The sequence below is a fragment of the Camelus dromedarius genome, chromosome 27 (genome assembly GCF_036321535.1).
Source record: "Camelus dromedarius isolate mCamDro1 chromosome 27, mCamDro1.pat, whole genome shotgun sequence".
NCBI lineage: Eukaryota > Metazoa > Chordata > Mammalia > Artiodactyla > Camelidae > Camelus > Camelus dromedarius.
This window is the reverse complement of record NC_087462.1, coordinates 14,438,871-14,510,959: the sequence shown is the minus strand read 5'-3', so window position 1 is coordinate 14,510,959 and position 72,089 is coordinate 14,438,871.

The window sequence follows — 72,089 nt, the reverse complement described above, 5'->3', positions numbered from 1 at the left end:
AAGTCATTTGTGAACAGTTTAAATTACCCTAATCACCTCCCCTCCAGCCGTCAGTAGGCTCTGACTCTTTAGTTATTTAAAAAAAGGAGTTTGGGGAAATGAGTTCTGCGAATCTAAGCTGCAAAATAATTATACACACACCGTTTTAGCATTTTAACAATGCAATCCCAAACATTTGTTCTCATTAGAATGCAAATCGACTCATTTAATAATCCCACAAGAGAATTCCACCACACTCAGCTTAAAAAGCACAATGGTATTCAAAATATTATTAATAAATGCCAAGTATGGAAAAGCCAGTTTACTTTGCCAACAGCTCAGGCTAGATAAAAGAAATATACTTACATTTCCAACCCTTTTTTTGTGTTGTTTTTCTGACCACATTTAGTTTAATTGAAATTTAACAGTTGAACTGGTCTGGGACAGATTTCAAAAAAGAAAAAGCAAAAAAATCAAGGTGACAATCCCTGCTGTCTGGCATATAAACTTTCACACTCATCACAGAGTCACAGCTCATCATGCAAACCAAAGACATCCATTTATCCTGAGTAGTGTCTAATTTCATTACTATAAATTGTTGCTAATTGTTTTAACCTGAGGTAGACAGGAAACAGTTTAGGATTTAGCTTGTCAAGTTGCAGACTCAGAACTAATCACCAGAACTTATGAATGTGAGCTTTCTTTAGCAAAAATCTCTTGTAAGAATAAAAACTTTTTTCAAAAGTACAGCTTTTACCCTAAACAAATTAGTGATTTCCACATAGCTAGTACTGAAAATTCTGTGTTATATATTTTAAAAATTATCTAAAAACTATTACTTTAAGAGTCTAACAGACTACTTTTTCAATGAAGAATATTACTTCCATGTTGAATGGACATAATTTTGGTAAAATTCAATCAATTCACTCATTTATCATTCAGACTTTTATACGCAACTCACTGTCCTATTTTGTTTCTGTTAACTGAGAATCTTTCTTTTTCCAATTTAGTATCTTGCTCATCTCTGAGTCTCCCCTTTTATTGAATCTCAAGGGACTACTAAAGCTACTAATCACTTTTTCTAAGTCCTCATACACACACTAAGTAAAGGATTTTAAATTTATGCATAGAGACAAGTAGCTAAAAATTGCTAACCTTCAGAGGAGTAGTGTCATTTAAAAAAAAAAAAAGAGTGAATTTTCAGACATCAAGACCAATCAAATATCTGTTATGTTCATCCTTTGCAAGGAATAATAGTGTAGAAAGGACTATTGAATCATCAAAACCAGAAATAACTAAATAAACACACACACACACACAACACACACACACACACAGAGGGGAAAAAAAAAAAGCAGGATAAACACCTGAATTATTTCCTCCATCAACTATGATAAAATGTAAATATGGTTCTGTTGCAAACTATTAGGCTGTGAGCCAAGTCTGCTAATAAATATACATTCAGTATTGGCATGCATACTTGAAACGTGGAGCCAATATAGGTTAGATGGTTTGTTTTATATAAACAGTTACAGATCAGAAAAAGCACTCTCAAGGGCATGCTGTGGACTGAATTATGTTCCTCTCATTTCATACGTTGAAGCCTTAACCCCCCAGAGTGACTACACTTTGGAGATAGGGCCTTTAAAAAGGCACTTATTAAATGAGGTTATAAGGATAGGGCTCTAACCCAACACAGCTGTGTCCTTTAAAAGAAGAGGGAAAAATGCCAGAGAAAAGGCCAAGTGAGGGCACAGTGAGAAAGGTGGCCATATACAAGCCAGGGAGAGAGGCCTCAGGAAAAACTGAACCTGCTAACACCTTGATCTTGGGCTTTTAGCATCCAGACCAACGGGAAAATACATCTCTTGCTTAAGCCACCTAGTCTATGGCATTTTGTTAAGGCAGCTGTAGAGAACTAATACAGGGTTATCATCTCTCTTCTCCATATTTGTTGGACACCTTCTGTACCTTTCCTAGACTATACACATAGATTAGCAGAAAAAATAGACATTCCCAGGGGCATGGAAGAGAAAGAATGAAGTTTTTTTAATTAAATATAGGGTTTAGCATAGAGTTCAAATTAGTAATTTGGGAATCAAACGATGGATAACTGAGAATAATTATGAAAAATAGTAATACTTATCTATTTGAGATAATGGTGTAAAATAATTCCCCAAAGCAGCTGTATTATAGCTCTTAGCTTGAACCTAAGAGTACACATTTGTTTCTTGGTTCCTCTGAACAGCAAGTACGAAGGAGTAAGCTAAGACTAACCCTCCTAGGGAGAAGGCTAAGAATGAGGGATAAAAGATTATGCAAGTTCCCCTTGTCAGTCAACGCCAGAATATTATTGTAATGTAATCTACAGCAAAGGCAGGAGTAACATTCTCTTAACCACATGAAGTCGGAGAAAGAAGACAGTTTCCAGAAGGGATAGCTAACATAGCCCTTGCCTGTGGTAATTGATGGGTACCTGTAATCAACCTCACTGTAAACCAGTGAGAATCAGCTACTATCTAGACAATAATATTCATCCAGCTGTTAAAACGCCCAGATCATTCTCTCATAATTTTCTCTCCAAAAGAAGCCATTTAGATGAAAGTAAAAGGAAGGACTCTCCTGCATAGTTTTCCTGGAGAATGGCGTATTTTTTTAAAAATAGAAGTACGGTTGATTACAATGTGTCAGTTTCTGGTGCACAGCACAGTGTCCTAGTCATGCATATACATACATATATTCTTTTTCATTTTTTTCCATTAAAGGTGATTACAAAATATTGAACATAGTTCCCTGTGCTATATAGAAGAAACTTTTTGAAAATCAAATTTTTATATATAGTGGCTAACATTTATATATCTCCTACTCCCAAATCTGTCCCTTCCCACCCCCTTTCCCCAGCAACCATAAATTACTGCCTGCAAGTCTGTTTCTGTTTTGTAGATGAGTTCATAGTGTCCTTTTCTGGATGTTAGCACATTTAAAAGTAAAAGTGACTATAGATAAAGCAGATGGACAGGTACTGATTTATCTTGAGGAGTGTAGTCTTTTAGAATTATCTTCCTTCCTAGATGTATTTCTGTGTTACATCTACTCCTAAGGAACTTGCTGTTTGGGAATGGAGAGAGACAATTTTCAAAAACTTTCAGAATGGAGGATGAGAATTAAGTCCTAGAAAAAAACCTCTGAAAGAGCACTCGATGACTGATGGTCACCGTAAGGCAGGAAGGAAAGCTCAAAGGCACCCTGCCCCCCCGTGAATTTGCTTTGCTTGTGATTTCAAATAAGCCACTCTCAGGGTTGGAAGAAACTAAAATGCTTGTGGGTAATTGGGGGATACCCTGAACTGCTGTGCCAGGAAGATGAGAGCAATAGGGCTGCTTTCAGAAAGCTCTTCAAGTACGCAACCCGCACCTCTTCAAGTATTCTTGTACCCAACCAAGTTTCTAGAGCTCACGTTCAGTAACAAGAAATACGAGGGAATGAGGATGCAGTAAATAACACCACAAGGAAGCAAAGAGAAAAAAAGCAGAACATGGGATGAATGAAGTATCGTTACCTTTGATAGATGGGTTAATGCGACTGGGGCAATGCAGTTTATAAAAGTATATTCTTTTTTTTTTAGAGATGTTTAGAATATAGATCAAAATATATAAGGGTTAAGTATCATGATATTTGGGATTCATTTTTAAAATGTTTCAAAGTGAGGAAAAATAATACAATGCAAAGGCATTATCAGCCTGGCTCCTGTAGCCTTTTAGTTTTGTAACAGCTGATTCCTACAAGACCATTCATTACACATGGGATGAAACAACTTCCAGGCTTTCTCTGTCAAATGCTACGTGACACTCAGGTCATTGTGTTCCATGTTTCTGACTCAACGTTCACCAGGCAGTTTAGGGATTCTCATGGAGAGTGGTCTACAGGGCATGATGTCCAGCACATCTTTATGCATTTTTTAATGGTTGGTGCTTTTTGTGTTCAGTCTAAGAAATCTTTTCCAGTCTTAAAGATAGTTTCTAATATGTCCTTTTATGTTTGGGTCTAAAGTACATCTCAAATTAATTTTTGCTTATGGACTGAAACAGGGGTTGAAGTTATTTATGTTTCACACTTGTATCTAGTTTCAGCGTGATTTATTGAAATGATTGGCTTTTCCCTCATTAAATTGTGTTGGTATTTCTGTCAAAAAACAATTGAGCATTTTAATATAAGTTTGTTTCTGGACTTTGTATTCTGCTTCATTTCAAAAACCATTGTGTTTCTCTAGAAAGGACCCTGTGCCCTTACCTACTCCTTGCCTTAGCTAATGAGATGGGGGAAAAAGCAAAAACCACAGGCAGTTTTAGGGACATAAGCAGAGAGAAACCGTGTTTCACTTGGCAGTTAAAAATTAGTGTAAAGATTGACAGTGGTGAACAGAGACAGAGTGATGTGACGAGTGGAGATGGATGGTGTAGAAGCATGCCCAGGCGGAGACAGTTTAAATAGTATTCCTGTGCCTCCAACAGGGAATCAAGAGCATTGAGATGTTCCCCTGCTTCTCTAAGATGTGCTTGGCAGCAGCTAAGAAAAACCCTGTAGTTCTGCAGAGTTCCCACAATCACTGACCGGAGGTCACAGCCACCACGGCGGACTGCTCATCAGAAAGTGGCACAGAAATTTCAGAGGAAACATCTTGAACAATGACCACCAAGTACCGCATACCTCTTTGCCATGTTGCCATGGCAGTGGATACGTCTCCTAGGTCTGAGATTCGACCAGGTACAAATGGAGAGAGAGAGAGAGAGCTCCCATTCTGGCTGAGAAGACTGAACTGATGGAATTTATCCTAAATTCACAAAGATGACTGTATTTTCCTTTGGGTTGATTTGGATCTTGCAATAGAGATTAACTTGAGATTAAAAAAAAAAAAGCTAGGAAGTTCTCTTTTCTTTTAATGAAGCTGTTAAATTGAAAAATTCATATTAGTTAAATTCAATCTCATTTTATAAGCCTGGCATCTTTCATACAATAATAGCAGTGCAATATTTAAGAAAAAAATCAGTGTGAAGTCAGAAAGTTTAATACAGCCTTAGTCTTGTTACTTTTTAGCTATGTACCCATGGGACAGTATCTTTAAACTCCCTCTACATTTCCCTTTTTGATATCAGAATTATTGCTGAACACCTGAAATAAACCAAGCACCCTGATAAGCTGTTTACATGTATAATCTCATTTAATTTTGACAGCAGTCCAGAGAGATAGATACAATGCTTTTTACACTTCATGGAAGAGGAAATAGCATTAGGGCTGCCACTGAAAGGTGAAATGATAGTCATATTTCTGTCTCAGAAGACTCGTGTTTTTAACAAATCAGACAATTCATGAGAAAATGTTCCCGCGTGTCAAAGAGCTAAACCCTTGCTATTGCTACTATTTTTTGTATTCTCAGAGTTCTTCAAATTGATCTGTATTTCTCCTCTCTGGGTTTATATCCCTCTTCTCTACAATATCCTTAGAAGCAACTCTGATTGGTTTGCTATACTTTATGCAAACTTCCTGCCTCACTGATATATCCATACTTTTGAATACAGTTTTCCTTGGCCTGGAATCTAGGGAACCTCAATCCCATGTGAACTCAGGTGGCTTCCTGTTTTAAAAGGCAGCTGGAATTCAGTCATTTCTAGAAGCTCGTCTGTGAAGACCTCTACTCCCCTCCACGTTGGTGCTCCCTGTTCTCCCTTGGCCCAGGTCTATTTAGGGCACACTTCTTACTAACTCTATCTAGGCATTTCAGTTTTAAGTGAATGCTCTCTTTCAACCTACTTGTATTTTATAGATTTCTTTTGGATCATGATCTGGATCTTCTACGAGGTTTTGGACCCACTACTCTTATTTTGTCTAAGTAGACACTAAGAATTGGCTCCGTAGCCATCGTAAAAGTGACTGATAGATGGTAGACTTCATTTGAGCAAAGGATCAAGGGAAGTGCAGAGGGAGATTTTCATTTTGTTCTCATTCATGTAATAGTGCACACTTCTTTTTGTAATAGGCTGCCATACAGGTCCCACAACTGGGGTATAAAGCTAGAATATGTTCACACGTGGCCAGTTTATATACAAAAAGAAACAGCCAAAGAAATATTGTCTCTGCTTCTGAAAACACAATGGTTATTAGAAAACATGGTTGTTCTTTCACAAAATTGAACTTACTGGGGTGACATTATTAAAGGTACTTTCTTCCTTTATATGCCTTTAAAAACAGAATAAGGTTATACTTTACGCCTGCATTTCTCTAATCAAAACAGAAGAGAGATGTTTATAACAGAGTCCAAATACCCTGTTTTGTCTTTGGGCCTCAAGGCTGAATATCAGTAGTGTTCCAATAACATAAGGTTATGCCCATATACATATGTGTATGGACATGTTCCCTTCCATTTCTGAAGCACTCACTGCTATAGTTTCTAGTTTCTAAGCATTCAGTCATGATAATTACTTTTTAATTAGCTGAGTGTCCCACTCTGTTCATTTAAAAAGCATTCATGCAATATTGAAGACTAAAATTGTATTTTAAATTAACTAAAACTCCTTAAAGTCAGGGGTTTTTTTCTTAAAATTCTTTGTAGCACAAATTCACAGTGCAGTGTTAAGATTTACTGATTGGTAACTTTTTTTAAAAAGTTTTAGTAAGGTGTCAATCATAATACTAGCTAGTAAGTAAAACAAGCAGATACGCATTGTTTATTCTTTTTAATCCACGAAAAATGAGAGAGTATTCTAAGAGTATTCATTTACGGACATTTAATCTCAATTTTTTTCTGAGTATGAGCGATTTGTGGAGTCTATTTTTGACCTTGCTGTTTTGTACTACTTAAGCAATCAGACATGACAGAATGTGCAATTATTCCGAGGGGTGGAGGAGGGCCTCCGCACACATACACTTTGTTTCACTCCTGCTTTCAATCATGATAGATGTGCAATTATTACACAACTGTATCTTGAAACCATCAAAATAGTCAGTTATTTATAAAAATAAGAAAGAGCCTACAGATACGTATTTCCAAATTAAACTGCTGAGACGTTTTTATTCCTACTTAACATTTGTATTTCTAAGTAATTACGAGCCTGCTCTTCATAGAATGGATTTGTTAGACTGTCCTACAGATAAGTATGTTCATTCTTATCACGCTCACCTTTCCCGAATACTCTAAAACCTTGTGGTTTATATATTACTTACTGACTACTCAGAATGATTCTCCCTAGGTTAGTTCTATCCATTTTTTAAAAAATAATTAACTGGATGAACATAGAAAACAAAACCAGAGAATTCTAGTCTCAAAATGTTTAAAAAGCAGATTTTTTTTTTTTTTTTTTTTTTTTTTTGCTGTGTATTTGGCCCCAAAATATCTGAATGTGGAGAATTCAACTGAACTTTGTACTGAGAAAACACAAATTTAGGCTCAGTCCATTTGGAACGTGACAGACGGTGAAAGAGTAAATTACCTTGTTCACTTGAACTTCATATGATAAAAAGGTGAGCTCTTTACACGGGTTTACGACTAGTACACTACATGTGTTAAACCTATATAATTCGCTTAACATTATGGTTTCCTTTTCATCAATATTGCAAAAAAATCAAAGAAAATTGATCTCTCCACACTTTCATGGACAGCTAACATGTTCATTGCAAACAACATTTTCACTCCTGTTAAGATTGCTATTCAATATCTGTACCAACTACGTGCAAGGATATGTCAGAATGCCATTTGAATACATATATAGTAGACACGCTGAGAGTAACAGCTATTTTTATTATTTAAATTTTACTCCAGATTGACCCATAACTCCATAATGAGAATTTATATGTAACAGCAGGCAAATCTTGATAATCACGTATGTTAAAATAATTCTGTTTCAGATCGTTCGAGATCATTCCCTGACCACATCACCTTCACTAAAGTAGCCTTCCACACTTCTATTTTCTACCCCTCTACACAGTTTTGTTTTTCCCATGGTTCTTTTCCTTTTCTGAAATTATGGTATTCATCTATTTTTTTATGAGCTTATCTGTCACCCACATCAGAATAGTTATAAGAACAGCAGCAATAACAACAATATGTAACATCATTCAATAGTAACTAGTATTTACTGAGAACTTACTATAAGCCAGAAACGACCCAAGGCCTTTACAACTATTAACACGTATAATCTTCATAAGGACACTACGACCTTGGTACTACTATTATGCCCCTTCGATACACAAAGAAACTGAGCGACAGAGGTTTCCTGGCCCATCTACAATTCAGGTCACACAATCCTCTCTCCAAAGCTGCCTCTTCAATAGTCTTTATCATTCCTCTTCACTGTCTTCTGCCTTACTCATGGTTCACTGCTGATTTCTACAACAAGAATCACCACTCTCATAATAGTGAACTAAGTGTTTCAACAAAGGTTTTAAAAATGCATTTGGGGAGCAGGAATTTTTAGCACATAGGCACACACCCCCTATATATTTATTTCTAATGAATAAAATAATAGTTACAGAATAGTGACCAGAGATATAGTCCATTTTGTACTTTCTAAATATTTCTCTGAATAAACCAGAACACTGAAAGCTTTGTCTTCAGCATTCTAGTGGCTCCTTCCCATCTGCCTCAAAAATCCCCACATAATTATTTTTACTGAACTGTTTAAGTGAATTCTATTTAAAAAAAAGAAAAAAGGGTTGTCACATTGCCACATTGCTATTTCCACTTCCTGTTCCAAGCTGGTTTCTGTCCCTCCGAATGCACTGAGATATTCTAGTCAAGGTCACCGGTGACCTCTATCTCCACGTTCTCATAGGAAATGATTACTCTTTACTCCATCCTCTCTCACCTTCTCAGATGCCCCCAGGCCAGTTTCCCACCTAGCTCACAAGCACTTCCATCTCAGTATCTTCTGCTTTCGCACCTCTAAGTTATAAATATGAAGTTACTCAGGAAAAGATACAATTATTCAGATGAAGCTGAGGTAAATCAGTAAACCAAATTTGAATATAAAGTCTTGTCTTTAAGTTGCTCTCCTGAGAGTCCAAAGCTTAAAAAAAAAAAAAAAAAAAAAAGGCTCGTCTTGTGGCCAGAGATGGTTTGCATAATTTGACTACAAGCTTCAGAGATGCCAACTCAAAGAATGATCAGTAATTTGCAGTAATTTACTAACTGCACATTTCAGTTTCAAATACTTTGCTTCTTGTCTCTTGCTCTCCTCTCTTTTTCCAAGACTATATCAAGAAACAATATCTAAAAGTACACCTATCTTTTACACTCAAACTCTGGAACCTCTTCTTCAAACAAGACAGCCATCTCTGAAGGCTGACAAAAACACTATGCATCACACAGGTGTAAAACAGTAATCTTATTTTCCCACTCTGGACAGTAAGAGACTGTATGTCTGGAATTAAGTACCCATGCTGAGACAGTGTAAGTTAAATAAACGTGCTGAATGCTCAAACTACTCTAATTTACATTATTCTGAAAGATAATAATGATGAGGGTGAGGGTAGATAAAAAAATATGTTCTGGTCAAATAGTTTTGGTGTATATTGTTTACTATTTTTCTGCTTGAGAGTTCAGGGTACATATTTGCATATTAAAGGCTCTGAGAAGTACTTTGGAACATTATTTTGTGCTATGCTAACTTGGAAAATGTTATTAAAGAAAAGTTATCTGAATACACAAAATCAGAAACACTGTTTACATCAATCTGTTGTCATTATTTATTATTATAATTGTTACTATTATCATCATCATTATCATCCTAGATCAGGATTCTTACTTAAGTTGACGGAGGAAGAGAAATTTCAGAATCACTTTTTAAAAAAAATCTCTCTCTTTAGTCCTATCCAAAATGTTCTCAGTCATCTCTGAAGGAGAAAAACCAGGGAGACACATCCTTTGGAAAAGCTCTGCGGATGATCTGAATACAGATATCTGAATACTGATACTTCCTCCTCCAGTTTTGTCTTTTCCCCCAACCACTCATCTATATCAACATTCCAGTGTTTCATTTCACTTTGTTTTGTAAAAGAGCATATTAATCTCTCAAGACCAAATCTGACAGACATAATAGCAAACTTTGCAACTATCCCTTAGCTTGAACTATTCAAAGCAAGCTTTGCTCTTGTTTCCCATTTCAGGTAGTTATCTAAACTATTAGATTTTAGGTAGTTATATTTATATACAACTATATATATATTATATATAACTATATATATTTTTTTAGTTATCTACGTTTACAGAAATAATGGTATACTTATTTTCAAGAATTCTCAATGTTTCCTGATCCTCAAATATCAACAAAAACATTTTTTTTCCCTTCAAAAATATAAGTATTCATTTCCCATAAATCCCATAAGCCCTATCAAGAGAGTGTATCAAGCATTTCACTTCTAGGCAGACATTCCCCTCAAAGCATGTCTATGCTGGGCCCACACATTGTGCTGCAGATTCTCCTACAGTGAGTTAAAAATTACGCAGAATTGTAGTCTTTCAGCTGAGTACTACATCTTAACAACTACTATGTGAATTTTGTCAGAGGGAAAATATCAATAATCATTATGTTTAAAAAATTATACTTAGATTATTTAAAACAATATTCAAATATGAGGAAGCAGTAGATAAGATGAACTTAAATCTACCAGTGATGTATTTTTCACATTATTTAGAGGCACGGTCCATTTAAAGCTGACTGGATCTGGCATTGGTTATTTTGGATTGATGGTCTGCTTTGACCACGCTGGCCAAGCTGGTTGTAAGACATTTAACTTCAAGTTCCAGCTGGCTTTTGCTTTACATATGTGTATTCAGTGTTCACTCATCTGGCTTTAGTAACAGTCCCACTTTAATTTGGGAAGGATTTGTCCCCTTTATCAACTGATATTTATTCATTTTACTTGACTTCCAAGTTGGCAGGGTATTTCTAGTGCCATCACATGGAATTCAAACTTACAAGGCTGATCAAATTTCAGATGCAGGTCACAATAAACCATAATCTTCCATTCAAGAAAAATTCACTGAGTGTACAGCCTTTTGCTTGTACAGCAGCCAGTAGGAGAAAGAGCCAAGGGGAAGACAGTTTGTAAGTGTCATAAGGAAGACATGGTTACTTCCCTCAAAGGATTTACAGTCTAGTGAACCCCCCCTCTTTATATGCAACTTGAGTGGCATTCACTTCTGTCTACAAGTTATAAATGAAAACAATTTTATAGCCTTCTTATTAAAAAAAAAAAAGCCAACCACTTCTAAATTTATAACCAAAAGAAGCACAAAAATTCTGGTAAATTAGACTGCTTAGTAGATTAAAAAATAAAACTTCTTTATGAAAGAGAAGTATTGTTACAACACTGAAATACAACTATTATTTTGTGGCTGGAGTATGCATATGTGAAGAAGACATGCATATATTTTATACAGATTCAAAAACCGTCATCTTAGTTATAATTCCACTACTGACTTATCCAAGTGCTGCTTGGAAGTAATTATCTCTGCTAGTATATCACACAATTAAATAGTATCTATTGATTAGAAATATTTTGACATAAATATATTTTCAACTCATCAGGAGAAAAAAATTACCATAATACCTTCAGACCTAGATATGAGTATCAGCTTTCAATCTCTAGTCAGGAAACTTTGATTTTAGCACCAAAGTAATGGAGCAGGACCCTGCAGGGCCTTCCTCCATATCCTTTGCTGTAGCTCATCCCAGAAATACCCAGATAATAGTATCTTGTTTTTCAGATGCTAATACCCACCACCAAATGGAAGAAATTAACTACTTGATGATTGAGACCATGTGGCCCCAGACCTACAAGTGCCTAGGGGTTGATAATGTTGACCGCCATGTTCCCTCCAAATCAACCAATCAGAAGATTGTGCACAAGCTGCTCACGTACCCTGTCACCCCCATCACCAACCTGGCCTTTAAATATATTTTGCTGAAACCTTTCAAGGAGTTTGGGGTTTTCATGGGCATGAGCCACCCCGTCCTCCTTGCTCAGCCCTGCAGTAAACCTTTCTCTGCTCCAAACTCCAATGTTTTGGTTTGTTTGGCCTCATGGGGCATCAGGCACAGGAGCTTGCATTTGGAGACACCGACAATTAAAAACTCTCACAGGAGCTGATAGTTCTATAAAGCAAACTGATCTTACAGGAAACCCAAGACGGGTTTGTTTGCGTTTCCGCTGAGCATCTCTCTTTCCAGAAAGGAGAGTCACAGCTGAGAGACTGGCTGAGAAGATCTGCATGCAGCCGGCATCACGGATCTCCAGAGTCGGTAGCCTGCTTGGGGCAGAGGTGAATTACCTGGTTTATGGGGCTCAGATAGAGGTCACTTCTTGGATTGCAGTTCTGACTCGCCTGTAGTTTATTTTATGTCAATGTGGAAGAAGCAGCTTCTGAATCCCTGTAGTGAAGCAAACCTTATCCTCTGTTTGAAGCTGGATTTACCCTGTGTTTCCATGATGAGATCTTACAAACAGAATTCTCTTCTTGGCAGATATAAATATGAAGCGATTTATCTTGTGATCCTCTCTGTGAATTGTTACAGGCTCCAAAATGTGACCATTAACATGTCAAAGAACATTTGGGGTAGAGGGTGGACATGCTTATTTCTAAAATGTACAAACTGAGACTCGAACCAGTTATTTTTCATGAAAAAAAGCACTCTACCGCAGACAGCTTTTCTAAACAGTCCAGAATTTCGGTTGGTTGTAGAAAGGATTAACTATTCTTTATTCACAGAATGAACAGGAAATTATTTTAGTGATAATGTCACTAAGGCAGCAGCAAAACTGGGACTAGGGAAACACCATCAGATCATTTTCTTGAGAACAAAATGTTGTGTCAACTTTATGGGCAGTGAAGGAAAAAAAAAAATCTGGGTAACAGCTTTAATGTCCTTGCCAATTTCAAAATGCCTAACATAAGTAAAGAGCTAGCTGAGTTTCGAATACCCCTGGAAAGGTCATTATCTTGAGGCAGAATGAACACGTATAGTTGAATGTTTTTATGTCACTGAAGAGCACGTTTCAGAACAGAATTCTCCAGGTCTCAAAGTTGGCAGTTCATGAAGGTACAGTAAATTGCCAAAAACATTCTTTCAAACAGGAAGTGCTTAATGAAACAAAGCTGGATATCAGATACTCAAGAGGATTTTGTTGTTGTTGTTGTTACCTGCAAGCAATTCCAAATACGTCAAATAGATCATTCACTGGCCTCAGGAGGGAGGCAGGGAAACATAATTGTTTTACTTCTTAACTTTAATGGGGACGGGACACTGAGTCACTGATTATTTACTCCTTCTTTAGAATCACTGTTTTAGCCTGCTGGTATCATGTGAATAGTTTGCAATAATGGAAAACCTATTTGGTTTTATTAAGGGAGAAGGTGTTCAAAGGCCATAAAACTTGTCAACCTGAGGTTGACTCTGCAGAAAATGATTTCAAAATGTTGTTTATTTTGTTAAGAAGATTCTCCTTCTATGTAAATATGATAGGATAACAGACATAATTAGCTAATTATCATCAAGTGAGCAAGTATGAACTATAGGCAGACTTTTAGTAACAAAAACTGGGTTAAATTGCACAAATCTAAGCATTTTAATGATATTTCAAGCATATGTAAGTGCAATTCTTTTTTAAAGTTAGGATGATTCTATCTGCACAACAGAGGTTTCACATGGGCTTATTTCAGTTCTAGATAAAGGACCAGAACCCCTTTTCCTCCTCTGCCTCCTTAAAATGTAGTCTATCTTTTCCCTAGACTCTCTCACTTGTAGAATTCACAGGTATGAGCACTAGACTCCAGCTTACTTTGTTTTTTTTTTTCCCCAACTTTTTTGGGTCCAATTTACTCACAGAGAAATACATAACAAATCTTAAGTGTACCACCCAATGAATTTTGACAGATATGCACACCCAGGCAACCCAAATCTTCTCAAGTTATAGAATATTTCCAACACAACAGCAGTTTTCTCATGCCCCTTACCAGCTAAATCCGAATACCCTGCTGCCAGAGCAATCCTTATTGTTCTAATATTTTTCACCTTTTCAGAAACATGATATTAATAGAATCATATGAAGGTCTTTATTTAGAATAATGTTTTTCAGATCTGTCCTGTTGCTACATGGTTTTGCAGTTTGTCCTTTTTTCATTACGGAGTAGGGTTACTCCATTATCTGAACGTCCTAGTTTGTTTACCCACTCTCCTTGGTGATGGACATCCAGGCTGTTCTCTAGTTTGGGCTGTTACGAATAAAGCCATTATTAACATTCTTATACAAGTCTTTTTGTAGAGAGATATTTTAACTTTTCTTAGCTAAATACCTGACAATAGGATTGCTCATAGGTATACACTTTGTTTTCCTATAAATGGACAAGGTCTTTTGCCAAATTGTTGGCACCATATTACACTCTTATCAAAGAAGCCATGAGAGTTCATGTGCTAACTGGTCATTCCTATATTTTTCTTTGTAAATTATCTGTCCAACTGTTTTGTGCATTATTATACTTTTCTGTTTTGTTTTTTTTTTTTAGTATTATGTTGTAGGAAGTCCTTATGTATTTTAGATAGACTCCAGCTTTCCTGAGGGGTGCTGAGGAAAGTACATAGACTTGACACATTTATTTATTAATTTGTTCACCAAGTGATTATAAGCTGTCTACCATGTTCCAAGGGTTGGTCAGGATGTTAATTAAGGACATAGTAGTGAATAAGAAAAACAACTGTTTATAATATAATACCATGTTTGACCATGATTATTAAGCAACATCTAAAACAAAACATTTTAAGGGAGGGAGGGTATAGCTCATAGTGGTTAAAGTACATGCTTGGCATGCATGAGATCCTGAGTTCAATCCCCAGTATCCCTCTAAAAATAAGTAAGTAAATAAACCTAACTGCCCCCCCAAAGGAAAAAAAAGTTTTACTAATCAGTCACTTATTCTCATCTGTAAAATGGGGATATGAGTACATGCCTTACATAATTTTTATGAAGATTAAAAGAGAAATTACAGCACTACATGCAATAGTCAAGATATGGAAGCAACCTAAATGCCCATGACTGGATGATTGGATAAAGAAGCTGTGGCATATTTACACAACAGAATAATATTCAGCCATTAAAAAGAATAGAATAACGACATTTGCAGCAGCATGGATGGACCTGGAGATCAGCATTCTATGTGAAATAAGACAGAGAAAGAAAAATACCATATGATATCATTCATATGTGGAATCTAAAAGAAGAAAAAAAAGAAAGAAAGAAAAAAGAAGACCCTAAGGAACTTATCTACAAAACAGAAACAGACTCACAGGCACAGTGAATAATTTTACGGTTACGGGGCGGGGGGGGTGCTTCTTGAGAGGTAAGCAAAGCCTCTGCTCTTTCAGTACTTTTTCCTTCGTAAGTGAAGGGTCATGAAAAACTCGTAGGTACTTCAAAAACACGTAAGCTAGGAAAGTGCTGGGGTCTCATTAATTTTACCAATTGTGATGGAAAAGAGGAAAAGAAAAACATCTTCAACTGTCAACAAATCAACTCACTAGAAGATACATTCCTGAATCGAGCGCTTAATTTTCTGCAAACGCTATTTTGTCAATTTTAGATTCTTTAGGGGTGATGTGTGTAAACATCATTTTAATGTTTTTAGGTTATACATAGCAGTTAATTATTGCTTAAGAGTAGTTTCATAAAGCTATCCACATGAAAGCATGAATTCAATGCTCTCAACTGCATCACGTGAAGTAAAACAATTCTTTCTTCTCATTAGTATCAAATTAGAAAAATATCCCATTTGCCATATATTTTACTCGGTATGGTTTGCAGAACATCATCTTCCATAATCTGCCAAAGTCTCCTACACCTGCACAAAGATTACAACCTTGGTCATAATTAACCTATGGAAGAGAAATGAAATAGACAAGCAATAGCAGTACTGCGGAGATGAAAAGAAACGTCTTCTATTGTATTTCTTAGAGAATATTAGATTAAAATTCAAATTCTTTCTAGTGACAGATTGTTACATGAATAAGAAATGGCATAAACAATCCATTTCAGGACAAAGATTTAGCAAAAGTAGGAAGGTTAATTATAATTGAATATTCCCTATGGATATCTCAGAAGATATGCCTCAGTCTATTTCTTATTGACAGGTGGTAGTGTAAATTAAATGTGGTATTATGCATTCAAATTGGATTTCAACTACTCATCATCTGTAGTGTAACATTAGAATTAGCCCTGATGATGACAGTCTAAAGATCATAATGAGAATAGGTGCCCTTTTCCATTCATACTGAAGTTTCACTGGTGGGGAGGGTAGGAGTTGGAGATTGGAGTCATAATTTTGTTATAATCTTTGCCACCTGAAAAATTCATTCCATGTATCAACAATCCAGAATATTAATACCGTACTGACTATTCTCTGAATTAATGACAGGCGAAAGGCCACTTGGCTTCCTTAAGTATTGTGCAAAATCCGCCCCCCCCCCAAAAGAGGCATTCAGAATCCTGTCAATTCTACCATCAATCACTGTTTATATAACCATGGGGATGTTAGTGTGTTCTCTAGGACCTCAGGCAAAAAAAAATAAATAAAAGAAAGAAAGTCAGCAGTGAGGCATTATTAAACAATGTTAAACAAGACAGTCCTTTGAAAAAAAAAAAGAGAAAAAGAGAGCAAGAGACAGAGAGAGGTGAAAGAGAGGAGGAGGGGGAAGGAATGGATGAAGGGTTTGTCTCTGCTGACGGTCATGAGTGGCTTTAATTGCGTGGCTCGGTGGTTCTCATTCAGAATTATACAAAGAAATCTGAAGTGAAATTCTATGAAGATATCCATGTGCCTGGGCATGCAAATGCTCAATACACTCCTTATGTAATTCTGATGCACAGCTTGCCTCATGATCCTATGAAATATTTCTCAAAGCAAAAGTTGTGCATTACCTACATTAGAAAAAAGCACTGGGAGCAGGAAAAGGGGGTGCTTGCTGAAAGTTCTGAGTCCTACTCTGGTGTTACTGATTCAGTTTCTCTGAGAGTGAGACCTGTTTTTTTTAGCACCATCTGCAGGTCTGATGATTCTCAACCATCTGTGGCATCCTGGCCATGCACTCTGTGATGGGCTGCTCCCTGGCCTGATGCTCCTGCTCCTCGACCAGCTGCCACACTTTCAAAGTGTGAGAATCTCTGGAGCAAGGTTGGAGAACTAGCACTTGGCCACTCAGTCATAAGGGCAATCTCAAAATAATTTGCAGCAACATGGATGGACCTAGAGATTACCATTCTAAGTGAAGTAAGCCAGAAATAAAAAGAAAAATACCACATGATATCATTTATATGTGGAATCTAAAAAAAAAAAAAAAAAGAAAAACAAACCTATTTACAAAACAGAAAGAGACTCACAGACAGAGAAAACAAACTTATGGTTACTGGAGTGGGGAAGGTGGTGGGAAAAGATAAATTGGGAGTTCAAGAGATTTGAAGACTAATATATATAAAATAGATAAACAAGTTCATACTGTACAGCACAGGGAACTATATTTAATGTCTTGTAGTAACCTATGGTGAAAAAGAATATGAAAACAAATACATGTATGTTCATGTATGACTGAAGCCTTATGCTGTACACCAGAAATTGACACAATATTGTAAACTGATTATACTTCAATAAAATATATATATAAGAAAAAAAAAACCTAGGTAAGAAAGGTTAAGACAGGGATGTCCCATGATGATCTATTCTGATTGTTCTGTTTGTGAAATTGATATATTATTTCAGCTGTTAAAGAACATTTGACCGACAGGACCATAGCATTTTCAAGCCACAATTTCCTCAAATGTTTCATATGTTTCTGCTTAGTCATTAAGACTAACAACTAAGAATGATTTTGTTTAAAATTATTGCTAGTTACCATGCAGGAAGATTGAAGAAAAACATTTGGCACATAATACTAGATATCTGAACACAAGTACAACACATAACAAGTAGCTTCAATAAAACAAATGTCCATTTTCTTTTAATTTGTCTCCAAACAATTGCCTAAAATTTAAACTGCAAGAAACAGTGATTATAATAGCATCTGGTAGAATTTCTATCTCAACAGAGTATTTTTTTTTAAATAACTGCATGTAATTATTCATGACATTTGGGATTATTGAACACAAATAGAAGAAAAGGAATGAAATGTTAAGCCTTCCTGGGGATAAAAAATATTGTATATCTTTATTATAACTCCTGATTTAATTAATGTATTCTTAATGCCATCTGGTCAGATTATCTTAAAAACTAACAAAAGAGATCAATCTGACACTTAACAAACAATAAATCTGAAAGTGTAATACCAGAACATTGGTATTATGCCATCGACAGGACTAAAATAATGCAAAAAATAAAAAACAAAAGAAGGAAACCATCTTAGTCAACTTGAGTACACATTTAGTATGATCTCGGCCTGAAGAAGGGAAACTCTTTTTCTTATTCTCCCAATCATTACTTTACGTATAACAATAATCATATATTTAAAGAAAAGTGAGATGTGTATCTGCTCCAAAAGCTTTCCAGGTAGAAGGTAAGAATGTGTGGTTAAGAACAATACGTACCTGGAGTCAAATACTCAAGGTATCAAGCTCTTTTCCAGTTATCAGACCTGGGTGAGCAGTCTAACTTCTCTGGACCTTGGGTCCTCATTTGAAAGATATGATTATCCACATAATGCATTTAGAAGACTAATAGGCATATAGTACTATATATATGTACATATATATCTTTATATATCATGTGTAACTTCTTTTGCAGTTGAAAATCAATGTGATATCATACAAACAATACTTGATTTGACATCAGAAAACACCTTCAGATTCTGCCTCTGTCACAGGGGCAAATCACTTCACTTCTCTGTAACTTAGGGGGGTCTTTTGGTTGGAATATAAGGTATTGTTTATTTTACAAGTTTATTATTAGGATTAAATAAAATTGCCTTTGCTAAAGTCCCCATCAAGTCTCTGATAAACATTAGGTGCCTGATTAGTCTCGGTTCAATGCAGAATTCTAGCCATTGCCAGATAGCAAAGAACACAGATTCTGAAAACTGTAGGTAACTCTGAACTTACAATGACTAAAATTTGGTTTGAGAAATAAGAAGCCTCTTTTCTTAGTTCTGTAATATGACATCTGAGATCAGACCAGGTATTTAATCCATATTTTTGAATACCTCATTCTGTTTCTGTGAGTTTGTTTCAAAGGCCATCCTAGTCTTTAATAACTATAAAGTGCACACATTTGGACACATCAAAACAACTGATACATTCTGGTGTTCTGAGTAATCAATCCCACCTGGAAAAGGAGTCATGTTGTTTCTCTATTTTTGTGCACCTGAAGATGTGAAGTGTTTGAGGATGTTAAAGTACTACAATTAGCAACCTCAGTTATTTATATTTTACACCATCCTAAAGACTCTTATTTTTTAAATTATGGAAAATTCCAGAAAATATCATTCAATAAGGGATCAAGTTAAGAAAACATTGTTCCTCATTCAGTTCATATTATATCATGAATACAATTTTTCTCAACTTAAAGGCAATATAATAAAACCAGGCAAAAGCATTCAGACAATATGGTGTGCTATGATTAACAGCAAGATATCAGCATAGAAATTCATCATTTAGGGAGCTTAATAGAGTAGTCAATTCAGTTAAGAACAGAGTAAAGTAAGGTATAAAATTAAAACTAAATAATACAGAAAGCCATGAAAGGAAATCAAGTCAGATGAAAAACATCTTTTAATTTTTTACTAGAAAGTTAATGTTTTTGTTGAAATAGTTCAAATTCAGTGTGGTGCACTGAACTGATTAAGTTTAGGTGTTGTATTGGCAGTCTATACGCTTTTTCTTTGACATTCACTTATTTCCCATGCCTTATAACACCCAAATGCATGTATCAATTTGCAGAGAAAGAGTAACTGTAAGTTATTTTTGCTGTTTATTCATATGTTAGATTAACTTTGTTTATCAACCCATATATTAAAATGTAATCATTTCATTGTCAGGAGCCTAAAGCTAATGTTAATTACAGTTTGAAACTTTGATTATTAATGCATCTTTACCTACTGAAGTGTGAAATAAGCAATAGTAGTTGGAATTCACCAATTAAAGTAGCTTCTGAGACAAGAATTCATAAGTAGGCATTTGTTCATGATGAACAAATGCTGTAGGATTTTGTGTTCTATGCTACGTTTGTGAAATATTAGTCCCAAAGAGGGAGAACAATGATTCAAAAAAACTAAGATTAAATGACATGTACAATAAATACAATAAATGTGATAGGTATTCTATATCTTGTCTCTTCACATTTCATATGCCATCAGAAAAAAGAATACACAGACTTAATCCATAGAAGAGTACATAAGTTTTTGTTTTGTTTTGTTTTAAATAAACAAGGGGAAAAGAGAGATACATTTTGTTCACAAAGCACCTTAGCCCACTGAGACTATTATAATGGGATACCATAGACTAGATGTATGTATCTCTCACAGTTCTGGAGCCTAGGAAACCCAAGATGAAGGAGCCAGCAGACTCAGGGTTTGGCAAGGATCTCCTTCTTTGTTCATGTGACCATCTTCTCACTGTGTCTTCACACATACAAGGGGCGAGGGCATTTCCTAGGTGTCCTTTATAAGGGCACTAATCCCATTTACCAGGACTCCACCTTCATGATCTAATCACCTCCCATAGCTCCACTTCCTAATGCTCTCATATTAGAGATTAAGATTTAACATACGAATTTTCAGCCAGACACAAACATGCAGTCTATAAGATACAATATACCCAATATCAAGAAATGCTTTGGCAATTATCATTTATTGTCTTATTTTTATCGAAGTACATATATATGTAAGTCTTGCCCCACTCATTTGACCCTTGATATGATTTTCAGGTAAGGCTGTGCTTCCTACTTGTTGGTTGATTGGTTATGCTTCTCATGGTACTAAATGCATAATAAACAGTTTAATTCTACTACTTGTGAAGGATGAGTTTGACTAATATCTATTAACTATTTATTATCATGTGTTATAGCACAGTAACCCTCAGAGTACTCTTGTCATGTCCATGCAATTAGTATGACCATTTTACAAGTAAGGGACTGGGACCACAGAAAGATTAAGTTAACTGATCTAAGAAGCCACAATTTGGAAGGACCACTCCGAACTCCATACATTTTTTTCTAAGATTTTGTTCCTAATGGAATTTTTAAACATAAAACACAATAAAGAACAATGGACTCATATGCAACCACTGAGATTTCATATACTTTCATAATTGGCCAATTTTTTTTTAAATGAGAATATTACATATGAAGTTAAAGTCTCCTGTGCACTCCTCCATAATCCTATCACGCTTTATTTCTCCCAAGAACTTCTATTCATAATTTGTTTTTTATACTCCTGATGTCATATTTTTATACTTTAACAAGGAAAGCATGTATATTTTTTCTTCTTTAAAACTTGTTGTAAATATTATCATGCTCTACTATAGTAGCATTAGGCAACTTTTCATTTCACTTTTTTTCGCATTTAAATATGTATTATATGTAGTTTTAGTTTATTTTCTATGCATTACCATTTACCTAGAATGGACTATGGTTTAATGGCTTTTACTAGAAAGCTTCCAAGTAGGTGCTTATTTATATTTTTCTTGCTTATATTTCATTTGAGAATTCCTGTCCCTCCATTCTGGGCAATTCTCTGCTTTTATCTTTATATCTAAGTATGTATGCATCTTATCTACCTATCACTCTCTATTACTTAGAGCTTCTCTGAATTACCTTATAGTTCATAGTCTGGACTTTCTACACCTTTGCACCTTTCTTCTATTCTGTTTGTGATTTAAAAGTGAGTATTTTCCAAAGAGTATAATCTATAACTTTGCCAAAGATTACACATGTCTCTTAACTTCTGCTTTCTGTCTTGGCCCAAAACAGATGCAGAGAGGACCAGGATGCTCTCGCCATATTTTTAGTATATTGAGCAAGTTTCTAGTGTCTCATTTAAAGAAGAAATAAATGCTGAAAAACTTTCTAAATAAACCATATGTTCTGACATAATTTCAGATATAGTCATACACACACACTCATGCATATATATGTCATTTCTCTATGTTTAGACTAGTGAGGACTATTAAAATTATACATAAATTATTGAGAGATATGTATGTAGGAATATATACACACATATATTCATGTATTTGGGTAGAGAGAGAAGAGAGTGGAGAACTACACGTATTACATACATATATACAATAGTAAAAAGAAAAATTAATTACTTGATTTATCTGTTGAATTCTTCTCCTCAACAAAAGAGATGCCACTGATCAAGAATATACTGTTAATAAGTATATCTATTATGAGGACACAGCCCTATGCATATAGCCGGGTAGCTAGAAGAGATCAAGGGACTGATAAATATCACTGTTTTCTATGAGAATGGGAATTCAGGGAATTGAGAGTGAAATACATTCTGTTAAAAATAGCCACAATAAGTGTGTATCAGTAGATAGAAAGTAATAGAATAAAAATGGCTGACAATAATTTCAGTAAGATAAAGTATAACACCATTATGTTGTATCTGTATGTTCCCTATTTCTAGCATATTTTTCCAGCCCCATTTTATTCAGTGAGGTGGGATGTGTAGAGGTCAACCTAGATCGCTCAAATTATTTCAGGGTTTCTGATCTTTATTTTAAATTTGCATTTGTGATATTAAAGTATAAAAAGAGCCAAATCATGTCTACACAATGGTGTATTATTTGGCAATAAAAAGAAATGAAGTACTGACACATGTTGTACCATGAAATAATCTTGAAAACATTATGCTGTAAGAAAGAAGACAGTCACAAAAGATCATACTTAGTATGATTTCATTATATAAACTGTCCAGACTAGTATCCGTAGAGACAGATAATAGAATAGTGGTTGCCTAGGACTTGGGCTGTTGGAAGCAGATGGAACATGACTATTAATGGGTACTAGAGAGTTAATTTTGAGACTGATAATAATACTGTAAAATGAATAGTGGCTACGTTTATACAATTCTATGAATACACTAAAAATAATTTATTTTTATAATTTAAATGGGTGAATTGTACAGTATGTAAATTATATCATAATAAAGATGACCAAGAATAAGTAAGCCAAACACTTTGTGTGTAAGATATGCTCAGTCTTAAATATTGTAACATAAAAGGAAAGGGTGCTATAGAATTAAATGAGGTGATTAAATTAAATTACAACATGGATTCCACATGAAGTTTCAAATTCATAGCATTGAAAGTCACATTAGAAGCTCTCCCAACCCACCAAGAGATGGAAATAATGATGATGAAACAATAATCATACAGGAATCCAGACAAATGTATTTGTAGAACCACGTGAAAAGAATGTTTTAACTCCTGTATACCCTTAGAACACTGAGGCAGGGAAGAAACAGCAAAATTGCAAGAATCAATCATTTAACAGTTCTAATTCTTTCATTTAAAATAATTTTAAACGACCAAAAACCACTTGTTTCATTTGTTTTAAGTGAAACACTTTTGATAGTGCAACAATATCTGATGGCTTCAGTACTGCAGTATTTTAGGAGCTCACAACAGCTCCTATTTGATGTTAATAAAATGTCACTGATTTGGGAAGGAAGGAAAAAAAACAACAACAACTCTTGACTTAGATTACTGCCCAAGTAAGGGTTTTAAGTTTCTGCAAAATAAGAGTGCTGGAGTTTAGTCCAAAGCCCTCAGGCCGGCTGGACAATGAATTCACCTTCTGGAGACAGAGACTGTTTCACGTTCACATTGCCTAGTTGCCTAATAAATCGGTCATTCACTGACCATGTGATAGTCTACTCTGCCAGAAGCAAAATGTCACAGAAATCCTGCCACCTCTGCATTTCTTATATAAAAAAAAAAAAGTTAGGAATCGCACTTAGTTTACAGTGAAGCCAGAGGGAGTTTTCCTTCTGTGTTCTATAGGTAAACAATCTGAAAATCAAGCAATTTTGGGGACTGCTTCACCATTACCAGTAAGTTTTTCTAGAAAACCAACCAAGTTCTGTTTATCATCAAGCACTATGTATAGTAACACTTGGGATTGCATATCCCCTTTTTTCTTGATGAGAAAATGCTAATTTTTCCAGGTGTCTGTAATCAACAGGTCACCACAGATATAATCACCTTCCATGCCCTCACTGATCAAATCAGTCAACTTAATCTATTCCTTTAAATGTTTGATTTAAGCAAGGACAATAAGCATTTCTGATCTGTAACAAATAAACAGTGTTTGCTGGAACTCTTCTGAAAAATACTTTCTCACGTTAAAGTTGAAATTTGGTATATGGGAGAGAAAAAAATTACATATATATATATATACACACACACACACATATATATATATATATGAGTAAAGAAAGGCATGGTGGAGGGGAAAGAGCTCAGTATGTGCAAATATTGTTGATATGGTTGAGCTACTGAATTAATCAATCTTCAATTTCTTCTTGCATACACACTTTCTCATTTTTCAAGCCCAGTGAATCTGGATTTTCTTTTATTTACAGACCGAAGCATTCCCACATGCTATTTCAACATGTTGTGAGGACATCATCAGCCCATGATCATCTACTTAGCGGTCTGTCCCAATGGACAGGCTCTTATTAACAGTCTTAACTTGTAGTTACATCACAAAAACAATCCCTGGATATTCCATCCTGATAAGTGCAACTTACTGTAAGCTCTTTTTCATTCGAGAAGAGCAGCAGAAGGTCATTTTGAGTATGCATATCTGAATGGTAGTAACTTTCAGCCAATGTACTGAGAAAGATATCAAAGTAATTTTTGGAAGACCGGATGAGGGGTGCTCATTGATAACTTGTATAGGTGTCAGCAGCAGAATCCGTCCATCTATTAACCTCTGCAGATCCAGTTTTTTTGTTTAAAGAAGAAGCTAGTTTATCTATAAATTGCTTGCATAATACTGACACATAGGCATATGCCTAGGGTAAAAGCAATGACTTCATGCTCATGATGGACAAACTTTGCCAATAATGGACTACAAATAAAATACATATATATGTAACATATAAATATATATAAATGTTTTACTTATATGACATGGAGAACCCATTTCAGGGAGGGAGCTGTCACCATAGATAACTACAATATAACCCAGTCTACAGACAGGAAGGAACCTAGCAAAGTCTGTTAAAATTCCTCTCTGTGTCCCATTGCCTCCACATGGCCCAGCAAACATTTTTTAACCAAACATTTGTTTTACTATCTCCACATCAATTGCCTTCCTCCCCTTTGAGGTCCCAAACCACTACCCCCAATATCCTCTTTTGTCTTTAGCTGAAGACAGCATTTAAGGCGAGGGCTTCCGCCATTTTGGTGAGTTACTTGTTTTCCTGAGTCTCACCCATGTATACATGTTATTAAACTTTTGTTTGATTTCTTTTTCTGTTAATCTGTCTCACGTCGATTTACTTTACAGACCAGCCGAAAGAACCAAGAAGAGTAGAGAAAAATGTCTTCCTCTCCAACACTGGAAAGGGCTAAACTCTTACAAAGAGGTACATCTATTCCATACTTCTCTCTGTAGTTGTGGCCCCTGAGACAATGTAAAATAAAAGATGAAATCTTTGTTTTTGTTTTTGGTCACACAATGTCCCACATGCTGTGAGAGTTGAGCCATGTTCCAATTCAAACCTGACATAGGGAGAGAGAAAGGAAGCAACCTCTGAGAATTAAGCAAGCTCTGAGAATTAGAAAGTTAGCTAACCTCTTTGTGTCTTACTTCCATCATCTAAAAAATGAAATGTTGATGCTATCAGCCTTATAGGTTGTTATGACATTAAATAAGATAACAATTATAATGGACTTAAGCCAGTGATTGACACATAAAAAACTCACGGTTATTAGCTGCTGTACTGATACTCTTTTTGGAGCTGTTATAATTATTTTAATTAGTATTACTACTGTATTGCATCTATGTCTGGTTTATAGGTATAATAGCTGTGACTGACACTAAAACTTGGAAGTTTGGATGTTTCTTTAACAAAGGTGTTGCAATCTGTGAAAACAAGAAAAAGCAATTATGCAGATATATGACTCTACAAAGTCAGCTCTTTAAAGAGCACCTTAAGAAAGAAAATTTGAAAAATTTCTGTCCTTTACAAGTTTATTGCTAATTCTAAATTTTTGTTAGTCCTTCATATGAATAAAAATATCATAAATGCAAAAAGTCAGTCCCAAAATTGGCGATGGATCCCTAAGTTCGTTAAGGAGAAGGTGTTTTTTTAAAGTACATTAAGGTACAGTTTGCCAATTCATAGTTAGTTTTAATCTTTTCCACTGCATATTAAAAATTATGTATTTATCAAAATGTTGGTGTATTTAGTGACAGATTCTATGTAAATCCAATGCCTCACAAGCATATATGTTCAGTAGGCACTGAAAATTACTGCCTTGCCTCATTTTTACACCCACCCAAAATTGTATGAAATATCTGCTGATTCTCTTCACTTTCCTTCACATCTATTTGGAAAACAATTCATGAAGACAAAAATTTTAAAGTAGCCTATGTTTCTGAGTGTCCTAAATTTATTGTAAATTATAATTTATTAAACAACCTTAAGAGTCAGACTCAAAGGTTTTCAGATTTCTTTACTAATGCAAGCAACAGTAAGGTAAAAACAGGTTAACTTCCCAGCAATGGAAAAGCTTCTTACAAAGTTACTGATAAGTCTAAAAAAAGATGAGGTATGTTTTAGAAAATGGTTGATGAAAATCACTGAGCGTCTGCATAAGTATTTATCTTTCCCTTTCCTTGAATCAGAGAGATCCATATAATTTACATGCTTTTCTCCTACCTTCGATAACAGATAATAAATGTTAAGTGGGACCTCAGCATATATTAAAAGCACTTGGATCCTGTTCAGACAGCTTCCTCACTCTTCCTGAGCATCTCTGTAAACTAGGGAAACAGGATACATCACAGATCAATTCAATCAATCGACTTTAATCATAACAGAGGAATTAAGCTGCTTTTCAGGCATGATGAAATAGAGAAAATTGCTTGGAGATTTTTTTAAGCCACCAAAGATCCCACAAGGGCTGTCATTTTGCTTCTACATCTGCTCTCTATTCCAGAAGTCTGCATTTTTCTTGAGAAACGTACAAGAAAGGCTAAAGCAGTTGGAATCTGGGGGCATAATGAATGCATTTTATGTCATTTTAAACACACCCAGGATCACTGACAAGAAATAAAAACAGAAAGTGAAAATCTTTGCTGAAAGAGAGAGCCCCAGAAGGATTTTTTTCCCCTCCATTATTTGTTGCTTTGGGTTATGTCAGTTTATTTTATGGCTGCAGTAATTTTAAATGCATTTTCCTCTCCTGTGAGATGCACCTTTCAACTTTCCTGGAGGTGAGCTTGAGGGTCTGATTGATGGTTTACACACACACACACACACACACACACACACACACACACACACACACACACACACACCCCTATCTGACCATAAAACAGACAGTAATTTAGCATTTACTTTCAGAAGGTGTGTTCTCTCTGCTTTTTTTCCTTTTTCTTGGGATCAAACCTTTCCTGCTACATAAAACTGCTTAATGATTTTCTGAACACATTCACACATACACACACACACACACAGAAGAAACATTTCAAACACCGTAAGTGTTATTTTTTCCTTAAAGAAAATATTTAAAGAATTCTGAATGGATCTGAGGAAGGAAAAAATATTCATTTTTGAAATATTTGGATAGGAATATTTCAAGTCAAAAAACAACTGCAAAGTAAACCATGTAATAAGGCCCTTTAAACAAATAAATCCAAAATACTCTAAAGTTTTCTCACCTCTTATTAACTCCAATAACCTGTTGTATGAACATATGAACATTTTCAATTTAATTAATATAAGAGCAAAATAAATTGGCATGCCATCCTCAAGTTACACGACAGAAAAATGAGGAAAAGGACAACTAGAATTTGCCAATTGAGTGATAGTTTTTCCCTCTGATTAAAAAACTCTTTTCAGCTAAAATATCTGACCTGACAATAAAACAGACTAATTCAAAAATACTTTCTATTTTGTTCAAAATATGAAAGATAGGGTACTAGCTAAAGTGTTAATAGTGCAGAATTTCTAACTCAATTCAACTTAGCAAAATACAAATTATGTATCTCACACCAAGGAATTCAAAGAGGAGGAAGGATAAATTATGAGTCCAAAAAAAAAAAAAATCCAGAAAAATCAACTTTGCCAGTTATATTTAAGTTTAAAATTCATTGCTAAAAATGTTGATGATTCTTTTTTTTCTCTTTTTAAATTTTTTTGAGGGGGTGGGGAATTAGGTTTATTTATTTATTTATTTTAATGGAGATACTGGGGATTGAACCCAGGACCTCGTGCATGCTAAGCATGCAGTCTACCACTGAGCTACACTCTCCCTTCAATGTTGAGGATTCTCACATTTGCATTTTCTTACTCATAGCTTAGAGGCAAAAACAAAAAACAAAAATAAACAAAAAAACCCCACAAACCGTTCTTGCTGACAGGAGTTCCTGCCTAGTCAACATTTAATGTCCTTCCTGCTAATTATAACATAGTTTTCTCAGGTAAGTGTCTCAATTTTCTCTCTACAACTCACTGTGGATCAGTAGGAGCTGATGCAACTTCCAGTTTCTCAGGCTTTACACCGCTGATATTTTGAGCTGGATAATTCTTTGTTTTGGGGTGTGGGGCTATTTTGTGTACTCTAGGATATATAGTGCCATCTCTGACCTCTACTAACCAGAAGCCAATGGCAACCTTTCTCCTGTTTAGCAACTAGAAATGTCCATAGAGATTACCCAAACTGCACCTTCCACCATCCCACACTTTGAGGACCAGCTTAAGAGTGTCATGGTTTGGCATGTGGGCTTATTCAGGACCAATCAGGACCAATGTCAGGATTTCCAGGAAAAAAGGGTTCTTCAGTCTGCCAGTTTCAAGCTATGAGTTGGTTGTTGACAAAGTTGAAAGAAGTCTGTCTTAGAATGCAACCAAAATGGTGAGAAAAACAAAACAAAACAAAAAACCACTAAACGGTGAAGAAGTCTGGATTTCTGATGACATTTGCAGACCTGAGTACCAAACCCAAAGCAGCACAGCACTTATCCTTGACCTTGAGTTTTTCAGATGAACCCAAAACTCCTTTTTCTTTTTTTTTTGGCTTGGGTCATTTGAGGTGGTTTCTATCATCGATCTGATTAATAGACTTACTGTGAAAATAATCTTATTCAGAAAAGCTTTCTAAATGTCCAACAATAAATGCAGTATGCATTCTAAATGTCTCAAATATGTAGTTTTATGCCTACACTATATACAGAAAAACATACACATTATTTTATGATATTTCCATCTGATGATCGAAGTCAAATGATAAGAAGTTCTCAATTTTCCTTTTGGCCATCATTGCAAAGTCTGTTTATTCCCAATAAGCATGCTGCTTTAGGTGTGCTGGGTTACACAAATGGGTGATGGACAGATAATCTGAAGACCATCATGCCCTTAAGTACAACGTTTTTTTCCTAGTAGAGTCTGGTCAACTTCAGTCAGCATCTCAGAACTTCAAACTGGCTTTTTGAAAAGATACGTAAATAAGATTTTCTGCACAATTACTGAATCAAAATCACAGTTAACCAATATTGCAATCCTGTCATTAACTAGGTTTACACAATTAAAATGAAAATCAGGGAGGAAGGATGGAAGGCAATTCATGTGGGATCCCTGCAATCACTCCTCACCCTTTAATAATTAAATGAAACAGCACAAATTCTGCTGGTCTCATGAGCAATAATGAAAGTAAGAATTATTTCATAGGATTTGCTCAATTTGGTATTTTTTCATTTTACTTAAGGAAAGAAAACTAAGACTTATAAAGTCTAAATATAAAATATAAAGTTGCATAGAGTACGAATTTACTCTTTTTGACCAATAATTTCACCTCCCAACGTTAGCTGGAAGAGTTACTAAAATTTTAAAAACTTAACTGACAGAAAAAATTAAAATAATAAATCATGTCAAAATAGGCTTGAATTATTCAATATTAGGTGCATTATAAAATAAACAAAATTTATAAGGAAAAAGAACAGAGGAAAACAAGTGTCCAGAACTGATATGAATATTCTCAAGTAGTTGCTTTACTCCTGCTGATTATTTGAATCATGTTAATAATAATATTTGTGTCAGAGTTGATCCCTGCTTTGCTAATCTGTTTATATCCCATAAAACAATTTAAAAAGAAGGTAAAAAAAATTCTCTACCAGTGCTGTTTTTGCTATAAAAATCAATGAGTATATTTCCTGTTAGTTGGGGGACTAGCACATTAAGTGATAGTCTTCTTGTTTTTTAATGCTGAGAATCCAGGTATTTTCTTCTCAAAGAGAAGAAAAAAAAATTCCATTAAGCTTTTTCCCATCAGAACAGTATGTTATTAAGCTTTTCCCTTCCTACCTTATATAATGTAGCCATCAATTCCAAAAAAAGAAAAGCATAATAATATGGTTTTCCTTTAGGTTATTGGAGAATTATTGCCTTTAAAGTAAAATGCTTGTTATTAAGTCTGAAGGCTGTTTTAATCATTGGAGCCTTTACCTGCTGTACAAATATGCAAGACCTTTTCACTTTTTCTTACTGAATATTGCTGAAAAACTTCAAGGGAATGTTACCCTTACAATTTCATGAGGGAGAGAATACCAAGAGAGTTTTCTGAGCTCATTTGAAGTCTGAGAAGGCTATTGTACCCATTTTTAAAACCTGATCAAAATTCAGTCTGCTGTTTGTTACTAAATTATGTATCTCTGAAGCATAAATGTGTTGGCTTTAGAAAGTTACAAATTAGTGCATTTCCATATGACTTGGGAAAATGTAATTTTAACCAATTTTGTTTGGGGTGAAAAAATATTGTTTGCATTATTTTATAACACAAGGGAGCTGTCAGCCCACATGGTCATCCAATTTCTGTGGCAGAGAGAGCTCCCTTGCATCTCAAATTGTCAGCAATAAAGCTTATACTTTTCACATTAATGCTACCGATAACCTACAAAAATGCCTGCCTTGAACACTTTGTTTTGCAAAAGAGAATGTGGCAAGGCTAACAGAAGAATCTGGTACCTCCTTGAGTAGATATTTCATTTTTCACTCCATTATCTTTAATTCAAAAGTGTGAAACCGTATTTGAAATTGTCCTGAAACTTATTATTTTTAATCCTTTTCAGATATGCTGATTTCACTGTATCCTAGGGAGTTTCGTTTGCACCAGCTTCTCCTTCTGTCTCCTTCTCCAATGTTGCTGGGCTGTCCTTTGTTCTGTTAGTCAGTAGAAGCAGAGATTACTGAGGATTCTAAGGATTCCAATTTGAAGACTAAGTCATAAGACCTACAACAATATTGCTAAAAATCCATTAAATATGACTGTATTAGAAAAGATAAATGAGGACGTACTAAGAAGAGAAAGGAAAGGAGAACAGGAAGTGTAGTGAGAGGATAAAAGGAAAAGGGGAAGTTAAAACACAGGGAGGAGTATGCAGGAAAAGAAACAGATGAAGAATGGATAGGAACGGCAGAAGTATTTTAGAGGCAACATGAATCCTATGAAATCAGCTAGTAAGTAGAACCGGACAGGCATTGTTTTATACATTATATAATATGCCTTTTTTTTCAGGCTCTCTGTGTCTAAAGTGAGGTTCCAAGGTATAGGTGTAAAGCCTGGTGATATCAACATGATGACAAAAGATAAAATAATATTTACTCATGACAGTGGTTTTTAATGTAGGGTATCACTGTCTACCAGGGGGCATGTTTGGTTTTCAGAACTGCAGTATGTGTGTGCAGAGGGGGTTGCTATTGGCATCTGGTGGGTAGAGGTCAGGGGTGCTGCTATGTATCCTACAATGCAGAGCCCGAATGTCAGTAGTGCCGAGATAGAGAAACCTGATCTGTGCCGTTAATGGATTCCTCAAGAATGGTGAAGTGAACCAGATTTCTGACTGATGTTTGATCTGAAAACACTTTACCTTGCCCAAATGCCCATTTGAATCTCAAGTCAGGCAAAACCATCAGGGGCCGTGAACTGATACAAACCTCATTTTACTTAAATTACTGTGAGTAGTACTTCTACTCAATAAGCATTGGTTGGCAGAGGTATATTCTGAGTTCTATGTGCCTCTAACATTGTATTCAGGTTCGTTTAATCAACTGCATCCCTAAATAAATAAGTATTGATGAGAAAGTATGTATCTCTCTAAGAGGAAAGAATACAAACTGAAGGACAAGTGGTGTTTCAGAAGGTCCCTGACTTAGATGTTCCAAGATGATCAATAAAATATTTAACTTCATTTTCAGGACTAAATATGAGATGAGGTGGAGAGGAAATGTTCATTTTGAGTTGGGTATCAGGCCAATCTAACACCAGAGAGAATTTCACAGAATGTTGTTTCTTAAACTTTATATGCCTACAGATTATCAGGGATTGATTTGTTTTTTTCATGTACATTCTGAACCAGCCAGTCTAATGTTAAGAACAGGTACTTTGCATTTGTAGTAAGTTGCCAGATGATGCTGATTGTACAAAACCAAGGACCATCCTTTGAGTGTCAAGGCACTGGAATTGTTCATTTTTTAAAAATATTGAACAAAACAATATCATCCTAAAGGCAAATCACATATATAAAATTTGTTGAATTATACAACAATTTCATAGAGAAGATGAGGGTTCTTCCAAATAGCTCTCACACATTCATTTTCATTATTTAAAATAAATGTAATTGCTTTTGGTTAATTTAAAAATTTACTGCTTTTACTGAAGAAAAAGAAAGAGGATGGAGGAATAACGCTCCCAGACTTCAGACAATACAAAAGAACTACAGTCATCAAGGCAGCATGGTATTGGTACAAAAACAGACATATAGATCAATGGAACAGAATAGAGAGCCCAGAAATGAAACCACAAACTTTTGGTCAACTAATCTTCAACAAAGGAGGCAAGAATATACAATGGAATAAAGACAGTCTCTTCAGCAAATGGTGTTGGGAAAACTGGACAGCAGCATGTAAATCAATGAAGCTAGAACACTCCCTTACACCATACACAAAAATAAACTCAAAATGGATCAAAGACTTAAACATAAGGCAAGACACAATAAACCTCCTAGAAGAAAATACAGGCAAAATATTATCTGACATACATCTCAAAAATGTTCTCCTAGAACAATCTACCCAAGCAATAGAAATAAAGGCAAGAATAAACAAATGGGACCTAATGAAACTTACAAGCTCTGCACAGCAAAGGAAACCAGAAATAAAACAAGAAGACAACCTACAGAATGGGAGAAAATTTTTGCAAGTGAAACTGACAAAGGCTTGATCTCCAGAATATATAAGCAGCTCATATGACTTAATAAGAAAAAAACAAACAACCCAATCCAAAAATGGGCAGAAGACCTAAACAAGCAATTCTCCAAGGAAGACATACAAATGATCAATAAGCACATGAAAAAATACTCAGTATCACTAATTATCAGAGAAATGCAAATCAAAACTACAATGAGGTATCACCTCACACCAGTAAGAATGGCCGTCATTCAAAAATCCACAAATGACAAATGCTGGAGAGGCTGTGGAGAAAAGGCAACCCTCCTACACTGCTGGTGGGAATACAGTTTGGTGCGGCCACTGTGGAAAACAGTGTGGAGATTCCTCAAAAGACTAGGAATAGACTTACCATATGACCCAGGAATCCCACTCCTGGGCTTGTATCCAGAAGGAACCCTACTTCAGGATGACATATGCACCCCAGTGTTCATAGCAGCACTATTTACAATAGCCAAGACATGGAAACAGCCTAAATGTCCATCAACGGATGACTGGATAAAGAAGGTGTGGTATATTTATACAATGGAATACTATTCAGCCATAAAAACCAACAACATAACGCCATTTGCAGCAACACGGATGCTCCTGGAGAATGTCATTCTAAGTGAAGTAAGCCAGAAAGAGAAAGAAAAATACCATGTGAGATCGCTTATATGTGGAATCTAAAACAAACAAACAGACAAACAAAACATAAATATAAAACAGAAACAGACTCATAGACATAGAATACAAACTTGTGGTTGCCAAGGGGGTGGAGGGTGGGAAGGGATAGACTGGGATTTCAAAATGTAGAACAGATAAACAAGATTATACTGTATAGCACAGGGAAATATATACAAGATCTTATGGTAGCTCACAATGAAAAAAATGTGACAATGAATATATACATGTTCATGTATAGCTGAAAAATTGTGCTCTACTCTGGAATTTGACAAAACATGGTAAAATGATTATAAATCAATAAAAAAAGTTAAAAAAAATTAACTGCTTAAGTACTGAATAAATTCTAATTGTAAGAAATAAGTGTATAAATAAGGCCAAAGACCCACTTTGATAATTTAATATGTCCCACAACCCAGTCCTTTCTTCTTCATATTTCAGTATTTTTTCCCCTACCCCACCCAGAATTCAAGATTAATTTTATCAGACTGGTTTTTAGTCTTCCATATCTCTTTCTGTGCATTTATATACATACACATGTATCTATACAGTATTTTATCTTATAATTTTAAAAAAATTAATTAAATATTATAATTGTGTCTGTATCATTATGCAACTTACTTTTTCACTCATAATTACATCTTGGAATATAATTATATTAAATTTTGTTCTATAATTAGATGTGATTTTTCTGTACATACACATAATACACATATACGTAATTTTATCGGTTACATCTTAGAACATAGTAGTATATACTGAACAACTGAATCTTCCTGAATTCCTAAATTGTATTTCATAAAATGGATATGCCATCTGTGTTTTGGTAGGTATTAGGTTTTTTATAACACATTTTAAAATACCTTGATGTTAAAAAAAAGAAAAAGAAGAGGTAGATAACAACTGCATGTCTTAAGCTCAACATAAAGATTATAGATTCTACAGAGTGTGGAGATTTGAGTTTTTCAAGTCAAAATATTATACACTTGTTAAACATAAGCTAGCAATCCAAAATGTATGTGTATATTTACAAGGGAACTGGGACAGAATAGAAGTCTAGGCAAGGAAAGGATATGTATACGTACTTCCTCGATACAAGGATGCAGTTTTCCATGGCTTAGAGATTTTTTGAAGATAATACCTAAACCATTAAAATCTGTGTTTGCTCTTTACTTTGTTAGGGTTTTCCATACGACTCCAGCCTATACAAAGAATGAAAGACAGAAATCTGGGTCCATAACGAGAGGGCATATTTTGCTTTTATTGTCAGACATAACTTAGCCTTCTTAAAAATGAGTTGCTGCAACAAAGTAATTGAGGGCTATAGTCAAAATTTCTTCTAGACCTACATCTTCCTTAAAAGGCTCAGAAAATACGACCTCAAATCATCATCTTCAAAAAATCTAAAGTTGTTAACAAATTTGTAATATTCAACCATATAATTCTTAGTTTGTCCCTCCTGATTTTGCTGCCTTTTAAGCAAGTCCATGACAGTTTTCGACAAATTTTAAGCTTTCACCTGGCATTCTGCAAAAGAACTTTTAAGTACCACAGGATGTGTGAAGGTTTTGTCATGAATAGCGCTGATGCCATGTTATATTGTGCTGATGGTCCACACACCGTGGCTGTTTTGAGTCAAGCCTGTAGCTCACTTGGGTATCATCTCCATGGTAACTTGTTTATAAGGGCTGAAATACAAGCTGAAAATTCAAGGTTAGCTTTTTCTTTGTTGCTGTTTTGATGTTTTTGGCAATCGAAATAACGTGGGTATAAGACTTGATTTAAACAGCTTCATGGCAGGCCGAGTCAAAACAAAACTCCATAAAAAATGTGCTTTCTTCATCTCCATTAAAAAGGAGAGAATTCAAAATGATCTTTAATCAGAACCATCACTTATATCTCCCTTTCATATTCCGAAACAACAGTCCGCCTGCTGCACTTCGGAATCACATCTTGGGAAACAGGTTTAAGGCTTCGTATTTTTTGAAGCAATGATTTTTTTGTATGCATATGTTCTGCCTTAGACGAAGAATTCAGTTTATTTTAAATCACCACTGTGTTGGGAGGAAGTGAGCAGTTTTAGTACCTATGCTAAAGCACTTCATCCTCCAAGTGGACGAGTCTTTTGAATTCTAAAAATTGACTGCATTTTTGATATTATGAAAAAGTTACCACTCAAAATTACTCTTTCCCAGAAATAATTATAAAATGACTCTGATGATAACATTAGTTTAGTAGAATGTTTATTTTGATTATGGAAAATTTAAATTTAGATTGTTTAAGAAGAACTGCTGTCTTTTGAAAGCAAGTTATAATCCAGAGTGATCTTAAATCTAGAGTATTTGATCCTTTGAATAAATTTCCACTAAAGAAAGTAGAAAAATAATGCTATATATCTTACCTGCTCTTTATGAATCTTCATAAGCATTTAAAGAATTCAATATAACCCCCAAAACAAGACCAAGATGCCCACTACTACTTGTTCACTAGAATTTCCATCATACAGAATGTAACTGATATGGAAATATAATAATGTGCCTATTACCATAAAGGTGGTGCTTGTTGCAAAGATCAAAGACAGGCTTTAAGACAGAAAATTAAATTTGGAGTTGGCATTGTTCTAACAAGGGTAATAAAACGATGAGGCTTATGCTTGCTGATTTTTTGGGAATTAGCTCACGAAGGTGACTAGATTCTTCTTGACCCAAATCTTCTTCCCTGCTCCTTTCAGAGCTCTTGAGATACAGATATAGAAATAGATATAGATACAGCAACATCTACTATTATAATCATTGATTTACTTACTGGCCTCACCAATCACCAATCATCACAGTGCCTGATGTAGGAAGACAGTCAATAATATTTATTGAATAAATACCTGATTTTGCGATAATCAATATGATTTCTAGGGCTTTGTCAGGAATGTTGCCTTTCCTACCATGATCTCTCTCGTGATTTTGCTTTTGTTTTCTCAATGTAGATTTGTGGAACATTTTGCTTTCCTGATACCACATGGGAGAAAGGATAGACAGTTATTTGCCCAACACGTTCCAAAGCACGTAGACTCAGACTTTCCTTTCAATTCCTTCACCCAAGCCCTTGCCTCATATGAGAACACTTTTTATTTTCCACTCAAACTTCACTATGATTCTTCCTCTAAGCGGAGCCGAAAGAATGGGTTTCCCTCTGACAGTGACTCCTGAGCATTTCACTTGGATTTAGCCCTGTTCACTAAAATGTCTTCAGTGAAGACAGGAAGTAGGAATGGGAGCGGATGCTGAAATGAGAGTACCTGGAGAGATTTATTCTGACTTGGAATATTCTCTTCACCTGATTAGATTCTACCTTGATTAAAATATTTTTCAGTTCTCCTCTTAATGATGTTGATTTTTTTTAAATGTAATTTTACTTATTATTGATTTTTATTTATTGCATTCCGTCTTTGGTTTGCACAGCTTCTCAGTCTCAAGACACAGCTTCCCCCACACACTATCCATTTTTTTGTTTATTCTTACAACATTTAAACCATTAAACATACAACGTTTACTACTAGAAAAATATTGTAACTCAAGTTTCTGACTGTGAAATAACTTCTTCATCAAATTATCTTTTGGGCAAGATTGAAGTAACCTAAAGATGACTTCAAGTTAAATGAAAACGTGTGATTTTATTGATTACTTCTCACGTGGCTACAACCAGAGACCAATAAAATCCTGAAGAGTAGCACACAAGTGATTTTCATCCAAAGATTATGGGTTTAGTTCTAAAATAAACAGTGAGGGAAGATATTTTTTTCCTTAATGAACTTGTATCCAAGTAGATGCAACCAAAGCTGATGATGTTACAGGGGGACAAGTGGACACAATCATTACATGTTGAGTCAACAACACAATTAAGAAACAACATGATTCTTCCATCTTTTAAACTCTTTTACTTTAATTAAGCTCACACTGAGAAATATTTCCTTTTCTTGTTAAAGATATAATAAAAAAGGTGAATTAAGAAACAGGATCCCCCTTCACTCTTCTATCCGTTTTTTTTTGGCTGAGTGAGGGGAAACAGAGCATTAGAATAGAATCTCTGGAATTCTGTGGTCTAAGATTCATATTTAGCATAGCCTAGCTTATTACCGAGAATTGTGTTAATTGTTCTATAAAATAAATAAAAGATATTGAAAGAGGAAACGCAAATAAGGTATAAAGTGCCTCAGCTTGATTCCCCAGTTGTAACGTCTGGCAGCTAACTCCGCCCAAAACAATGAACAAGACGTACATCACTGGAGAAGAGCAGATACGCGTCAATCAAATATGTTCTTATGGTGAAGAGAGTGTGATAACATTAGCACATTTACACAGTGTGACCGTACCTATTAAGCCTCATTTTTCCTTTCAAACTCCTCAGTCAGATGGTATTGTATAAATAAGAGCATCACTGTTTAGTAATTCTTCATTCAGGCTTTCCCAGTTGCCTACAAGATTTCTTTGAAACGAAAGAATAAATGTAGGAACACTCTCTTTTATTTGCTAGAATCAACAATTAAATTTCGATAAGAAATGGAAATCCAAATGCAACTTAGTAGCCTCAAAATAGAATACTAAGTTGGTTAGATAGATCTCTTATGACACTCAAGTGATTGAAATTACTTTTAAGAATTCAATATCTAAATAGAAGCATTAATAGCTATTCAATAAATCAAATCCACCCCAATGATACCATCAATACAAAATAGTATACATAGTTAAGGACTAAACTGTATGATATACTAAAAATGCTATAGCTTTTCAAAAGGGAGAATTATTATTAAAGGGTCAGTCAGTAAATCTTTCATGGAAAATAAAACTTTTTATTTTAATTTGAATTTTTAAGTTTTGAACAGGTGAAATTTTATATTCATGCAAGGATAAAAATAAGCATAAAGTTCATGGAAGTAGAAGAATTTTTTTTTATGGAAGAGCAAAGAAAACAATCTGATGAAGAGAGAAATGTCTGTGAGGCAGACACAGAGAAAAAGGAAGCATAGCATCAGATTTTTCTAATCATTTTAAACTAGGTAGAGAATTTTAGACTTAACCAGAAAGCAATTCAAGGTCTTGGAAGGATTAAGTTAGTGAATTTTTCTTAGAAGAAAAGAACATTTAAAGAATATTTGCATGACATGTAGAAATGATGGGTTGTAGGTAGATGAAGCTTGTGTCAGGAATATTTTAAGAGGCTACTGAAGGGATCTTTTTTATTCAATCTGGTACCGATAAGAATTAAAAAAAAAAAAAAGTCAGGGTAACATAAGATTTTTGTCCTGCTAAATATATCTAATGAATAAGAGGAACTGGTCAACATTTCAAACTGCAAGTTTGGTAACAAAGAGAATATAATCTCAATGAGAGAAATAGCATGTTTAACATACGGTAAAAATCATCTTGAACATTCCCTTATGACACCAGTAAAACTGTCTTATGTTCCTTCCCTAGCTTTATAGAAAACCCTTGCTTTTAGATTCATATTTTAATGATTCATGAAGTTCTACCAACTTTATTTAAGTTTCTGTGTGCTGGGGTCACCAATATTCCTGAACTGTCCTTAAAATTTATCTATTATATGACTTTTATAGTTTTTCTCTTTGCCAAAGAAATGTTTATTTGAATGTATTAGTGTAGTTTAAGGATGTGTTCATTACATACTTATTTTTGTGTTATCATTCTAGGTTAAATTCTCTGCTAGCTACTGCAGACACTGTTTACATGCTGTTTTAATAAGCAAACGGAGAGAAGGCACGAGAAAGATTTAGATCAATCTAGCTATCTGTCCTACCACTAACATACTTCAAGAAGAAATGCAAAATACTTCAATAAATCAGAGATTCTTTACCAGCATTAGGAACATTTCTGACTCTTTACCCCACAAAATAAATTATCTAGTTAATTTTGCACTCTCTTTTCATAATAAAATTTAAGTAAGATACACATTTGAGTTCTAGAAACTGTTGCCCACACATCAAGGTATGGAATCATTGGGCATTAAAATCCTTTACTCTGCAGGCAAAGGTGCTGATTAGGAAAACATAGGGGGTCTATAAGTTCTTCAGTAGATGATTAACACATAGTTTGAAAAATTAGAATTTATTAGCTCTCAAAAAATTCATGGAGATAAAAATGAAAAGAAAAAAGAAAAAAATGCCTCAGATTTACAATCCAGAGCAAATTCTACAAAACAGTAAACGTATATAGGTCATAGAGAATATGATGTGACAACCAAGTGTGGCACCCGTGAAGACAGGGCAGAACTGCAGCCCAGCACAGACAGTAAGGAATTAAAACGAGGCCCTTTGTAAAAACCACTGAAGGATTGCAACCATCTTTAAATGTGCTTGAATAAAGATCAAATTTAAGATTTTACACTTGAGATACTGCAGCGGCCAAGTGTGATCACTGTGTTCAATCAGCAGTAAGGATTACTGCTCTAAGGAAATATACATTTCGGCATGTTAGTACAGAGCAAGGAGAGAACCCATAAACTGGCCAATGAAAAGAGAAAACCAGATTCAATATTATAAAAGTTATTCTTTAAGTAAAATTAAGCTAAGGGTCTTCCAGGACCCTAAGAGAGAGAGTCTGATGAAACCCAATGAGTATTACTTCCAGGTAACCGTATGTGAGGTTTATATTAACTATACTGCTAATGGCATATAGTTCTTTCATAGTGTGGATTTGGGTGCCACTTAAAAGAAAATACTCCAGAAATAATATTTTTAAACCTGTATATAGTCAGTGTTTTAAATTCTGATTCTGAGATAGCAAGCCAGGTAAGCACAACCCCTTTTGGAATGTTTTATATTACTAGCAGAAAAAGTTTCCTTATTTTTCACCACAGAGCAATCAAGGAAGATTTCTGGAGACCTTTAATATGGATTTTCCCCTGAAATTAATTAATAACAGTTATCAAAAATAGGTTCATGCCCTGAGTGAAAAGAAACAATTAACTAGTTTAGGATAATTAATTCCTACATCTTGTACACTTTTCAGGGACTACTTATATATGCCAATATTCCTTTGGCTGTCTGCCAAATAATGAGCTGCTGTTTATTTTTTAAGGTTAGCCATATCATCATTACTGAGAATACTCTAAGCACTGAGTTATATATTGGATAGCATAGTTCTCCTTATTAATTTCAACTCCAGCATTTCAGTTTATTCTAGAAAATATTTGTTATTTTATTTCTGATGAATTATTTTAGGTTGCCTTTCAAAATTCACTATAAATTGCCAGTGTTTGGTACTTTAATTTTAAAAACATTAATTAGTATTGTCATAGAGTTCCTTGTGTATTGTATCATACTTAGCAATATGTAATAGCTGAGAAGTAATGGCAACCTAGAAGAGGTATGTTAGATATTCCATATATAGGAAATCGGAGAACCCTGAGATTAAAGAAAAGGTTAAAAATTGAGGGAAGAGGGAAGAAATGATAAACAATCTAATATAAACGGCAACTGCTGTGAACTGACTGAATTCTGCCATACCACTTTCTCCATGACGGCTACCATTTTAACTGAATCTCTTTCACGTGTGTATCTTAAAAGTGTCATTGGCCTTTAAGGTACAAAATTTGATAGTTTTCTCTTAACTATTTGGTTTGAATTGCTTGTATGATTGAAGTTGGTTTCACTGGAAGAATGAAAGAAAACAGTGCCTTCCGTGATTAAATAATGCAGAATGTTTTGGCAGAAGAAAATTTGGATAAAGGCACGGGGGGAAAGGTAGGCATTTTAACATGTTCGTAGTTACTCAAATTTCAAGGTAAAATTAAGCTTCTGGTCAGTTTAAGTAAATCACTAACTCAAAGGTAATTTAATCCATATTTGTGGTCAGCTTCTTTGATGGAAGACAATATTGAGATCAGCAATAAAAGTTATAATCCATGGAGGTAAGCGGTGAGAGACTTTCAATCATGTGTATTATGCTTCAGAGAATCATGAATAGTAAGAATTTAAAGGGATCTTAACAGATCACCAAATCCATTTTGCCATGTGTTTTACATACCTTAATTACATGTATTAAATTAAATCAAAATACTCCAGGATGGCTGTAAGGAACTTGACAAATCCTCTCTTCATAGTCAAAGAAAAACTGGACAAAACTGTCCAAAACAACCATCTTTAGTCTCTGGAAATTGATTAAAAGGCATATAAAAATCAGAAGCACTTATTCAAGAGAATTTACTAAACTTCACTATGAATGGTAGGGGTCTGTGCTGCTTATACCAGGGGCTGCCATTTCCTCCCACCCCTGCTCTGTGTCGCAGAAGTTTTATACTGGACAGGTTGAGCAGCTCACAAGGATCTACAGCTCCATACCTTCTCCCCAGCTTCAGGATGTAGAAATTCTACTCTAAGCATCTCCTCACAGGACCAATGATTGGCATCACCTTGACAACTCCATGTCTGTGATGCAGAAGTTCTGACAAGGGTAGGCATGGCAGGCTATAAGAAATAGTCAGCTAAGTATATTTGCCTGAGGGGAGTGGCTTTATTTGCAGCATAAAATGAAAAAAAATTCCTAGAAGTTTTATCAAAATTCAAAATAAGTCATAGTGGCAATTAACCAGGGAAGACTAACATCTCCATTATAGGATTAGAAATAAAACAAACAGCAGACCAGACAGAAATTTAACAGCGAGACCCAAAGACAGAGAGAGTCAAAGAGACCCTGCTAAGATTCCATGCCTGCCTGGTGATCTGGAGGGCTGAGTACCTGCACAAAACTATGCCCATGCAGGAGCGATAGAAGATACGACTTGTGAGCCTAATGCACAACAGACCTGTAGACACTTTGAACTTCTAAAGAAACCTCAAGACACCACAGATCCATGGGCAACATGTGGAAGCCTTCTTGCCTCAGGGGGCTTAAGCACAAGTTCCAACCAACCCTTGACTGACTACTAAGCTACAGTGATTTAGCAATCCAGACTTAAGTTTTTGTTTTTGTTTTTTTAACAAAAATCTAAGCCACAGTATCAGAGGTTGTACATTATAGAGAAAACAGATTTCACAGAATTTATAAAAATAAGCCACTAAACAAGCAAATATAAAGCAGTGAAAACCAACTCTGCCGAATGAGCTTCATAATTCAAAATTGCTATATGTTATATTTTACAACTATAAAATGTCTCAAAAATTATGAAGATGCACATACAAGTATGTATGATCCACACAGTGAAAGCATGTGGGTAATAAAAATGCCTTTGAAGGTGTCCAGATGTTGGATTTAGTAGAAAAATATTTCAAATCAGTTACTATAAATATGTTCAAAGCACTAAAATAAACTATGTTTAAAAAATGAAAGGAAGGTATGATAATAACAACCTATCAAATAAAGAATAACAATAAAGAGAAATAAATTATGAAAAAAGATGTAAATAGAAATTCTTGAATTGAAAATAAAATAACTGAAACAAAAATTTAAGGGGAGAGACTCAATAGTAGATTTGATTGTAAGAAGAATCAGTGAACTTCAGCATAGATCAACAGAAGTACTCCAATTTGAGAAACAGAAAGAAAAAGAAATAAAATGAACAGAGACTCAAAGATCTGTGGGAAACAATTAAGCAAACTGACTTATGTATAATGATAGTACCAAAATGAGAGGACAGAGAGAAAGGGGCAGAAAAATTGTTCAAGGACATAATGGCTAGAAAATTTCCAAATTAAACGAAAAACTTCACATATCTAAGAACCTTCACAAACTCATAAAAGATAAACACAAAGAGATCCACACCTAGACACATCACAGCCAAACACTTGAAAGATAAAGGACAAAATCTCTAGAGCATCAAGAGAAAATGACTCATTATGCACAAAAGAACCCCATTAAGATTAACAGATAACTTCTCACCAGAAATGACAGAGGACAGGAGGCAGATGTCAGGATGACATTTGAAATGTTGAAAGAAAAACTAAACCAAACAAAAAACAGCTGTCAACCAAGAATCCAGCAGACTATCTTTCAAAAATGAAGGCAAATAATGACCTAACCAGATAAACAAAGACAGAGAGAATACGTTGACATCAGACCTGCCTTGTGAGAAATACTAAAGGAAATTCTTCAGTCTGAATGGAAGTGATACCAGATGAGAATTCAAATTCACATGATGAAAGAAAACGTGCCAGTAAGTGTAATTATAAAAGGAATCATACAATCCATTATAATTATAAATTTTCTTATTTTTAACTGTAAAATCTTATATTTAGAAAATTATATTATTAAAAAGCTGTATTATTAATTTTTTTTTTCAAAGTCTATCCCTTCCCACCCTCCACCCCCCTGGTAACCACAAGTTTGTATTCTCTGTCTGTGAGTCTATTTCTGTCCTTTATTTATGCTTTGTTTTTGTTTGTTTGTTTGTTTTTGTTTTTGTTTTTTAGATTCCACATATGAGCGATCTCATATGGTATTTTTCTTTCTCTTTCTGGCTTACTTCACTTAGAATGACATTCTCCAGGAGCATCCATGTTGCTGCAAATGGCATTATGTTGTCGGTTTTTATGGCTGAGTAGTATTCCATTGTGTAAATATACCACACCTTCTTTATCCAGTCACCTGTTGATGGACATTTAGGCTGTTTCCATGTCTTGGCTATTGTAAATAGTGCTGCTATGAACACTGGGGTGCATGTGTCATCCTGAAGTAGGGTTCCTTCTGGATATATGCCCAGGAGTGGGATTCCTGGGTCATAGGGTAAGTCTATTCCTAGTTTTTTGAGGAATCTCCACACTGTTTTCCATAGTGGCTGCACCAAACTGCGTTCCCACCAGCAGTGTAGGAGGGTTCCCCTTTCTCCACAGCCTCTCCAGCATTTGTCATTTGTGGATTTTTGAATGACGGCCATTCTGACTGGTGTGAGGTGATACCTCATTGTAGTTTTGATTTGCATTTCTCTGATAATTAGTGATATGGAGCATTTTTTCATGTGCTTTTTGATCATTTGTATGTATTCCTTGGAGAATTGCTTGTTTAGGTCTTCTGCCCATTTTTGGATTGGGTTGTTTATTTTTTTCTTATTGAGTTGTATGAGCTGCTTATATATTCTGGAGATCAAGCCTTTGTCGGTTTCACTTGCAAAAATTTTCTCCCATTCCGTAGGTTGTCTTCTTGTTTTATTTCTGGTTTCCTTTGCTGTGCAGAAGCTTGTAAGTTTCATTAGGTCCCATTTGTTTATTCTTGCTTTTATTTCTTCTAGGAGAAAATTTTTGAGATGTATGTCAGATAATGTTTTGCCTATGTTTTCCTCTAGGAGGTTTATTGTATCTTGTCTTATGTTTAAGTCTTTAATCCATTTTGAGTTGATTTTTGTATATGGTGTAAGGGAGTGTTCTAGCTTCATTGTTTTACATGCTGCTGTCCAGTTTTCCCAACACCATTTGCTGAAGAGACTGTCTTTATTCCAATGTATATTCTTGCCTCCTTTGTCAAAGGGCACTGGCTCGGGACTTTCACAGACAGACAGAGGAGTCATCCAGAGGAAGGGGGCAGGCTCACATAATTAAAGCCTATCTACATCATTATGGAACTGGTTCCAGGCTCTTCAGAAAAAAGAAGACACAAATTACCAATATCAAGAATGAGAGACAAAAAAAAGCTGCAGGAGTTTAGCAACACTAAACCCATGCTAAAAGAAATATTGAAAGGGCTATTCTAAATAGAAAAGCAGCAGGATGCTACAGAAATGAGAAACACACAACTGGAAAGGTGATAACTCATGAACCCACGGCTCAGGCCCCTGCAGTCCGCGGTGACGTCCTCAAGAAGCACTTTTATAACTCTGAGAAGTGCCTTTTTGGAGAAGGGTGACTTTCAACAGCTGGCTAACATAACGTCTCTGCCAGTTTAGCTTATGGGCAGATTTCATGTGTCGTCTCTCCCTTCCCCTGTTTTGGCATAAATCAAATCGTTCGGTAGAAGTGGAATCTAAGTGTGTGTGTATTCATTTTGCTTTGCATGTGCAGCCAGTAGCTGTGCCCCTTCAGTATTTTGGTGCATAATTGGACCTTGAATCAATAACTGTAAATAGAGCTTTTGATCTGTTATGCTTTTATACAAAGTTTTTTATTTTAATAATAAAACATTGTGTTCTAAAAAAAATTATTAAATTTTTAATTAAATATTAAATTTTAAAAAATGTATTATTAAATTTAATATAAAGATGTAATTTATATGACATTAACAGCACAAAGAAAGGAGGAGGAAATGAAGCTATATTTGAGCAAGAATATGACACAAAGTAGCGATTCAAACACACAGAAGAAAAATTCCTATTCAAATATTTTGCCCATTTTTTAGCTGGTCTTCTCTTTCATTCACTCACTTGCCCTATCCACATTGGCCAGTTGTTCCTGGCACAAGCCAAGCTCAATCTTGCCTTAGAGCTTTCGCTTTCTGACTCCTCTCTTCCTAAGGCACTGGAGGATCTTCAGGTTGTGAGCTCATCGGGATTCCTCCTGAATGGCTAACTTCATTCAGAACCCTACCAAAAAGTCACATGCTAGGATCCCCTTTACCAGTCTAAGACAGCATTCCAAGCCATCTTTCTGTCATTTCCATCCCAATAGATACATATTTTAGAAACACTCAGACTCACAGGACAAATCAGTCACAGTGATAAACGGTCATAATTCTTATCAGCAAAGACATAAAAACCTGATGTAGAACTTGCTGTTCTAACAGTAATTATTTAACTTTATTTTGATTCATGTATTTCTAAGAAAATTTAATTATCTATCCATAATTTATTTACCTCAATATTTGTTTTTTATTTCTCCTGAACAATTGAGATATCTCATTTTTTAATCCCTATGATGTGTTTGTCTTTCTCTTCCTAGTACATTCTGTGCTCATGAGTAAATGATATAATTTAGGATGCAGCAAGCATTTGAAATGATGATAACTCATTATTTGACAAGTACCAGTCAAAGGGCTAGAGTTTCTTAGGAATTTCTAAAAGCTCCATCATGAGACTGAGACGTCCTACAAACTCCAGTCGAGTACATGAAGCCCTAAGTTCCATTTACAGGTAGGCAGCTTAGCTTTGTACTGCCAGCTACAATTTTACTTTATAATCTTTCCCACGTCCAAGATCCTGTTTCCAAACTTGTAACTAACTCCAGAAGAAGGTAATACGGGAGTGTGTGCAGTCAAGGCTTGAAAACATCTACTATAGTGTGGAATGTGAAACTGAGAAATAAACAACAAATACCAATTATGGTCTAACTTGGTATCTTAGTGTCATTAGATCATTTTGTCATGCTGAAAGGGCTTTAACAGTATTACCTCTGTATTAGGCCCTGGTCAAAGAATGGGGCAAGTTATCATTTGTGCATGACCCCAGTGTTTCAAGAATTTGAATAGAATAAAACACACTTAACCTTAAAATCATATTTAATGAAACATAATTTTCTTTTGGCTATTGAAAAGGCACTTGAGAATTTCACAGGGCTTTGGGTTTATTACAGACATCAATTATCATTGCACTGACAAGTATGAAGGAGCTGGCTAAGAGGGAATTACGGTTAACAGGAAGCCAGAAAGACTAATTCTTACTAGGTCATTAGTTCTGCATAATTTTGAAAATGAAAACTTCCAAAAGTCAATCAGTAAAAAGCATGGAGAAATAGAGGTGGGTAAGAGTGTAAAAGGACAGTTATTACCTTGGTTTAAATGCAACAGAAAGATAAAAGCAAACAACCAAAAAAGAAATATAGCAGAAGTTTGCCTTTGTTTTAGATGAGTAATTCTAAACTGGAAGTGATTCTGCCTCCCAGGGGACTTCTGGTGATGTCTGGTGACATTCTGTTGTCACAACTTGAGGGTGCTATAGGACAGCTTCTCACAACAAAGAATTATGTGGAATGTTAATAGTTCTCAGGTTGAGAAAGCCAACATTAGGCCATTCAAATTTTTTAATAATAAATTTAATGTGGTGTATTATACTTTGTGTATCTGCAATTTGCATAAAAGAATTAGAGTAAATGTGGAAAATTACAGATCTTTGTTGGAAAGATAATCAAAGAAGACTGGCAGACATTCAAAACCTAGATCCAAGTATAACTTTCTGAAGGTCAAATTCCTTTTAACTTCATCCTAATCAAGATGGGATTTGTGTCTTGAGAGATTACAAATTCTGGTCATTCTTTGACATGTTTCTCTGTTAGAGAATATATAACAAATGCTGGTCAGGAATGTATCCCCTGTCAATTTTCGCTCTTCTTCTACCTCAGCTCATTTTCTCAACTTGATAGAAATAAAGTAGACACAGACAGATTGTGTATGTGGAAGGGAAAAAGAGCTGGAAAGAAACTGAAAAGCTAATCCACTGTGATGCCAGTCTACACCAAGGACGGTGTGCCAGAACTCTAAGGAGCCATCCGTTAGAAATGCTGACAGTGTTGGCTCCTGTGACAGACTTTGAAATACTGAGTTTCGATAGTTATGCTCTCAAATTTTGAAGGCAACTGTGAATGTTATCCCAAAGTTTTATATCTTCCACTTAAAAGATTTTTTTTTTTACTTCAAAATTAGTGTTTTCCAAAATACTTGGAGATTACGTCAATCAATCTATCTTTTATTCTCTAACAGTGTCTCTTAGAGGTATCGTAGGGATTTTGTAATATTCAAATAAAATAAGTATTTGTTTGTTCCTGGGGATTTCATGACACCAGCTAAAATCAATTGGAAACAATCTAAGTGATGAAAGATCATGCTTCTGAATCATTATATTAACATATTCATGATACCTGAGAATATAACAACCAAATATTTAAAAAATAGTTTTCATTTAAATTCTGTAGAGTATTGTTATATCATTCACACAGTTATATTCTAATTCCATCTTTAGCATTTTTCCTGTTAAGCATTATGCAGTATGGAGGGAAGATGATTTCACTGGCTTCAGAAAATACGAGGTTGCTCTTGACCACCTGGAACCTTCCTGGAAACTAGAGGACACTATGGTTCCCCCTGCAGAATATGGCTTTACAGCAGGCACAGACAGAGCTAGATAGGGTGCTCTTGGCCAACGGTGTTGTGAGCCTTCCAGCCCTTTTCACCTGGTCTAGAGGCTGCCAGAGCCAATTTACCCCACCTCTACCCTCATGGACAATTCATCTCCACCCAGACTGTCCTCACACTTCTCCTCAAATCAAGAGTCTGGTCAAGGCTTCTGGGTCAGCCTTCATCACACAAGCAGGCAGATGCGGATCTGGCCTTGCTATTCTCATCACTCCTTCCCAGTCCCACTATTTATGATTCTAAAATAGACAGGCCTTGATCACAAAAGAAAAACAACAAAAGTAAATTTAAAGAATACTTTCATTCAAATTGTTTTGACATATATGAGTGATTAAACTCTGCTTTAGATCCACTTTCTTAAGATTTTTAAAGTGAAGATATTAATAATAGCTACTCGAACAATCTCAAAGCTATTCTCAGGTTCAAAAGAGATATCATATATTATCTTCAAATTCTAGCATCTCCTTCCCCATTCTCACCTTGTCTCACCTGATGACTTATATATCTGTCTACTTTACACCTTCAGTTGGATGGTAACAGGTATTCCAAACTCAACACATTCAAAATTGAACTGATCTTTCCTCCAAATTTACTGCACCCACAGCCTTTCCAATCTCATTCGATCATAACAACTCTTAGTTTCTACGGCTAAAATCTCAGAGATAAACTTCACTTCTTTCTCATTCACCTCCCAAATTTAATCTGTCGGGAAATGTTACTTGCTTTCCTTCAAAGTATAGAATTTGACCTCTGTAAGTGTATAGGTTTCACTGTGTCCCCTCAAGAAGATACATTGTAGCCCTGGCCTCAAGTGCCTCAGAGTCAGTCCTTGTCTGGAAATACGGTCTTCACAGAGGTAATCAGAATGGACCCTAAACAATATGACTGTCTTCATAAAAAAGAAATTGGGAGACAGAAACACATGCACAAGGAGAAGAGAGTTACGTGAAGATGGAGGATCGGGGTGAAACATCTGCAAACCCAGGGACACCAAAGGACGGAGGGCAATCCGCCAGGATCTGGAAAAGGCAAAGAAATCACCTTTCTTGTACAGGTTTCTTAGAGAGCATGGCCCAACACTTTGATTCCATACTTCCGGCCTCCAGAACTGTGAGACATAAATTTCTGTTGTTATAAGCCTCCCAGATTGTGGTACATTATTATGGCAGCCCTAATAAACCGATAGAACAGCTACTATAATCTCTCATCTGGATGATTGTTCTAACCTCCTAACTAGCCTCTTGGCTTCTGTTTGTGAAACACTACAGAGTGATCTTTTGAAATGTAAGTCAGACTGTATTTTCTCCTATTCAAAACCCCAAAGCAAGCATTATTGCAACGTCTTAAAGGCTATAATGTGATGTTCCGCCACTGCCATTTTGAACTTAGGGCACTGTTCTTTCTCACTCCTTTCTCCAGCCAACTGTCCTCTGTGCTGGACTGCGGGTGACCAACTGTTCCAGTTTGCCTGGAGCTGAGAATAGGGAACATTCAAAGATAAGTCAAGGTAACTCCAGGCTAACTGGGAAGGTCGGTCACCCTATGGCTATTTATTGAATAGGCTAGACACCTTTCTGCAGTAAGACCTTTGATCTAGAAGTTTGCTCTGGCTAGAGTGAGCATTCAAGGGCCACACCTAGATCTCCACTTTAATAACTCCTCCAACTGCTTAAAAACGTTGTCCAAATCTTACTCTCTTCACAAAGTCTACACCGTCCAGTCTGTTTAAATTGTGATCCTTCCTCCTATGCTTCCAAATTTCCTATCTTGCCCTAATACAAATCACCTTCCATCATACAAATCACCTTCCCATATAACATATATCACATACACCATAATTTACTTACTATCTATTACTTATTATCGCTAATAAATCCATGTACTCAATGGTGAATTTATAGTAAAATAGTATTTACAGCAAGAATTATTTTCTATTTACACCCCTTCCCTCTATTTTTGGATTAAAAATATCAGTATAAATGTATTTCCTATGCACCTTGGAGGGGTTTTCTTAGACTTTCTTTGTATCATAATCCATTCTCTTTGCTTTCCACTTGCACTCACACACACAGACTCACATTTGTCTAGCACTCTCATATAGCTGTTTAGTATCTCTACGTGTATCATCTATGTGAATCTCATAGTTTGGACAGGGTACTAGGTTAGACATAGGGAATTGAAGAACGAATATGAAATAGCCCCTACTCTCATGAGTAGCTGTGCTTACAAACAAACAGAATTTTAATGTGTTAAATCTTTTAAGGATTGTTTGAATTTTAAAAGGCATGCCTTTAAAAAAAAGTGTCCCAACCCCCAAAAAATGTATTTCTCTTACAGATTCGTAGGTCAGGAAGCTATTTTAGGGATTCTTAAAGCAAACAGTGTGCTAATAATACTTAGGATGTAGTATAGATGAGGAATCCATGTTCTGGAGTCAAGACGTCTTCTGTTTAAAATCTACTTCCTCTATTTATTAACTCTGCGAATTCAGATATGCAAAGTTCTTTAAGCTTTTGCTTTCTCATCTGTGAAATGGAGCGATAACTGTATAACTCTTTCTGCCTCATAGTATGTGGCACAGTGTCAAACATATAGTAATTGCTCAGTTAAAAGCTACTGTTTATTATTTAAATATACAAAATATGCTGACTGTAATATTAAGATCTTTTAAAAGTTTTATTTTTTAAACAATCTCAGTTTCAGGTGTACAGGATTCAACATCTGTCTACACTACAAAGTGGTCACCAGCACAAGTCTAGTTACCATCCATCCCCATACAGCTGACGCCCTTCATCTATCTTGCCCACCCCAAACACCCTTCCCCTCTGGGAACGTATTAAAATCTTCTGAAGGTCTTTGCTTGAATTATGACATTGTGTGTGTGTGTGTGTGTGTGTGTGTGTGTGTGTGCGCGCGCGCGCATACCTGCAATGTGCACATTTGTACATGTTCTTTTACTTCAGGGCTGGGAAAGGATTCAAAGACATGTAGATGCAAGCACACCTCAGTTTAGGAACAAGTGCACATCCTATTTTTGGTGTATGTGCAGGAAGGCCTGATTTAGTTTGGAGACGGCGTTTGAAAATGTAGTCCTGAGGACTCAAATCAAAATTCTTCTGATGTCAAAAAGGATGTGGAATAGTTAATATGATTGCCGCAAGTGGTTTCTCTAGGTAAGCGCTTTCAAGAAATAACGTTGCCATATATCTGTTTTGAATATACAAGTTTCTCTTAAATCTCTGCTGAGCATCTCCTGAGGATGTGTCAGACTATGCTCTGTGTATAAAACTATACATAGAACTGCTCAATATGTCTATCATCAAAGAGTCACTATATATTTCTACAGTACACAGTTCATATAGCTTCCAAGTATATGAACTCATTCAGATCGCTCATTTATTGGACCATTGTGGGAAACTGTTGGTCTTACTACAGGAAACAAAATTCTATAAAATTTAGAAAACAGTTTTTGACCTGCAGATAGAAACTTAAAAAAATAGAGAAATACTTAACTTCTGTTCCCAAATTATTTCACATTTAGTCTGGATAAAAATCTTTTGAAAGAGTTCATTGTTATTTCCAGGCTAAGTTTTGATTTGTTTGATATTATGTGAGTTGTATTATTAAAAAAAAACAGCAGGGCAAAATGATGGTTCCAAGTTTCCTTATTTTTTTATAATTTCTTCCTTCAATTTACTCTGTATTGATAATCAGCAATTAATAAAGTATTAGTCACTACAGGAAAGCATTTATGTTACATATAAACTTGTGATGGTGTATGTCCTAAGACAGTGATACAAAGTCAGTAGTTTGATGTATTGCTTTTTTCACTGAGTAAATTTATAATTTGGATAAAGCCATTTCCCCTAAAATATAAGTAGTAACTATTACAAAATGATTAATAGTTTAGAAACTTTGAGAATATTGTTCGTAACATAAAATAATAACAAAATATATCCACTTAAATTGCTTCTATATAATTGCAGTAAGATTAAAATGCACCAAATTGTACCTCTAATGTATCTACTCCAGTGGGTATTTGTGGTGTTTAATGCTTCTTGGTAACAGCAAGGCATGTGAAATGTGACCACAAACTCTTTGGGCACATACCCTTCATCCACTTAAAAATTTAAAAAGAGAATTATCTTATTCATCACGTAGATTTTGATCACAACAATTTTTTTAAACAGGTTGAATAAATAATAAAATTTAGAAAAATCATTCCCCCATGTAATTAATTCATTTGGTTCCTACTTACATATTAAGTACCTCAATGAAGTATTTCTGGTGATGGGGACTCAGTGACAAACGAGGGAGACAGGACTGTTGCTCTTGTACAGTTTATAGTACAGTGAGAGAGGTTAGGAAATACACTGATATCAAGTAAATAAATGTAGTCAGTGCTAAAAAAAAAAAATCATCATCAAGGGCAGGTTGTGATAGAGAGTGCCAAAGTTATAGGCCTGGAAGATTTACTGTGTGGTTGCTCATGAAGTATCACTTCTGATATGGTGACAACTGTGATGAATCATGAACACTGAGAAAGAGTCAGACGTGGTGAAGTACGTGGAAAGCACTAGCAGAGTGCAAATATGCAGAAGAGGGGAACACCCTGGGCTTGCTGAAGAAAGGGAAAGAAACAGACCATGTGGCTAAGACACACCATGGAAAGGGAGAAGCATGAGGTGTTGGAGCGTAAGTTAGGGACAGACCACAAAGGGCCCCATAGCCCAGGGTACTCTCTCCTGGCTTCACCAGCAACAATCTCTCTTGCTGCCTCACTGGTGTAATGTTTCTTGCCTGAGTTGTGTAGTGGATCTGAAGAGAACAGGTCAGTACAGGCTTCACTGGAGCTCACATATTTAGGCAATTTTTGTCCCAGTAAATAATTTCTTTAATTGGGACTCTGAAAATAAATACAGTCTTCCATATAACATCGTTTAGTGTGGTAACTGGAACTGGAACATTGACTACCTGGGCTCTGAAGCTGGCTGACTAGTGCTTCCTCCCCTAAAATTCTCATCCTACTGAAACCTCTGAATGTGACCTTGTTTGGAAATATGATCTTTGCAGATATAATCAGCTAAGATGGTGTCATACTGGATGAGAGTGGGCCCTAAATCCAATGTCTGGTGTCCTTACAAGAAGAGAAGACACAGAGGGACACACACAAGGAAGAATGCTATGTAAAGACAGCGGCAGAGACTGGAGTGATGTAGCTACCAGCCAAGAAACACCGAGGTAACTACAAAAAAAACTAGGAAGAAGCAAGGATAAGATTTTCCTGTAGATTCTTCAAAGGATGCACAGCCCTGGGGATATCTTGATTTCAGATGTCTACATTCCAGAACTATGAGAATACATTTCTGTTGTTCAAGCCACCATGTTTGTGGTAAATTGCAAGAGTAGCCCAAGGACACTAATTCAGATCACACAGCCAAGATTCTAGCCACAGCAGGTAGCACCAGGGTTCCTTTTTGACCCAGACAATGGGAGACGTGCGCAGGACCTGAGAGGGTGAGCAGCAAGACTGCAGGGTCTTTTCCCTTGCTTTCTTCCTTCTTCAGCTTTATAGTTCTGGCAATGACTTCACCCCTCTATGGCCACAGCTCCCAACTGGCAGCCCGTCTTCCATATTGCAGCTCTCACTGGCTCCTGTGACACCACATCCCCTTCTGGTACCCCTTCCCCCTGGGGTGATAACAGCCACACTTTGTTGTTCATCTCTAGATCCCTCAATATGCCAAGTTTCTTCCTCACCTTTCTCTGCTATATTTCTCACAATCTGAAATTTTGTTCATTCGTTTGTATTAAGTATTCATTTGTTATCTATTTCCTTAGTAAGAATATGTTTTCCATTAGACCTGGATCTTGTCTCTTCATTGCTCTATTCCCAGCACCTGGAAAAGTAGTTCCAGTCATATAATAGGAGCTAAAAATACTTGTTGAATGAAAAAGGATGACAATGAAAAAAAATCTAAAATGTCACAAACCACCTGAAAAAGTCAACTGATCAAAAAGCTGTCTCTCCTTTATAGGAGACTACATTTATACACATATTTATAGGTTATACATACAAGCGTTGATATGTCTTGGTTAACTGACTTAAAACCTTAGGTAATTTTGCCACACAGTAAAATTTTTTGCATGGTGAAAAGTAGAACTGTGACATAAAACCTAATCTACTAAATCTAATTCAATGTTCCTTCCTGGTGACAAGGGCATGTCTGGGCTGGATGGGTCAATATCTATGAATGTTCTCAAGTAACTATGCTTAGTAAGTGTCCCAATTTACACTCAAATTTACATAACCCTGGATATATTATTTGGATTGTAATGGATTTCTTATTGGTAGAATCTTGATTACAATGTCCATATAAAAAATGCTCCAATACAGCTTATTTCATTACTGCTAACAAAACTGCACAATTAAAGCATAGTGAATGCTGAAATTTCCACAATTTTATGCTTTTAAATAGCACCACAACAAAAATGCTCAGATAATAAAAGAGAATTTATGTAAAGTAACACATGAACCATTTGGTTATATTTGACTCCTTAATGTATTCCAAAGGCATCTATTGCCTCAGGGAGAGAGGATATTTGTACAGAGGAAAAATAATAACCCAGAGAAGAGCAAACAACAGGGAAATTCTACTTATGGCTGAGGATAATAATCAGATGATACCCCAACCATCTAAAAGAGAGATGACTTAAGGAAAAGAAACATAATTGGTCAAGGCTAAATAGCAGTGTGTATCCAAGGGACACCAATGAGATATACATACTCAAAAAGACTACTAGAAGATTTAAAACAAGAAATGTAAGGGAGTCATCATAAAGGAAATACTGCTATTTGAAAGGAGTGATGAGATCAAGAACAGAATCAAGTCACTTTTTCTTAAAAGGTTTCAATAGGAAAGGAAAAATAATAGGCTAAAATGTAAAAGGAACATCTTCTTAAATATGTTAACTATGAAATGATATATGCATATTTAAGACGAGTAATGCCATTAGTCCTCAGATTGATATTCATACTTTTAAGGGGTGCCAGAAAAATCGCACATGGAAAACTGAAGGTAATATCTGTCAGGTGAATAAAATGGCATACAGCAGAGGTACACTTAGATGCTTGGGTGTAAGGAGCGTAATGACATGGATAGAAGGAAGGGTATAATAAAATGCATAAATGAAATGGCATAATGAGATGCATAATTGGACAAATGTAACGATATGCAAAGGAGGAAGATGTAATATGATACACATTTTTTAGGCGTGTAATGAGATGCATAAATAGAAAGGTGTAATGAGATGTGCATGTTTAAGTAATGCAATGAGAAATATAGGTTATAATAACATACATGAAAGTAATTTAGTAATGAGATATACAAGGGAAAGGCTTTAATGAAATCCACAAATGGAGAATACGTAAAGATGCTTAAAGGAGATGTAATGAGATGCACATATTTGAAAGTTATAATGAGATGCTTTAATGGAAGTGTGCAACGAAATGTATATGTTTGAAAGGTGTAATAAGACACATTAAAAGGGAAGAATGTAAAGCAATTCTCTCCTCCTATGGAGAATAATGCTTCCTGAAAGCTTTGAAGAGTCATCATCCTAAGGGATTTCTGTATTTTTACTTCAGTATAAATTAGGATACCATCAGCAGCTTCAGCCATTACTACATCGAATAGATTTTCCCCTGGGTCCATGTTATTTTTGGCTATATGGCTGAAAACAATGCCCCATGCCTGGGGCCACATTCCAAGGACAATTTCGAGCTGATTGCTGATCTTTAGACCAGAACACAAGAAGAGGAAAAGAACAAAGAAAGGAGGAAATTAACAGCTACTAAGTCTTCATTTGACACTGGAGTACTGCCAGGAATATTCGTGTAATTAAATGTTTCAATAATCGTATAAGGCAGACGTTATTATCTGCTCTTGACAACTTAGAAAAGCGAGCTCAGAGGTCAAACTGGTTGCTCCAGGTCATATGGCTGGTAACTGTTGGAGCCAGAACCTGAAAATAGAGCTGCTTGACTCTTAATTGCTCCTTTCTTTCTACTTTATTTGTATTTTTTATTATTTTTTTCTTTCTTCTCTTTCTTTCTCTTACTCTGTTTTTTTTTTAATTTTGGTTTAATTTTATTTTGCTGAGTAATCACTGCTAATTATGGCTGAAATCTCCAGGGAGGCCTTATTAACACCTCCAGTCATGAATGTCACACGTTTACATAGCCAATAGTTTTGCTGAGAGAGTAAGGGCTATCAGGGTAACCACCTTGTTACTTGAGGATCTGAAAGATTATTAATGCCATTTATTTTCTGAACAATTTTGCACCAGATTTTGCTCCGTTACATAACTATGTGAACTTGAAGAAATTAATGTTTTTTTTTTTAATTAGACCAATAATTTTGAAAAGTTATTTTGGAACACATTTTTGCTAGACTGTGATTTTCTAGAGAATGAGTATGAAGTAGAGCAGATGAGACCTGATTCACTGCTACTTAAAAATCTGTGTGTACTCACCCAAGTGTCATAGCCTCTCTCGAGATTTGGTTTCCTTATCTATAAAATGGGGATTATAGAATTTGCCTTATCAAATTTTATTATAGTGAAATAAAATAATGTAATATATCTAGGACATTCTGCAGTGCAAAATAAATGGTGAATTAGTGTTAATTCCTTCCTTACCAACTTTTAATCAAGTTCGAATAAGTAATTATATGTAAATGATCCTGGGCTTCTAATTTTATTTGCATTTAGTTGGTAGTAGTTTATGTCAATAGATTAACTTATCAGAGGAAATAAAACCTAGAAAACGTTATATAGCAATGCTCTCTCTGACGGTTGTGGGCAATAATTTATTTTTGGATTAATTGCTTACGGAATAGAAAGACATTAATTGGAAGAGAAAATTATTTTTTTAATAAAATATGTGTACCACAATTATTTCCTCTTTTATTGACAGAATTCAAATTAAACTAAGGACAAGGTAAATTCGTACCCCTCTACCCTCACACTAATAACTTTCCATAACCTTAATCAATCAGCCTAATATAGCAATTATCATCTTGACCACAGTCCCATTGGAGTCCATGATTATTTTAGGATAACTACTTATTGTTCAATTAAGAGTCCATGAAAGGAGGTCAAACGTTGGTCACTTTTACTCATTAAAATTTTGAAGTTTTATCCAGAGTATTTTTCTACACAATTGAGGATCATATTTGTAATTAATTATGAAAAAGTCATTCACCATACAAAGAAAAGCTGACTAGCTAGCTCAGTCCTAGCAACTGAATCTAAGTGTATATTTTACATTGACACACACATTCTATTTAAGTACCCCAAACAGTAGGAGTTGTGTTAGATGGGCCAGCACAAAGATGAAGCAAGAGTGATTTCAAAAATTTCACATGGGCAGCTTTTTCTGAGTTTGAAAAACTGACAAAACTACCCCCCATTCACTTCCCCACATTGTGACTAAGTGATTCAAAATGCAGACGATTGGTTTTACTTTTCATTCACCAAGGGTATGACTATTTGAAGGTTACTTCCCTTTCTTAGAACTGGAAGAGGAGTTCAGTGATTAAATGTCTGTGCTCTGAAGTTAAGTTGGTTTGGTTCAGAGCTCATCCATGCTACTTGCTATTGTGCAACTATGGACGAATGTCGTACTCACAGTAAGCCTCATTTTCCTGTTGTCTACTTCATGTGTTACCTATGCGGATTAAGTAAGACAGCACATGAACGGTGTCAGGCAAATAAATTCAGAGCTCTGGCAAGAGCGTGTCCCCTCACATATGAGCAGAGTAATGAGAAATTATAGTTTTGGATTTCCTATAGCTCTCTTACTGTAATAAACTAGGACTCACTTGGGGAGTAGTTCATATTCTGTTTAATTTGGTGTCAGACGTCTAGACTATGACTTTTGTTCCACTTGTGAAATTAGACTAATCGTGTACCACAAAATTATGCCACTCCAGTGGATCCAAGAATATCTGGAGTTTCCTCTCTTAAAAGTAATGTGCTTTGTTACCACCAAGATGCAGAGAGCTAGAAAAGAGAGTAGCCTCCATTCATACAATAAAAAAAAAAATTAAGCCAGGCAAACTGAAGGGGTATAATTTTTTCAACTTAACATAGAGCTAGCATCACAGGGTAACCAGTTACTTCAAAATCTAAACAGAGATAGGTGCCTATAAGGACAGACGTGATATGAAAACTTGTATACCTGAAGCAGATGCAGTGGAAAACTGGTCAGAAGAAATCAGCTAGAATTGTGAAGAAATTTAAGGAGGCAAAATATAGGCTGGCAAGAGAGTGTGAAGCCTATGTAGCCAAAAAAACACTGCAGCTTTTTCCCTCCAAGGTTGCACTGTATACTTACAAAAATAATTAGGAGGAGTCCTGATAAAGCACTGCTCAGGATGCAGCCCAGGGGAGGGGAGCAGGGGCCAGGGTACCAGGGCATAAAACTCCATGTGTATCACCCTGCTCTATCTCCTTTATGGAACAAAAATCTTAATTTGGATGTGGGGGTGGGGAGAGCAAATCTACTAGGTATCTTAGAGCACCAGGGAAAACCCACTGCATCTAGGAGAAGGAAATAGAAGCATCTCTCTGCTGCTAGGAAAGGGAACAGGACTGTGCATTCATTAAGCCACAGCTGGAGGAAAGGCAGTAATATTCAGAAGGACACATTCCTGAGACCCAGGGACACAGTGTTTGCCTAAGACTAAGGTTAAATCAGAACAACAGAGAACTGCCCTCACCCCACAACCAGGCTGACAAACAACGAATAACAAGTAACAGCGTAACGTTGCTCGGGGAGTTGCAAGAGCAAATACAAGACCTAAAGCTGAGAATGAGACAGAAATTGAGAAAGACCTTCTGATAAACTAGCCTCCTCCAGAGCACAAGGCACCACTAAAAAACTCTGAAATTGGTGGTACAATGAAGGTAACCTTCGTGAAAAACAACACATTGGCTAGACATAAAATAATAGAATCAGACTGAAGAGATGGCACAGATGTTGGAGCATGCAAATAACTAAGATTAATAAATAAAGGCTCTAATGGAAAAGACAGACAATATGCAAAATTAAATGAATGATTTCGGCAAAGTAATTTCAGCAAATTTCCATAAATTTAGAAATTATGAGTCAAATGGAAAAGCTAACAACAAAAAACACAATAACATACATAAGAACACCTTATGGTAAAGATACAGATGAATCTTAAATGCATACTGATAAGTAAAAGAAGTCAGTCTAAAAGGCTGCACATTTTATTACTCCAGTTATATGACATTCTGGAAAAAGGGAGACAACAGAAATGGTAAACAGATAACTGGTTGCCGGCAGTTCAAGGAAGAGGACAGTTAAGTAGATGAAACATTAGGGATTTTTTTTTAGGGCAGTAAAATGATTCTGCATGGTCCTTCAATGGGAGATACATGACCCTAAGCACTTCTCAAACCCCACTGAACTTTACAGCACAGAGAATGAACGTTGATGCATGCAAAATTTTAAAACTAATTTAGGATACAAGGAGATTTCAGGATTGAATGAAAACTATGACTGAAGAACATAACTATATGACAAATGTAAGAAATCGCCTCCTTAAAGAGGGTGGGGGAAATGGCTCTGACCTAAGTAACCTTGGAAATAAATAAAATTTATACATACACACACACACAAACACACGCGCACCCTTGGGAAATGAACAATTAAGTAAATGCATGATAAATGATGGGAGGTAAAGTGTCCTTACTGGAGTGGGAGTTTACACATAAGCAATTAGAGTCAGTTAGAATGACACATGTGGTGACAGATCAGAGTTGGGGACATCAGTATAAACTCATGTGTACCTTACATATGCATATACTGCATATGGTTAAATATAGAAAGATTTGTCGATGTGTGTATATACACGTATTTTCTTAAGTTGTAAGCTGAGAGGACCAGAAGCAGTGAAACCCCTGAACAAACCTAATGCCCAGTACTCTTCAAAACTGTTAAAGTCATGAAAAACAAGGGGAGTCTGAGAAACCGTCACAGCCAAGAGACACTAAGGAAACATGACAATTAAATGTAATGCGGTGATCATAAACCAGAAAAAAAGGACATTGGGTAAAAATTAAGGCAATATGAATAATTTATGGACTTTAGTTAAAATGTATCAATACGGTCCGGTAATTGCGAAAAAAGGTATGATATTAATGTAAGATTTTAATAATAGGAGTAGATGACTATGGGAGTGCATGGGAATTCTCTATTATCTTTGCATTGTTTTGTCAATCTAAAACTATTCTAAAAATATGTTTATTAGACAAAGTTATATACAACCACTAAAAAAAGTAGAAATAAAGGCTTTCTCAAGTAAAAATAGAGAAGTCATTGTCAAAATACCTAAATTACAGGAAATGTTAAAGGAATTTTCCAAACCATATGCCAGAGAAAAGCTGGAATCTACATAAGTAAATAAAGAATGCTGCAAATGGAATAAACATAAAATAAAGTTCATGCATTTCTCACTTTTTGTTTCTCTAAAAGATAATTAACTATGTATAGTAAAAACAGTAGCAATGTAATATATATTTACAGCATATGGAAAACTAAAATATGTTACATCCATAGTAAAAAGAATGGGAGGGGGAATCAGAAATGTTTTAAGTTTAATATACTACATGTAAAGATGTATAGTGTTATTTGAAATGCACTCTGATTATAAAAGGTGTTTATTGTAAACACTAAGGCAACCAAGGTAGGATGGGGGAGATAAAGAACCCAAAGGAACCTTTAGGTCCAACCTAAAGGAAAGCAGGGGTTGAGAGGAGAAATGAACACAGATGTAAAACTCAACACAATGTTAGCAAATAAAATTTAGAAATATAAAAAAAGAATAATATAGCTATACCAGATGAGGTTCAACCTATTAATACGAGGCTGGCTCAACATATGAAAATGAATTAAGGTAATCGGACATACTTTTATAGTAATGAAGAAAAACATATGATTATCTCAATTGATGCGTAAGACACTTCAAAAAAACGTAACATCCATTTAGGAAATAAAGAGGAGTTTACTCAACTGTCTAATGGGCAGATAAAAATAATAAAACAAGTCACCCCTGATATAATGTGATACTTAATGATGAATTAATGATTCTCCCCTAAGTTCAAGAACAAGGCAAGATCGGTTCCCCTAACTCCTATTCAACAAGTACTGGAAGACCTAGGCAGTGCAATAAAGAAGGAAAAAATAAATAAAAGTCATATAGATTAGAAAGCAAGGATTCAAATTGCATCTATTCACAGACCATGACTGCCTACAAAGGAAATTCCAAAGGATTTACAAAAAAAATCAGAACTAAAAATTGAGTTTTAGCAAAGGTAGAGGATGATGTCAATGTAGAAAAATCAGTTACATTTATAAAAATTGGCAATGAGTAATAAAAATTTGAAATAAAAACCACCGCTTATAATAGCATCACAAAACAATGAAAATTTAGGTATAATCTAAAAATATGTATAGGACTTGTGTGCTAAAAAGCACTGATAAAATGAAGAAATTCTTAATAAATGGAGATACACACACCGTGTTCATGTATTAGAAAACTTAATATCGTTAAGATGTCATTTCTCCACAAATAGATTTAGAGATTCAATTCAATCTCAATCAGAATCCCAGCAGGCATTTTCATAACTATGAACAAGCTGATTCTAACATTTGTATGGAAAAGTAAGTAAACTAGAAAAGTCAAACAAATTTGAGACAGTAGAACTAAGTTTGAAGAGAAACAGGAAATTAGTATTTTCTTTAATTATCTCTCCCAAGATATTTACTAGTGACAAAGGGACTAACGTTTCTCGAGTACTTTTCTGCATCAATTAAGATAATACTATGTGGGAAAACCCAGCAGACGTCACTTTAACCAAGTTAGCAGGTTAATTTCACCTGAGATATGACAATCAATAATGTATGCCCTGACCTGATGCCTTCAGAAAGGCATATCACTTACATGTTTCTCTCGCCAAAAATGCATAACCTCAATCTAATCATGAGAAAACATGAAATCAATCCAAACTGTGAAACATTATGCAAAATAAGTAACGAATATTCTTCAAAAGTGTCAAAACATGAAAGACAAGGAGAGACTGAAAAAGCACGGCACATTGGAAGAGACTACGGAGACGTGACATAACTAAATGCAATGTGTGATTCTGGAAGATGAAAAGGACGTTAGTGGAAGAACTACTGAAATCTGAATAATGTCTGTATATCAGTTAAGACTGAGTACTAATGTTAACTTTTTAGTTTTGACAACTATCCCACAGTAATGTAAGATGTTGACATTAAGGGAAGCTGAGTGATGTGTGTACCAGAAACAAACTTTTCTGCAAGTCTATTTCAAAATAGAAAGTAAAAAATACAAACAAACAAAACCTTTAAATTTAAAAGGTTATTATGTTAATCATTACTTATGAACATTTATCAAGTAAATACCTTACAATCACCTGGATAAAGAACAGTACAAAGAATAAATAAAGGACACAGCTTCTGCATTTATATGATATGATACACACTGACAGAAATAGAAATTTTTAGGAAATAGTCTGCATTGCAGAATGAGGTATTTTGGTCAAGTCTAATATATTTTTAAGTATTTTCCTTTTTTAGAACTTCCCCACCATAAATCAATTGGTAGAAAAAGTAGAACAGACACAAGAACAGTTAAAAAAAAAAGTTTCAGAGATTTTCAAGCAATGATAGTGACAATTCCCATCAACTAAAATGCAGAAAGAAAGAAGATGAATGAAAGGACAACTCCAGGATGCAGGAAATATAATACAGTTGCATCATCATAGAATTACAGAAATGAAGAGTTAAAATGTCATTGATAATTTATTCATTCCATTGACTGGTGAGTGCATTTTCACACATCAGATTTCATTCCTCCTTTGATCAGTTATGATCAGTAAATCACTTTGTTTCTTTACACTTTCCGTTTAAAAACTCAAGACTCATGAAATTAAATATGACGATTGCTATAAGCACTTAAAACAATTCTAGACCCAAATTAACTGTCCCCTAATCAGGACCACCTTTTTAGTTTGCAAGTGTAAGAAACTCAACTCAAACTGGATTAAGCAAAAAAAAAAAATGAACTGATCTATTCAAATAGATTAAACATCCAGAGAAAACAATTAGTTCTAGGCTATGCTGAATCTAGATCTCAAACTATCATTAGGGGGTCTCCAGCTCTCTTTCTCTGTCTCCAAGTTCTGTTTCCCTCTGTGTTGGCTTCATTAAGGCAGCCTTCTTCACGTGATGGGAACACTGATCTCCAGCAGCTAGTGACTGTTTAGCCTTTACTTCTGGAAATTTCCAGATAAATAACATTTTTTGGAAGCTTCTCAAAAGAACTAGGGAATTCTGGCCTGTTGGGAGATGTGTCCTGAAGTAACGTCTGTAGTCAGGGAATACTGGAATAGTGTCACTGATGAGGTCTGAATTACGTTTCTTCTTCTGGGGCAGGACCTGTGATCTCACCCAGCCAAACCACATGAACAGAGCAAGAGTCTTATAAAGAGTCATAATATCGTAAAAGACAAAATCTGAAATATATCCATTGCAGTTGTTATTATTAGTCTTTTCTATCATGACCATAATAACACTATCTTTATTTTCCCTAGGAATTCATACCCTCAGTTACAGGTTGATTTCCTTTTTTGCCTAGTATTTGCATTAGCACAGACTTCTTTTACTTGGTTCTCTTATCTCTCTCCTATTTAATTATCATAAAGTGAGAGGCAAATGTATATAAAATACAACTGAAGAAAATCTGCACTGTAATTTAAATATGCAAAATAAAACAGCATTTTTCAAACACTTACTGACATCCACACATCCAACAGACAAAATAACTTATGGAGAATATAAACCCTCAATACTTGTATTTCACACCTTAAGAAAAATGATGTGTAAGGTTTTTCTTTCACTATTAGAGCTAAACCATATGCACATTGTTTTTCAAATTTTATTTTCCATTTGAATGGTTTTCTTTTCTGAGCACAATAATTAGTTGCATGCATTTCTCCTCAGAATATGAAATATGAAACAAGTCAACAACCTACCCATATCTTATACGTTAAGGAATATTGTGCTAAAGAACAAGGGGTGGAGAGTCAAATAAACATTAGTAATACTTACTCAGTCTAAACTACTTCCTCATAATCTAGCTGCCCTTATTTCTTTTGCTATAAAAAGTAACTCTTCGTGAATTTAAATGTGCTTAACTCTGTGCAATTACTTTTGCAAAGGAACACTACAGTTTTACATTTTACCTAAAACGGAAGCAACAGAGAATTAAATTTGTTCCCTGTGCGGTTGAAGTCCTATTTTAGAGGGAAGATGCAAATTACAATAGTTAAGTGCAGTTAAATTCCATTAATCTGATCTTTATCAGAAAGAAAATATTTAAAAAATTAAAAAAGTAACTTATGACAGCTTCAGAATATAGAATTCATTAATCTAAAAAAATTGTAGATTACATACTCCAAATTTAGAAATATAACTGTTTCTGCTTGCAATGTTTTCATTTTGCTCAAGCAAAGATAAATTGTATTGTTTAAAAAAATTAATACCACACATATGACAGCTCTTTTTTCATTTTTCCTACCTTTTTTTCTTTAATTTCCTAAGGCTTGTTTTAATGATTCAGACATTATTTCAGGGGTACAGAGTCATTTCTAGATCCAGGGCCCATTTTGGCTGGCATTCTTACAATTATAACACCTACAATTTTTTGAACTGTTTCCTAGGTATCCTCATGTTTTGTACATGTGAAACAGTTGTTAAAATGTCTAGCTCCTCACTCAGTTCATCTGAGGCCCTAAGACCATAAGTGCCTTCTACTTGCCAATGTGATAGGCAACATTTCCTTGGACTCTCAGGCTATAAAAAAAAAAAAAAACATTGGACATACACAGAGGAAGCTGGAAATTCATGAGAGTTTTTCTTTGGAAAGAATTGATAGTATGTTATGAATCCTGAATCCCCTATCTATAGGGGAGCAAAAGTCTAGTGAGGGATAGCTTTAAGAAGTCCATATCTAGTTTGATCATTCAATTCATGGATTCAATACACTCAGTGGGACTGAGGAGATGATGGTGTGCTTCCTTTAGAGTTTGGGAAAAATAGTGCACCAGCATCACTTCACACTCGAAGTGCATAGATCGGCTCTTGAAATCATGTCAGCCTATGGTTGCCCAAGATTATGACCTGCAGGGAGAGCTTGAAGAGTAAGGTGTCCTCAGCAAGAAGAGCCCAGCACAGGGGCAGAATCAGATCATGTGGATCCTGGAACATGGACCATGTTGGGGTAGGAGGCATTATGAAAAATAATATAAAGGATATCTTAATGCTACAACTTAACAAAAAACATAACAATGCAAACATATTGTTAAGTTCCCCCTCAGGGCTTTGGATAGAGTTGGTACATATATAGGTTCCTGGTTTAAGTTCCATTAGCTTCAGCAAAACTCCACTGGAGCTAGAACTTCAGATGAGTAGGTTGAGGAGAAATCATAATCAGCAGGTGGAGAATTAGTTATTCACTTCACAGTATCTCCAAAGAACTCCCAAAATAAACTATGACAGAGAGAGAGAGTAAATTTGTTTTCTGATACACCTAAGGAGCTCCATTATGAACTTTACTATGTAATTACTCTTAATATTAGTATTTTACAGAAAGGGGATCCTGAAAGTTAAAACTACTTGATTAAGTTTACAAAGTCATTAGTGGCAAATGAGGATTTGTATGCATGACTGGCTGACCTCAGAATGAGCAGATGGAATATTTTTAATCACGATGTTACACCACCTCAACAGGGCCTAACCAGTGATCTCCTTAAGCCCAGAGGTCTAATCAGAAACTAAATTGACTCTCTTGAACATGCTCCCTAGCTCTTAACCTTGATCTATGAACCATCTTAATCTCCGTCTTGTGTTTCTATTCTTGTCTCCCAACTCCAAACCATACTTTATACATTACACTTCTGCCAAAGGGATTCTGACCAAGTCCTTCACCTGAAACACTCTAACAAGTGTATTGTTTTTAAACTTTGCAACCTGTATTTTAAATAATAAAGCATTTAAATTAATAACATTTCAATTATAAAATATTTAACACTTATACAGTATTCACTTACATAATTATATGGATACGTATTAACAGACTTCCATACACAAAGCACTGTCCTTGAGGTTTAAAAAGGGAACACAGATAATGAGTTAAGGGGACAGTGCAAGTAAAAAGGCGTGAGGCAACAGGATTGGCCAGAGAGGAAGGAAGACTGTGGGCTGTGTGAACACTGATTAAACAGAGCCTGCGGTCACTAGGGCCTAAAAGTACAAGATACAGGCTTTCAGCATTCCTTTCTCCCTTTTCTTTTCTTTTCTTTTCTTTTCTTTTCTTTCTTTTCGGTTTCTCAACTTTCCATTGTTAGGACATTTGATGTCCTCAAGGTTGTGATTGAAAGGAGTACAGTTACTGACATTGTTAGAATGTAATATTCACTGTCAAATAATTTCCATCAGTGATGGTCTATGGGGCGATTTCTAATCAAAATACTCAATTGCCACTCAACACACTCCTAGGCGATCATTAGTTCTGAGCATAACTTTCAAACAAGTGTGGCTTTGTATTATAAATTAGTGACATTAGCAGACTTGGGGATTTTATTTGTGTGTTTGTTTGTTTTGGTTTTTCCCCCTTACCCTGCTTGACTCTGCCATCCTCCACCTAAACAAACTCTTACAAACAAGAGAGGGAGTGGAGCTGGAGCAGAGCATAAAAGGGTTTTGCGTCCTGGAGGACATCCAGGGTTGCCTGGGGAGTGAGACTCCCAGATAGGTTAGAGAACTTAAGAATGGAGACAAATTGTGTTTCACATTTTGTCTAGCACACAACTCATGGAGTCCCCCATGCAATCAGGATATGACAAAAAAGTCCTGCCATCTAAGAGAGCTTTTCATAACCTACATGTAAACCCAATATATTGTAGTGAGCAGCTATGTTTTGTTTTGTTTTGTTTTTTTCTGCGTGGTTCTGAATAGCATGACAGGTTGCTATTCAGATCCTAAACAGATCTTAAATTAGGACTAGGAGACTGATCCTCCAATGATAGAGTGAGCAGTAGAGCTAGTGACCAAGTAGGGACATGGACTTCTGGGCAGCAGACATCAACCTGTCACAATCAGATATGGTAAGGACACAGTGGGTGCTTTACATCACAGGGGTGAAAAAGTGGTCCTTCTCTCAGACCACAGTACTGTGCAAGTCATGGAAACTACCCCACCTCACCCACCTTGGATGTCAGATGCCATCTCATGGAACAGAAGATGAGAATAGAGGAAGAAAAAAAAAATGAAAGCAGAGTATGATGGAGGCTAAACCTAAAACAAGTGAGAAAAATGGGCTACATTAAATTTTCTGCTATCACACAGAATGACTAATTTGAATTATAGAAAAAAAAAAAGAAAGAAAATGGCATTTCTCTTGCACCTGAATTTGTTCCCTGAAAATATCACAATTGGTAAAGGAGTTTATCAACTTTCACATAACTGATCTATGGCTCAAGTTAATTCTTTTTATGGAGTGAATGAATATTCATGAAGCTGCAGCTATACTGTAATTATGATTCTCTATAGGTATTTGAAATTCAGACTAGACAGGCACCTACATATTCCCAAAGGAATAGGAGCTATGTACCCATTTGAAAACATTAGCTGGTTTCAAAAGCTAAGACTTAAGAAATGCATCCTTAACTCAAGGAAAAAATCACAGGAAAGCTGGTGCACAAGTATGAGGTTGGTAAAAACTCTCCTGAGGATTTGTGACCTATAATTTCACGATATACTTTTTTTCTAAAACACCAGGCTCTTATTCTAAATAGTTGGCTTCATTTAGAGCAGTTAGATGCCATCTGATTAAAAGAAAGAGTCTATAGCTGAAAAACTACTGAGAAGTCAAGATATTTCCAGCTATAATATTTTATAACTATATATATGTTTTAAATCCTGGGGAAAATTTTTACTATCTTTCTAAAAGTGAAATCCCATTTACAAGTATTCTAAAATGTTAGACAGTGTACACTGCTACGCACATTCTAAGATGAAATATAGGCAGGGGTGGGAGGGAAAAGGTGTTAATTGATTAAAAATATTAGTTCTGTATGAATGACTGCAGAGGATGTCAGAGCTTAGTTCTATTAAAAGATTCAATGCCAAATTACACACTGTATTAAACAACATAAAAAGCATTAAAAATTAATAGCAACTTAGCATTAAGTCCTGATTATATTGTCAATGAAGATGATAATTGGGAAGGTTTAAAATAAAATTTGCAATAAAGAAAACAATTTAATTACTTTAAGTGCTTCTATGATACAGTGGTTTTGCTTAAACTATTTATTTAAAACTTTTATTTAAAAGTACTTTATATTAGTCACTTTTATATTTTGGTATATTTAAATGTATTAACATTTATATATTTATGTAAAAGCGCTTGAACCATTGGTTTTAGATGCCCTACAATAATAAGTATAGCAAATATATTCAGGTACAAAAATGAAGACAAAGTATGTAGGAAAGCACAGGGCTAAATACAGAAGTACAGACGCCACCAATACTTTTCAGTTGATAGAAGGGGGTCACCTATTTGATTCTAAGCTTCTTTGCAAGTAGAGCAAATAGGAAATCAACATCAATTACTGTATTCACAGGCTCAAAAGGACTCAGCTATGGAAAGAAACTGAAAGGTCAATGAGTGTCCAGTGATTTCAATCAGTAACATATAAAAATAACACTGATTGTCTGCATCATTGTCACATAATTATTACCACTTCTTTCTTGATAAAGGCACTTCTCTATCTTGTTCAGACATTTTTGAAACAGAACTTTTACACTAACATACTCTACTACAGGTCATAAAGTCATACATGAAAACACCATTCTTTGTATGCATATGAAGCAGCAACCCAAACACGGAAAGTACACCCAACTAAAGATAAAGAAATCAAAGTTTATAGTTAAGATTTGTGTTTAAGCTTTAAATTATTCCAGTTATGTATGGTGTGGTACAGCAATTAATTCAGCTATGTATGCATTAAAAAACAGACGAGTCCATGGAGAAATAACTTTCAGAGCCATTATAACTCTCAGAACTTGCAAGTTTTTAAAATACAGTTTAGTAACACGAAGTGACAACCTCCAAAAGTGTGTATTGTGTTTCTTGAAATTAAACATTTGCTAAAACAATGCTTACTACAGCATGGCAAGTGAGAAATAAAAGACACACATCGCTTAGAACAGAAAACATCTGCTCTCTATACTTCATGTGGAGACCATTACTGAAAATATAGGTCAATTAATTTCTTCTGTTAGCTTTTCACTTTGCAAGGATCACTTAGACTGTCAGATCCTACTTAAGAAATTCATCAGTGAAAACAAGGAAACCAGTATTTGAGTAATTCTCTGTTAAAAATAAAAACAACAAGGAACTTTGCTGCGCTCCGAAGTTCCACTTCTGTTCCTTACTTGATATCACTGCAATCATGTCCAGGCGTCAGACACGCCTTCAGCTTCATTGCGCTCACTGATCTCCATCTCATCTATGTCATCCTATAGCATCTCCAGCAAATGTTACTTCCTTGCCTTTCATAATTGCCACAATCCCATTTCATACCAGGGCCAGTGAAACGACCAACTGCTTTCTCCATTTTTACATCAGTCTTGAAGTTGCATCAACTCTACTTTACTGCATTTAAAAGGCTTTTCATTACTCACACCTAGCAGTAAAAGTGAAGAAAGCCCTTAACACATATAATAATGTTAACTTATAATACTGCATCTTGAACTACTGTGCTAATAAACTTTTCACATGATAAAACAACAAAATATAACAGATATATCTGAAAGGTGAGATAAAGATAAAATAATCTTTTTAATTGCCTCCTAAGCATAGTTACTAATTACATCACTAGTAATAGTGGTTATTTATGTACACACCAAACTGTCCTCTTAATAATTAGATTTTGGCCCATTTCCAAACAGTTTATATCCTAACTGTATGACCTCACTATGTTGGTGACCAACAGTTTATAATTAAATTTGTGGCATCACTACTATTTCTTATTGACTGTTTGTGCTAGCATTATTACAGTGATCTTCAACTATTTTGTAAAACTTCCACCCATTTTGCCAAGTTAAGCTTAGTGAAAACTGGACAGTATAATACATGAATCCACTAACCAGGTAGACAAAAATGTCAATAAGTAACAGTGAACTGAAAGCTAAAAGGAATGAGGGGGTGCACTGCCACCCCCATTGGCTGAAATCTCCATACTTTCCTAACGGATGCTTACTGACCAGGTGTTACAAGGGACCACGTGATACACAGACTAAATGCTAATGCCAGATCAACCCATGTATTAAGTGTGACCAAGCTAAGCATTTTAATTGTAGATGAAAAACAATCATAGGAATTTCTAATATATATAGTTTTAAATATCCCAAAGGACTGTGATTTCCAAACCCTGTTTATGCACATACCGCTTTAGAGATTATCATGCTAAAGTATGATTCTGATCACATCCCTCTGCTTTCTAAAACTGAGAGGCTTTCCATTGCTTTACCAAATTATTTTTACATTCAAGAGAGTCTACATTATAATTCCAATCTATGCTTCCTGATTAAATTTTATATATGTGCCGTTGGTTCTAATCACCTGGAAATAACTTACATTTTTCAAAAGTATACCATATCTTTACATCAATGAATTTCTGTTCAAGCTATTCCTTCCATCTACAATATTACTTCAGTTCCCAT